At 43.5% G+C, this 57,496-nt stretch overlaps 3 protein-coding genes across 4 annotated transcripts; 1 reads left to right on the top strand and 2 right to left on the bottom strand.

Annotated features, from left to right (window-relative positions):
* Positions 1-7,331: 7,331 nt before the first annotated feature.
* On the bottom strand, positions 7,332-10,345 carry LOC121915533. The gene is made up of 4 exons (XM_042439855.1): positions 10,312-10,345; positions 10,057-10,191; positions 9,387-9,545; positions 7,332-8,917 (listed from the first exon to the last, which is right to left on the bottom strand). Exons 1-4 carry the CDS (start codon positions 10,343-10,345, stop codon positions 7,332-7,334), a joined length of 1,914 nt encoding a protein of 637 aa, XP_042295789.1.
* A 17,655-nt stretch (positions 10,346-28,000) lies between these two features.
* LOC121915091 (heat shock cognate 71 kDa protein-like) lies at positions 28,001-40,206 on the bottom strand. 2 transcript variants are annotated; one of them, XM_042438942.1, is made up of 9 exons: positions 40,042-40,206; positions 34,502-34,711; positions 33,649-33,854; positions 33,259-33,411; positions 32,091-32,646; positions 31,295-31,497; positions 30,567-30,765; positions 29,966-30,198; positions 28,001-28,477 (listed from the first exon to the last, which is right to left on the bottom strand). In XM_042438942.1, the coding sequence occupies exons 2-9, from the start codon at positions 34,704-34,706 to the stop codon at positions 28,175-28,177; spliced, it is 2,058 nt and encodes a 685-aa protein (XP_042294876.1). In that variant the 5' UTR covers positions 34,707-34,711; positions 40,042-40,206; the 3' UTR covers positions 28,001-28,174. The 2 variants fall into 2 exon arrangements, with proteins under 2 accessions (XP_042294876.1, XP_042294877.1); XM_042438943.1 differs by having other exon boundaries at positions 28,001-28,433; positions 40,042-40,202.
* A 9,923-nt stretch (positions 40,207-50,129) lies between these two features.
* LOC121915263 (interferon-inducible GTPase 5-like) lies at positions 50,130-55,379 on the top strand. The gene is made up of 2 exons (XM_042439319.1): positions 50,130-50,411; positions 52,657-55,379. The coding sequence occupies exon 2, from the start codon at positions 52,663-52,665 to the stop codon at positions 53,893-53,895; it is 1,233 nt and encodes a 410-aa protein (XP_042295253.1). The 5' UTR covers positions 50,130-50,411; positions 52,657-52,662; the 3' UTR covers positions 53,896-55,379.
* The last annotated feature ends 2,117 nt before the right edge of the window (positions 55,380-57,496 follow it).

Here is a 57,496-nt window from a genome sequence, read left to right as displayed (position 1 = left end):
GTGGGTCATGGAGTGAGGCTGGGCTTGCAACAGGTATATGACAAAAAGGAATGATGTGATTCAGGCTGAACAGAGAGATGCTTTCAACCCTCTCCAAAGCATCTCAGGAATTTGCTTCATCAGAGTGACAAGCTCTAAAACATCTTGTTTGTGGTTTTTAGAGACATGACATATCCATAGAGAGCAGGGGATATATATATATATATATATATATATATATATATATATATATATATCCCCTACTCCTGCTCTATATATATAATGAGCCAGTGTGCCAAAGTGGTTTGAGTGTTGGGCTATGACTCTGGAGATCAGAGTGGCTCAGCCATGAAACCCACTGGGTGACTTTGGGCAAGTCACACACTCTCAGCCTCAGGGAAAGGCAATGGCAAATCTCCTTCATTATAATCCCATTATAGGTTCACCTAAGAATTGGCATAAGTAAAAAATGACTTGAAGGCACACAATATATATATCCTGAGTTTCATCCCAGAGAGATACAGAAGAACGAAAAAGGGCTAACTGAGAGGCCATGAACTTTTGGTTTGTAAACCAGATTTTGGCCCACTAGAGAGTCCCCAAAGCCATCAAGGTTCTTCTGTTGTTATTTCCACTCAGTGATAGAAGATAACAGATGAGAGTATTTAAGGAGTGGGAAGGAATTGTATAGAACTCACCTCTGCTTTGCAGCCCATTTAAAGGAATTAAGGTTTGGCTTGCAGCCTAGACAGCAGCTGAATGGAAGTGAACTGCTTTGGAGTCTGCTTTAGACAATTAAGTGTTGGTTTGCAGCCTGAGCTACTCATTGCGTGGAACTGAGCAGGGACATTACTAGAGGTGTGCAGGGGGTGCAAGCCATACTGGGTGACACCTCAGAGGGGAGTGAACACCCAGTAAGGCAGTTGCTTCCCTCTGTTTCAAAACACACACACACACAGAATCTTTCCTCTTTGCCAACCAGGGCACTTCTGCTGCCCATCGGCTGCAAGTGGGGTAACAGCATGAGTTAATGCACTCGGCTGACACAAACCGTAGTTATGCCACTGGAACTGAGCTCTGCCTTGCAACTTACATGATGGAATTAAGATTTAGTTGGAGCATGGGTAATGGGATGCAGTGGCTTAGTGGTTAAGATGCCAATTCTGATGATTGTAAGGTCAGAAGGTTGGAAGCTTGGGGCTCAAGTGCCGCATGATGGGGTGGGCTCCCATCACTAGTCCCAGCTTCTGCCAACCTAGCAGTTCAAAAGCATGTAAATGCAAGTAGATATATAGGTACCACTTTGGTGGGAAGGTAACAGCATTCTGTGCAGTCATGCTGTCCACATGCCCTCCAAGTCATCTTTGGAGAATACTGGCTCTTTGGCTTAGTAACAGAGATGCACACTGTTCCTACATTCGGTTCAACTGGATCAGTTTAAGATGAGGGTTCTTTATTTTCTCCAGCTGGATGCCTTTGTAAAGGTGTGTGTAGGACACAATAGTAATCATCATCGCCTCTTCCTATCTAGAACCACATATAGGTACAGATACACTGCTTCTGAACATAGACGTTCTACTCAACTGTCACGGCTAATCACCTTTGATAGCAGTATTGTCTTCCATAGCTGTCTCCCCTCTGGTTGAATCTGTTCTTGAAATTTCTATTTCAAGAACAGATTTTTTGTTCATAAAACTTGGGGGGAGTTAGTTTGCACTTCAGTTTTCAAACAATTTTCTTTTAATGAATCATAACTCTTACAACTCTGTTACTCAGGTACGTCATGATGACAATGGTAGTTTCTGCCAGTATTTTTGGAGTTTGCCAGAGTTATCTCTGAGTTGCCATAGGAAGGACTGCTTGCATGTTTAACTTTGCTCTGGTTTTGCTGCCTTCTGATACATGCAACCTTTTATTTAAAAAATCAGCTTGAAATAACAAACTATTGTGCTGAAATACCCTAAAGGCATCAGGTCCTGCCTGATCTTGGAAGCATATCAAGATCAGCCGTGGTTAGTACCTGGATGGGAAACCGCAACAAATACCAGATGCTGTAAGCTATATTTCCGAGGAAGGAACTGGCAAAACCACCTCTGAGTATTCCATGGGGTCACCACAAGTCAGCAGACAACTTGATGGCACATGTGTACATGCACATACCATCTGAGAGACTCAGAGAGAGCTGTGACACAGAGTCCATAAAGACAGGCCAAAATAAAGCTACTTTGGGTCACTTTGAGGTATGCTGTTTAAATGATACATACGTTCTAAGAGTCTGGAAGCCACGCTCCAGGACTCTTAGGATGCATGTATCTCTTGAAACAGCATACCTCAAAGTGATTGAAGCAGCTTTATTTTGGCCTGTCTGTATGGGGATCCTTCTTTCTTTAATTTAATATCATTCAACAAAGGAAAAGCATTGGAAATTATAAATAAACACAGCAAATAGAAACATTCATGAACTACAAAGCCTACCTAATTTTATCCCACCCCAGGGGGGGGGGGGAAATCAGACATATCATTCCAGGCATCAATCTTCACTTTACATACATAGAAGGCAAGGAAATGCAAGCAACATAGAATGGCTTCCAACAGGAAAGCCATTTTTTTCCAGGTACAAATATAGCACCTCCCAAGACAGGGAGATGTGTTTACCCACAGAAGGCTAACCTTGAGAGAAGTTTTTGAATCACAAATGAATAAATCCCCTTCATGTCTCTTGCACTAAAATGGATTGCCTTGGAGCTCTCCAGTTTGATGGCGTTCCGTTCAACCAGAGAACACCATTTCAAATGGCTTCCACACTGGGCAGTGCTTTGACTGAAGCCTGAAAAGTTGCAATAGCTGTTTTTGATGATCTTCAGAATAAGGATGCAAGAGATTTAATTGCAGGACTGAGGTGTTATTATTTGGTTTTTAAAAGATGAGATTTCATAATTGCTGGGGAACTGGAATAATGCTCTCCATTAGCAAGCAACAAACAAGGCTCTCTGCAGCATCAGAATGGAAATTCAGGGCTGTTGAGAGTGGGTTTGAAAAAGGGGGTTGGGGCCAATGAGGTCCAGAAGTTCACTCATTATATCAAGGTCCTTGCAGTGTTTGGGAGTAGAATATTGCCCACAAGCAGCACTTACCCCTTAGCCATCTGTTCTACTAAGGGCACCTGAGACCACCATCTTCCTTCCTTCCTTCCTTCCTTCCTTCCTTCCTTCCTTCCTTCCTTCCTTTTGTTAGATTTATATCCCACCTTTTCCCCAAATGAGAATCAAAGGGTCCATAAATTGATCTTCTCTGTTTCTAGCATGATTGTAGAAGGTCTTGCATTTTACCAGTGCAGCCTTGCATTTTACCAGTGCAGCCATCACTTTTGCCTGATACCTTTTGGCTAAAGAGTGGGGTATAAATATATCATCATCATCATCATTATCATCATCATCATCATCATCATCCCACCCCTCTCTTTTTCTTCTTCCCACTCTCTGGTGCTAAAGTGTCCCTTTGCTTACCAATGGTTTTCCTCTCTCTTACTTTGGCCACAGTCCTTCCCCTGCTTGCAGCAAAGCCAGACCAGCTACAAGGCTTGAGTATCAGTAGGACTGGAGTAGCTACTTTCATATGTTTTACAAAGAAGACTTCTCTCTCTCTCTCTCTCTCTCTCTCTCTCTCTCTCTGTTGGACTCTGACTGGTTGTTGCTTTACCAAATTAACTGATTTGCTTGAGAGAGCCACTACTATTGCTCTCATTTCATCCAATCCTTGCAATGCAAACAGTACATTGGAGTTATGAGAGGTAAGAAGATCTGGCCCAGTCTTCCTGCTTCCTCACTCCAAGCCTTCCTTTCACCTTAGACCTGGGCAAGTTACTTTTTTTTGAACTGTAACTCCCAGTACTGTCATGCTAACAAAGCCATATGAACTGTAGCCTTTAAACAGCAACTTCCCCGAGCTTTGGCTTCACAATACTATCCAGGGATAAGGATGCTGCGAAACTGAACCCAGAAATATTGCCAAGATTTGCATCGACTCCTCTTTTGGTCAGTCCTATAAATATATATTTCCCTGAAGTCTATTGTTCTTTTTTCATTTCTTTTCAGAATTCAGTTTCTATCTTAATCTCAGAATCATGAGTAACCTTGGGGTGGCATCTTCCTGTGGAAACCAAGGAGTAGCCTGCTACGTGATTGAAAATTACAATGTTCACTGCCAGCCAAGAATTCACTGATGAAAACAGAGCTGTATTTATGAGTAATTCCTATGCTTGCCTCTTGATCTTCCCAGTGGATTGCCAACAGCATCTCTGCATGTGGCAAAAGGCTATTCATTACCTGTGGTATGCTTTATTCCTTTCTTTTACAATGAGCTTGTCCTGCGCTGACTTCCAAAAAAAAGTGTGTTAATTAAATTAATTAAGTGGTGCTGAGATTATAGAGGCCCATAAGGCTGCTGCACATGCCAGGACTTTCTTGGTAGTGGCACCCCATTTAAGGAATTCTCATTCAATGACAGTGTGACTTCCATGTCAATAAGGTAGGATTTAATACAAAATTTAAAGGACTTTTCTAAAGTGTTCAGAACTATTTGTAAAATAGGCCTGCCCCTGTGAACATTTCCTTTAAATTTCAGACTAGATGCCAGAATACATTGACTTTCTCACTTATAAGGGAGAGCACACAGTGGAAACCCTATGGAATTCAAGGGGTTGCCATAAGTCAGAAATGACTTGGACACACAAGAACAACAGTTGTGCAATGTATAGGGCAGGAGTGGGGGAAATGCTTTTCGTGGGCCAAATGCAGCCCCAAAGGATGCTTTTGTGGGGCTAAGGACACAATTTATATCTATATCTATATTATTTTTGTTGTTGTTGTTGTTGTTGCACAAAATGTGCCATATGTGGGGATAATTCTGCCACCTTTGCGTGAAGCTCAAACTCTCCCACTGTCCTGATATGCCAGGGACAGTCCTGATCAAGCCTCTGTCACCCCAGTTTTCTCTCTCCTCCCAACGTTTCTCTCTCCTCTTCTCACTTTCCCCATTTGTCCTCAGCTTTCTTCAGTGGCTGCAAAGAGAGTTCATGTGGCAAAACCAGGAGGTTGGAGAAGAGAGGAGGAGGCAGACTCTTGCCCTTCCCTGTAGGCTCAGGCAAAAGCACATTGCTGCAGCCTCTCTTGGCATGCGCGTCCTTCTTCATTCACAGCTTTTCCTATCTGGCCCACAGTCTGATGTTGCTTGGCCACATGTGTCCTGGTTTTAATCTGTGAATGGTTGAAGGATATAATAGATGGGCTTTCTGCCCCTTCAGCAGGAAGTAACCAACAAGTCAGCACTGACTCAGGGAGCAGATTCAATGGGTAATAAGAAGAAACACCAAAATGACATTAACTCCATACAAGGCAATGAAATTGATATTAAATCTGAGAACAGTCAGATGGGGAGTGGTGAGGAGGTAGATGAGAAGACAAAACAAGAGTAGAAAAACTTGTTTCGAATCACAACCCCAACCTTTGTCATATGCGGAGGGGGGATTGCAAAGTCCAAAAAGAGAACAAAAAATCACATCTTGCTTTTGATAGCCCAGTTTCCAGAAAATTGCTTCATATACTACTTTCCAGTGTGATGTAGTGGTCTGGGCATTGGACTATGACTCTGGAGACCAGGCTTCAAATCCCCATTCAGCCATGGAAACCCATAGTGTAACCTTGGGCAAATCACAATCTCTCAGCCTCAGAGGAAGGCAAAGGCAAACCCTCTCTAAACAAAGCTTGCCAAGAAAACTCAATTATAGGTTCACTTTAGAGTCACCATAAGTCAAAAAAATGACTTGAAGGCACACACAACAACTACCTTCCAGTCTTCAGGTGGAGGGGAGAATGATGTTGCTTGAGTAGCCAATATGGCATCACCCAGGAATAAGAAGAAAGCCCCAGTAGGCTTGTGAGAGTGAGAGAAGAGTCCAAGATGTGCAAATAAGAAAGAATATCAGAAATCAAGTGGGACAGATACTAAAAGCAGCCTGCTGAGGACTATGCATGCTTGGTGGGCACAGAATGATGACTGTTGGAGATGGGAGGGAATGAAAACTGGGAGAGAAAATATAATAGGAATGATTAAAAGATTCATAGAGTTCCAAGGGACCCCAAGGGCCAATGTAGTCCAACCCTCTGTGACTCAATCCAAACAAGAATTTTTATGTTCTGTTTATTTTTATTTTGGGATTTTTGTGTTGCCTTTCAGAGGAAAAACCTTCTCTGTACTGGATAAAACAGCAAAAGGTTTATATAAACTGTGACATAGATCTGGATTCTGCAAGAATGTAACTCCAAGAGAGTTCCAAATATTTCAGTGTCAAATACCCAGAGCTTCAAAAAGTTACTTTTTGGTGACTGTGACCCCCCTCCCCATTCTTTTAAAGCTCCAAACACCTCCTTTTTGTTTTCAGTCTTCATAGTGAGTTGACAAGTTTAAAGAATTATAGGATGGTAGATTTCTTGTCTAGACTTGGAGCAGACCTCCAGCATCAATCTCAATCAAAAGAAACACCTTATGATTCAATGGAAATTACAAAAGTGTTGATTTACTAAATTACAAATGTTTTAATGGCTCTTCTCCAGTTGAGAGTAACATTACAATTCAGAGCTAAATATTTGTAGCTTCTGTGAGTGATCCAATGCTTTGTCCCCTCTTTTTGGAACATGTATATTTGTGTACTTATATGCAAATACAACTGGAAAAATAAATATCCCACTATTGCTTTTACAAAAATAATAGTGCATGCCAACTTATTCTTTCAGCTGCCCACATTTATGCATTTCTCTTTTGGTGCAACTGAGCAAACAATATTGTAGCTGTATGCAACATGTGTCCCATCCTTTTATGAGCAGCACTGACAAAAACTAAATCTATGCAGGTTAAGGATTGAACGCCAACCACCTTAGTTGTATATTCTATCCTATACATCTGGGGCGACATGATAATATGGTATACTACCTGCTGAATGTAGTTCAATGGGGATTTGACTCCCATGCTAGGAGAACTTAGGGTTTATGAAATACAATCTTATCCCTATTTCAACCAGTAGGGGGCAAGATACTATTCAGTGATTCATTTATTATGTATAACCTCTCATTAAAATAATGTGTTCATGTATCTTATACAAAATGCAAGTATCCCAAATTTTACTCTGGCACTTCGATTGCAACTCTCTCACTTCTTTTTTAACCAATTCTTTGTACAGAGGAACCTTCACAAAGGTTCTTGTCAGAAAGGAAGTGGGGTCAGATCAAAAGTCGAAGTGGAAACTAGGACATCTAGTTTGTAAAATAAAATAACCCACCCTCCCTGTCTCTGTAGGCTCAGTGTAACAGAGCGACCAACAGGAAAGTGAATGAGAGGAGACCCAGGTTGCTGACAAGGCCCAAGTTTCCACTGTCAAGATTGACCTTTCCTCCTCCACTGTGTCCTGGATTTTTAGTGTCCCTGAACAGTGAGGTCGCACCATCCTGACTGACAACCTCTTCTCCGACCTGCTTGTTAGCTGCAGCTGAGGATGCCAACTTTGCACTGGGTCGGCTTTGAGACCCTGGACGTTTGCAAGGAATCTTGTTCTTGGGACGGGCGGTACCAGCCCCTGCTCCTGAAGCAAGGACTGGGTTGCTGGTAGCAATGGGAGAGTTGGTGCTGGCCACAGGAGGGGTACCTGCCACTTTCTTGTCTTCAGTGTGGAAAGAGTCATCTTCAGGCACAATGTAGGGGATAGGAAGAATGGCGTCAACCACATCATCTAAAGATGAAAAATCCCCTGGCTGGGGTGTACGATTGTCACCAATGAAGCTCTCGCCACTAGTGGCTCCATGACTACCCGTTGTGGAATGCCCAGGTCTTGGGTTGCGGTTGGCAGTGCTTTCACCCATGACGAACCTTTCATCATCTCTACCATGGCCATGAACTACACTGGTGCTTCCTGCATTGCCGGTAGTGAAGACACCAGCATCATGACCCCCTTGTGTGGAAGCTGGATGGGATGCTGATTCATCTTGATTCATCCCTTCAACAAAAATGCCAGCATTGGAATTAGCTCCAGTAGAAACAACAGTGCTTCTTGCAGTGGAGGAAGAACCATCACGGTTGCTCTCTTTAGCAGCTATGAAGTGCTCTCCAGTAGTCATGCCCTCCTTTTCTGCCTCACATTCTTCATCTTCAGATTCATTATCAGCATTGGAACTGGCCACAGTCCTACTGTCAGTGCTTGTTCCTGTGGAAGATGAAGTGGCAGTGGTGGTAGCAGTGTTGTTCCTCCTGGAGATGACAACAGGGACCAGCACAACAATGTTGCCGTGATTAGCAGAAGACGTCGTTCCGGCACCAGAATTACTCTTGTCCAAGTTTGTGGTAGCTGAGGAAGCATCTCCTGCAACATGATCAAAGCCTGTGGCACCTGTTGGTGAGGCTGTGTTTCCCTGGGAAGAGCCTTCTGAGAGGTTCTCATTGACGATGTGTTCATGGGTAACTGAGTGGTCATCATGATGAGGAGAATGGGAGATTGTGTTGTTCTCAGTGACTAAATTCTCATCACTGTGCTCTTTATTTACAGTGCCAGTAGTTTCCTTTTCATTGTGGCTCCCAGCGGAGGTATGTACACTCACCATGCGGTCATCTTCCTCCTCCTCCCCTTCTGTATAGATACAGTCAGGAACTGGGGTGATTCTAGATGGTTTGGGGGTGGGTTTGAGACACTCAGGTGAGTCTGTGATATCTGCACTATCAGCAGCAATCTTGCCTTCTGTCACTACACCATTCACAATGCGATTGTTGCAGAGGCTTCCTTGGCAACACATGACATCGGCGTTGTCCAGCTCTTGCACCAGGGCCAAGAGAGAGCTTTGGCACATAGCTGGGGAGGCACAACCTTTAAAGGTCACAAGGCCCAAATCTCTTCCGGCTGTACAGGGAGAAAAGGAAAACAACAGAGGCTTATAGTCAAAACATCTACAGTGCGCCTGCAGTATCTGCTGAGGTTTGATTCCAGGACTCCCCATGGATTCCAAAATGCATGGATGCTCAAGTTCCATTATATACAATGGCATAATAAAATGGCATCCCTTATAGAAAATGGCAAAATCAAGGTTTACTTTGAGTGTGTGTCTGTAGTTGTATCTGTGCATGCAGAATCCATGGATACAGAGAGCTAACTTTCCTATTGTTTCCAAATAGGCAGTGGAGATACAGAGCTTTGAAAGTTCTTTCCTCCTCACACAGAATTTCCACTATAAGGGTGTTTCCACCAATAGCAAAACAAACAAACAAACAAACAAACAAACCCTCAGCTGCTGAGTGACCAAGCAAAGAACTTCTCTTTTAACCCAATGGTTATATATACATGTTCTGTGGTTTGGAGTACAGACACTCACCTTTACGACTGTTCCCAATCCCCTCCAAGCACATGCTGTGGATGCCTGTGCATTGCACCTTGGACATGCTTTGATTGGAGCATCCAGACCCTGAGCCATCATCATCCACACAACTGTAGCATTGCAGTCCATTTGGTGCCTCGTTCAGCACATGGAAATCTGAAAGGGGGTCCAGAGAAACAGCCTTGAGACATATTAGAATTATAAAGAGGATCTTTAACTTTGATGAAAAAGACAAATAAATAGATACTTGAGCAAATGAAGCCTGAACTATCCCTAGAAGCCAAATCACTAAACTGATTATAGTTTGGACAAATTATGGGGTGATACTTGTTGTTCTGGACCTTCAAATCATTTCTGACATATTCAACCCTAATACAAATCTATCACAGGGGTTTGTTGTCAAGATTTGTTGACAGGGATTTTGCCATTAATATCCATGCATTCATGATTGCTTTAGCCCAAAGTAATCAGAAAGAAGACATTAATAAAAAAGAGAAAATTCTGCAGATAGGCAATCTCCAGGATGAAGATTGCCCATCTGCAGAATATTTCTATCTGGCTAACAGAAAGGTAATGAGGAATATTTGGAAAATCAAGCCCCAAAATGAATTGAGATGGTTAGTGTGAATCTGTCATCTGCTTGTTACCAAGTTGGGAGTTTGCTTACCTGTGGTGAAGTCATTGCAGAGAGGTGAATCACAGCAGGTGGCATGGATGGTGCGCTTGCCAGAGTAGAAGCTCAAGGTGTCCTCACAGCGCTGGAGATTGGCACAACCCTTCAGTTTCAGGTTGGAATATTGACCTGTGCAGGCACAACAGAGGAAGGAAAACTGCACTTGGTTCCTTATTCCATAATAACTTTTCAAAATTGAGACATCTGTTTATATCCTCAATGCAGATGGGGTGAGAATTGAGACGTCACCCTTTGGTCTCTCCATAAATTCCTCCGCTTCCATGCTCTCCGAACTTACCCAGTTTTCCAGTGATGGTCAGATCCACACACTGGTCCTGATCTCCAGAGCAGCTGATCTGAGTGCGGGCTGTTTCTGGGCACCAGGCCCCCTGGGAGGCACAAGTGTGGCAGCGCATGTGGTTGGTAGGGGGCGGATGAGAAACTGGAAGAAGAAAGAAAGAGGTCAATATGCACTTTGGATATAAAAGGTTTAAAAATGCACAAGATATTTTGTGCAGAATTCAATGCATTTTCACATTTAAGAACTTCAATCAGTTGTGGCTGCCCTTCTCTGGACATGTTCCAGTTGTCAATACTGTTCTTGAATGGTTGTACTCAGAACTGATACAATGTCCCAGGTGAGGTCTGGCCAACACAGAATAGAGTTATGCTAATACTTCCCTCCACCTGGATACTATGCTCCTCATGAGGCAGCCCAGGATTGCATTGGCTTTTTTGGCTGCTGCATCACACTGCTAACTTGTGTTTACCTTGTGGGCTACTAACACCTTGGATCCTTTTCACATGTACTGCTTTCATTGGAAGTTCAAAAAACTGAGGTTTGCTGACACATCAAAACCTTCTGGCTAATAATTCTAAAATGGTCTTGAACTGGACTATTTCTGCAGCGTGTTTTGGACCATAGTGCTATAACTATGTAGGTGAAAAAGGCCCAGGATTCCAGCCATGTAGCTTTTACACAAAATGTTGTTTTGTTTTAAAAAATGCCATTTTTCCACAAATGATTTTCTTCTCCAAAAATGTATAAAATCTGGCAGCAACTGACCATTTTCTTAGCGGAGTGTTTTGATGTGTCCTGACATCATTTCTCATTAATTATATTTTTAAAAAATATTGAGTGTTCATTACATCTGTAGTGTTAAACTCTAAAAATCCATGTGTTGCTTAGATGGAAGCCACTATTCCACAACCACACAGGATCTTGCATCAGGTGCCCCCAAGAATAATCAAACTCACCAAACTCACCAAAGTAGGTCTCATTGTTGCAACCATTTTCAGCGCAGAAACGCGCCTGATACGAGAGGGACATCAGGTGCGACTTAATTGAAACAGATTCAAGGGGGTACAACTGGCGGGCACAGCCTTTCCTCACAGACTGGAACTCCAGAAAGGCTGGGAATGAAAAGAAGCCAAGAAATATTCTTGAGGAAATGAGGCTGAGAGGCTATTCTTGCATTAGACTCATCATACCCTAGTCCACCCTGCAATTGATGGATAATTTAGTTAATGTTGTTTTCTGGCTTCTCCTCCTTGCTTTTGCACAGAAAGAATGTTGAAGCTTTGGTCACACCCTGGCAACCACTAGGCATCAATTACAGGGCCTTGTTGGAACTTTATTAGGTCTTGTAGCCAGTGTGGTTTAGTGGTTTCAGCACTGGTCTATGGCTCTGCAGACCAGGGTTCAAATCCTCGCTCAGCCATGGAACCCACTGGGTGACCTTGGGCAAGTTACATACTCTCAGCCTCGGAAAATCCCATGATAGGTTCACCTGAGCTGGAAATGATTTGAAGGCACACAACAACAACAACAACATTATGCCCTTTCCTTTCCTCCCTAGGAACCCATTCGCTTCACTTCACTGGTTGATGGTTTTTATTCAGCTCCCCAAGTTTTGGAATGCTGTTGTTGTTCGGATGGCTGCCCAAGGGTTTGTAAACATTACCATTTGGGCTACCAATTTTTAAAAATTGACTTTTCCAAATAACATGGTTTTGCTGAATGTTTTCCCAAGGCTTTTCCTAGCTGATTTCACCATGGTGTAGTGGTTTGACTCTTGGACTAAAACGCTGGGAAATCAGGGTTGGAACCCCCTCTTATTTATGAAAACCCACTGGGTTCCATAAATAAGAGGGGATTCAAACCCTGATCATACTCTCAGCCTCAGAGGAAGGCAATGGCAACTCCCCACCACCAAGATACCTTGCCAAGAAATCCCCATGATAGGTTCACCATAGAGTTCCCATAAGTCAGAAATGACTTGAAGACACACAACAACAGCAAAACCCAAGTGACTTGGTTTTTCTGGGAATGGGCTAAGAAATCAGCTGATATTTCCGGTTTATTGATAACTATTGGCCCTTAAAAATAAAAAGCATTACCAGTTCCCATGTCTAAAAACACTACTTACAGACATATGCCTTTCGGACAGATGTGGTGCAGCTGGCAGAGGGGTCTTCACAGGTCACATTTTCTCCTATGCAATCGTACTCTCCATGGCATGTGTTGCACTGCAGGCAGAACACTGGCAAAAGATGAAGAGAAAATAGTCTGAATTAATGTTGCCATCCCATCTGGGCAGGAAGAGATCCCATAGTATTACCCTATACATAATACATAATGCATGCCATTATCATATGCATGATATGCAGCACATGTATTCATTAGAGTATCTAACTTTCAAGGTTTTCTAATGGGGGACGTGCTGCATTTTAAATTTTAAAGTTTTGTTTTTAAATGACTTTATATTGTTCCACATTATAGCTGTTAGCTAATTTAATTTAACTGGGTACGTTTTTGAAATTTTTGATCATCAGGTTTTTAGTTTGTTCTTGCTTTAACCATATTGTTAAGTGGCTTTGTTACGGACTGCCTAGGAATCGTGAATATGTAGCAGTTGCAAATAGGTAACTGTAGGTTACACATTTCTCAGTTGCCCAAGAGAATTCCACATAGAGGTTTATCACACTGGCCCTAAAACGGGCCCAGTGTGTTCTAAACGTGCATGTGTGCGAGTGTGCATGGAACGGGATGGGGCCAAGCGCCCCATTTTATCGCATGCTGGAACACTGCCTTTGCCGCCGGGCATTCCAGTTGCGTCCCCATTCCGTTGCAAAGGGCGCCATTTCTGAGAACCCTGAATAGATGAGAAGGAACGTTCCCCTCATTTCACCATCATCTAGGAACAGACCATTTAGTTAAAAATGACTGTCCTAATTTCCAAATAAGAAACTGAGTAGGAATCCAAGTGCAACAAGCCAAGAAACGAGTTTTCTTTGAGCTGAGCATGAAACGTTTTGCAAATCCCTTGTCCTCGGAGGAGGTGAAAGGCGGAGGTGTTTATATTAAATCTGAGATGAGGCAGTCTCAGGGTGGAGCTGAACACATGCAGAGAAATGGGAATGTGTGCACCCAATCCACACATTTCCATAATAACATTGCAAAAGGAGCCTGCATAGAGTACAACTGTATATGCACACTGCCACTGAGAAGTCCACAAAGAGGACATAAGGATATTTTATGCCTATTCCACTAGTCATCCGTGACTCTACACTTGGGATGGGGATTATGTGACCCTCCAGATGTTGTGCTTCAACTCGCAACAACCCTGGCCAACATAGACTATAGTGAGGATGCTGGGAAATGAAGTCCAATCACAGCTGGGGAGCCACACAATCCTTACCTCTAATCTAGATCCACTCTCTCCAACAAAAATACCCTCATAATAAGGATTGCAACATGAGCATTTTTGTGTTCCTTGTCTTAAGACTATTCCATAAAATGATTTCCTGCAATACTAACAATATTATGAGGTAGACTGCAGCAGATGCTGGAGGGCAACAGTGGCTGTCCACACCCATTTGCCATTCTTCCTATTCATGTGACTGTCTTGTTTTCTGCTGCTCCTGAGTCTAGGACACAGAGCAATGGACTCAAGCTACAGGAAAAAGAGATTCCACCTAAACATTAGGAAGAAGGTCTTGACGGTAAGAGCTGTTCAAGAGTGGAACAACCTGTCTAAGATAGTGGAGGAGTCTCCTTCTTTAAAAGCCTCCAGTTTTTAAACAGAGGCTGGATGGTCATCTATTGGGAGTGCTTTGATTGCATATTCTTGCATAGCAGGGGGTTGGACTGGATGACCCTTGGGGTCTCTTCCAACTCTAGGATTCTATGACTGTGGCATACACAACACATCCAAAATTTCACAGATGAAACCAGGGACACATGTGGCCAAGCAACATCAGGGTGTCGTCAGAATGACCAAAGTTATTAATGAGAAAGAACACATAAGCTAAGGGGAGCTGCAGTAGCTTGCTTTTGCCAGAGCCTACAGGGAAGGTCAAGATTCTGCCCCCTCTTTTCCTGTCAAACCTATTGATAGAGTACAAACTACTTCTGCACTTTGGACTCAGTTCATTGCAAAGTAAGCTGAGGACAAAGGGGGGGAATGTGGCAATAAGACAAAAACTGGGACATTTTAAAAGCAGCTGAAAAAGTGGGACAACAGAGGATTGCTTGGGTCGGTCCCTAACAATTCAGGACAGTTGGAGGATGTGCCATCATTACCGACTAAACTAGTTTGCCCGGGCTAAATTAAGGTTTAAGTGCCGCTCCATTCAGGTCAAGTGCTTGGAACGGAAGGAAAAGACACTATTTTGTCCTTTGATCTTGGGATTTTTTATCTAAAGGAGAACGAATGAAATAATTAAAGCAGTCTGTGAACTCTATGAATAAATTTCCCTAGATTAATTATAAGAACTCTTCCACCTTTATGTATATTTTGCTGGAAGAGTAGAATATTGATAGCATTGCTTTAAACCTTTCCTCTGAAACAGAAGGCTCTTTCTATTAAAAATTTGTTTGCTGTTAACACAGTTTTTGTTCAGTTGCTAGCTTAAACTCCCTTGTTCTCCTAGGCTTTTAACATTTTACTCATTCAATCTCTATCACATATTATTTATTTTGACTGGAGCTTCATCTTATTCTCACTCTTAACTCCCTGTGCTTTTACTATATTTTAGTGGACTGTATTTTCATTATCTTGGTTTGGTCTGTATGTCTGCATTGTATCATTTGGGGGGAAATAATTCTACAAACAATGAAGATGGTGTCCTACTGAAGCCACCTCGAATTGAGTAATGGTGGCATGAAAAGCTTGGAAAAGTTCTTCTTTGGAGGCTACAACCTTCCAAATCTTCCTCTGCTGGAACCCATTTGAATTCTCTTGTGGATTCTGGGAGACGAATTCCAAAATGTAGGTTCACATCTGCAAGGCTTTAGTGCAGCGTTTTCCTCTGCCGCTTCCTTCCTGCACTTGCCTTGAGCAAGGCACTCATTTCCTCCTACTGTTAATACTATTCCCTATGGTTTGCAACAAACCAGAAAAAGATATATCTAACAGCCAGAACTGTCCCTCCTCTTTAAGAAAGTGTGACTATGAAGAAAGCGCTAGCCTAAAATTAGCAACCTAAGAAAAATCCACCATTTTTTGCAAGGCCAATAGCTACTCTGTTAAGATTAAACAAAAAGAAAGACTGTGATGACACCAAAAGTTCAAAAACATGTTAGTTTTGGACTACAACTCCCATAATCCCCCAACCAGCATGTCCTGTGGTCACAGAGTCCTAAAAAATAACTAGTCCATGAGTCTGGGCATTGCACAAACACAACATAACTCCTTTACACTAACTGAGAAGGAAGTCTCATTGAGTTCAATGGGCCTTGATGTCAAATAAGGTGTCTCAGCCTATGAGTTTTAAAATGCTCACTTGGAAATAAATCAGATTCCAAGCAAACAGGGATGACTTTTGGATACATGTCTGGCTGTATCCGAAATTTCACTTCATGTAAAAATTTCAGTGAAATCCAGGATTACTCCTCCATCTAATAGTCAAGAGTTACTTTGAGAAATGCTGAAATAGTTCTGTTGGAGCAAAAGCATAGCACATTTTCAGATGGAATTCATAAATCTCTTATTTTTATTCTTGTTATTTCTATTATTGGTATGATTACCATAACTATTTGCTAAATAGTATCTCATCCATGCCTAAGTTTATTTTTACCTTGGCTGAAGAGCGTGGATAGGAGCAAAATTCCCAGTATCTTGGCCATCTTGAGACACTACTGTGTTCCCCCTTTGTGTCCGGTGCCCCTGTCTCTGACCAACTGCAAGGCACCTGCTTTAATAACCTTCTCTGTGCTTCTGGCCAAGCCTTCCCTTCCAAAGGGCCAACCCTAAATAAAGGTGCCTCTTTGTGCTTCCATTGGACCTAGGTGGAGATCCACCTTTTTTCCCAACAGGTGGAAGGGGACAGTACTAATTAAAGTTGCTAGGCACGTGAGTGAAAACAGTCGCCCAAGAGGGCACAGTGGATAGGACCCACCCGGTATCAACATGAATCACCGCTGGGATTTCAGAGGGAGCCGTTGGGAGCATCCCAAAATATGGATGGGAAGGAGGCTGTGTCAGATGTGAGGAATCCAGCCAGTCTGGTTGGGAAGGGAGGGAAAATATGAGTGAAGGAGAAAGAGAAAGAAGGTGGAAGAGAAAGAGAGGGAAATGGAGAGAAGAGAAGAAGAAAGCAAAGGGTTTATCACCTTGGCTAGCTCTTTTAAAACCAAATTGAATTTACTGCCCCAGTGATATGGGAGCTTATCGCATGGGTCCCGGAGAATGGGCCTGGCACAGAATGGAAGAGGGCAAGAAGGGAACCGAACGGGGATACCATGTATTTTACAGCAAGGGGGAACACCGCCAGTGCTTCCGGAAGTCCCTGTTCTATTCCCCATCCATCCCAGAGAGCACACTCCAGCACTCATGCTTCCTTCATTTAAAGGGAGGCCAGAATGGAGGGTCAATTATATATGGTGGAAATGAGTGATGGATTCTCTGACAAGAAGTGAAGCTCTCCCTTCCATGGCTTACTGTTATTCTACATCCAAATGTGGGGTAGACCTTGCTTGCTTATGCAAGTACTGGTATTTTCCCTCCATGGTGTGTGTGTGTGTGTGTGATGTCTTTGTATCAGGCTAAGTCCAAGATTCATAGCTCAATGTAGCTTTGAAGCTCATTGGATACCTTATCTCATGGCTTCACTTACCTTGCAGAGTTAAGTGAGGGTTAACTGACATGAAAGAGAAACATGTATAGTTCACCTGAATGGGATGGGATAAAAATGTAACAAATGCTTTGACTGGGTTTGAGAATATCCCTTTCCAGTTCTTGATTCTGGTGGCACCTGATGGTTCCCACTTTCTTTATAGAGTCCTCCCTGGAGAATGGGCCAGGCGCAGAACCGAAGGGGTGGGAAGGGAACAGAACAGGGATATCATCCATTTTACTACATGCAAGAACACTCTTTTTTGGGGTGATCCCCCCAGCCATTGGGGTCACTCAAACAAAGGTTTGGACCAGAAGAAAGGCTCACCAGTCTTACATCCTATTTCCCACAGCAGTCAAGTAGATGTTCCTGGAAGCTCACATGGCCATAGTAGGACATCCTCCAACTGTCTCAATTTGACGGAGACAATCTCAATTAATCTTCTTTCTCAGCTGTGAACAAATCTTGCCAAGAAAACTTTGTGATACATTTGCTTTAGGGTTGTCATAGGTCAAAAACAACTTGAAGGCACACAAAAACAACAGTTAAAGAACATACAAAATCAGTATTGAATGACAACAGAGTTGACTGACAACAGGATTAAAGCCAATTAAAATTTTACATACAGATTAAAAACAGTTTGCTGTTGTTGTGAGCCTTCAAGTAATTTCTGACTCATGGTGGCCCTAAGGCAAACCTGTCATGGGGTTTTCTTTACACGGTTCTTCAGAGGGGGGATGCCATCGCTCTCCTCAGAGGCCGACACAGCGTGACTTAGCAAAGGTTACCCAATGGGTTTCCATGGCCAAGACAAGATTTGAACCCTGCACCATAAAGGTCATTTCTGTGTTGAAATCAGTTTCCAAAAGCTTGTTGGGAAAGAAATGTCTTGTCAGTGAAAGAAAAACAAAGGAGCCATCTTAACCTGCCCAGGGAGGGAGTTCCAAAATGTGGGAGCAATCCCAGAGAAGGCCTTTTAATGTGTCCCCACTTGATGGTAAAGAACAACAACACAGTGCAACCACTCATGGTTTCTGTATTGTAACCCAGGGGAATAGACAATACCTTTCTAGGAGAGACATCTAAGTACTTCACTAGACCACAATTTTATCCTAGCAGAGAAATCAAAATACTCCCTCAACCCACAAATCCTAGGATTTTATTTGATGGACTCATTGCTATTACAGTAGTATGATGCCCTTCAACTGTGTAGTGCAGGTACAACTCCTATCTCAAAAAGTCATATGTCCAAAAGGAACAAAACAATACCTTGTCTGTGAGTGATGGAAAGAGAGGAGAAATAGCTTTGCTGTCTTCCATGCCTTGCTTTTTAAATGATCAAACCACAAATAATGTATTTTTTGAATTACAGCTGGAAAATGCATAATCTCCAAGTTTTGACTGGAGAAGATAACTGTAGCACAAGGACTCATTCTGAGATCCCCGCTTCCAAGTTCCTGGAAGGCTGTGTGGTCAAGTGGTTGGAGTCTGCAGGTGCACAGACACTTGTTCTCTTTGCAGCTCTAGGACTGGGCAGGGCTGATTCAGAAGCGAGACGCCTTGTTCTCTTGGCATCCAGTTGTGTCAGAGACTTTCTGGGCCTGGTAAGAGTTTGGGCTGGGTGTGCCCAGCCTTTCCACTCTCTGTTTACAATAAATAAACAGGTGTACCATTGGCTCCATCCTACACAACAGAGCACTCAAGTTGACTGTGGTACGTGGAAAGCACAACAAGAGCACCATGTTTGGAAGTTGCATTAATAGATGTTTTAGCAAATGCAGAGAGATGGGGAAACAAATGGGAATCAAGGAGAAATTAATTTGGCACATACTTTAAGATGAAGCTAACTTTGCATTTTCAGACCAGGACACTAACTAAAACATAGTTGTCCATCACAATTTGCACTCCATTAATTATAAAGCGCAATGAGCTCACTATGCCTAGTTGTCTATTTTTAAATGTCTTCTCTTATACCTTCTCTATTTACTAGAGCTGGGGGGCAACAAGTCTCAGAATCCCCCAGCCAACATGGCCAGTGGTGGTGGATTCTGGAAGCTGTAGTCCAGAAGAAGAACTTTTCCAGGCTCTGCTTTTTACACCCTGCAAGCTCTTGCTTTGGACAGGTGTCTGTTGGTACATGCCTTCCTCCAGGGCATTCGCAGTACTGCCAAAAAGCAGAGGTAACCTCTGTCAATCCTGACACAAGGATGAATGTGAGTGGGCTGATAGAGAAACATTGGTACATGACATGCCAGAAACCAAGAAGTCTGGCAAGATTGCACATTTTGGATTAATTAATCCAAGACAGCAAGTGGGATTGGCAAGCCAACATTGCTATTGGCAGTGGACTAGTTCATGATTCTAGACACCCATTCCCTTTCCCAGGATTATTTGTTCCATGCCTTTACCAGATTGATTTCTTCTCCCTTTTGCATTTCTATAGACCTACAACCCCACTGTAAGATATATTTTAGAAGAAGGAATTGGCAAAACCACCTCTGTGTATTCCTTGCCTATGAAAACCCAATGGAATTCATAGGGTTGCCATAAATTGACAAGTGATGTGAAGGCACACACACACAACACTACTGATAGATATCTGCTGTATCTATATGCTGTGGCTTTGGCTACATATAGAAGATTACCACACTGGGGTAAAAAGCGTTCCCAGAAATGCGCCTCCTAGAACACATTGGGAACCTGATGGGAACGCCCGTGCAGTAAACTAGCATTCTGGGACCCATTGGGTTCCCATCACATTTCGGGCTCACGCCCATGAGAACACATTGGGGAACGTTTTTACCCCAATGCGGTAATCTTCTAAGATTCATTGTGAGTGAATGAATTTGCTGATAGTATAAAGGAGCATACCAAGAACTGTGTAGTCTCAAGGCCTATCTAGTCCAATATTATGTGTCCTAAATGGCCAAACAGATGTCCAATAGGAAGCCTAGAAGCAGAACTAGAATGCAATACCACCCTCCCATTTGTGTTCCACATCACATTCTGGAGCTGGAGCTGTTATGAACTCAGTTTCACAGTCTACTAGGTGTTACTGTCTACAGTTCTGTGCCATCAGGGATTCAGATCCTATCCAATAATCTAGGATCAATGAAGTATTGTTGGATAATCATTGTGGCACATTCCAAGCAGTGACCATTTTTATCACTGCTTGGAATGTGCCACAACACTATTTGTCACTATTGTGATCCTGTCTATGGCAGTTTAATTCAGATTCAGAACCCCTGTCACCATTGGAATCATGGTTGTTCGCTTTCCCCTATAGGCAGTGATTCTCACAGTTGCCCTTCTGTACCCATGGATTCTTTATCCACAGATTCAAACATCCGCAGCTTGAATATATTAAAATATATAAATGCCAAAAAGCAAATCTTTTCCATTTTATATAAGGATCTTAATTTGAGTATCCATTGTATTTAATGGGACTTGAACCTCCACAGATATTGATATTCACAGGGGGTTCTAGACCCAAACCCCAGCAAATACCAAGCGCCCACTCTATTAATACTAACAATATGGTTATTAATATTGTTTGGCGGAATATTGTTGGTTAGTCCCAAGTAGCATAGACTCTTTGAATCAGTAGCTGAATGGTGAGTCAACACAAAGGTAAACTCTACTGAGTCGATGGTTCTACTCTGATCACAACCGAATTCCGGTTATTAATAATAATAATAATAATAATAATAATAATAATAATAATAATAATAATCTCTAGCATTCAGAACAAGCTCATGAGCCAACACCTGATGCATCTTGGCTCAATTTCAGCTCCTGTCTGTCTCTTGCAAAGTATTGTGGGTCTAAAGGTATATTCTTTCATGTTATGATCAGATGACATCAGTGTCACTGCTGTTTCCCATGGGTATCTCAGCATGACCAAACATAGACCTCATGCATTCAGAAAGTGCCCTTCCCATCCCATCTTCCCCCACAACACAACAAAACTGCACCACATGCAGGGTGTGAGGCAGCTTTAAATAGCTGCTTTCATTGCCAAGGGAGAGTCACAATCCTAATAAATACTCATACCTGCAGCCGTGATGGAATGAGAAAGAAACGTAACTCCTTTTGTGTTTCATATACACATACCCTGAAGGTAATTTTATACAATATTTTAAATAATTTTGTGCATGAAACAAAGTTTGTGTTCAGTGAACCATCAGAAAGCAAAAGTGTCCCAGTCTCAGGAACCCATGACAAATCTGGGGTTGTTTTAATATTTGGGGTTTTGGAATTCCAGATAGGGGAAACACAGCCTGTCATAGGACTTTACTGGCCCATTGGTCAGATGAGACAATAGCAATGAAACCTGTGGCTCAGAGGTGACCCACAATCCTGGAAAGACTTTAGGCTTGTGGGATTTCATACATAGGCCCCATACAGACAGGCCAAAATAAAGCTGCTTCGGGGCACTTTGGAGGCATGCTGTTTAAATGATGCATGCATCCTAAGAGTCCGAAAGCTGTGCTCCAGTCCTTAGGACTGGATCATGGCTTTGGTGCAGCTTCCGGTCTCTTAGGATGCATGCATCATTTAAACAGCATACCTCCAAAGTGACCCGAAGCAGCTTTATTTTGGCCTGTCTGTATGGGGCCATAGTTTGCTAGAATCCTGGGGACCAAATGTTTCCAGATGCAGAACATTGGCTCCAACAGGCAAATTGTATATGCTAAAAATTTGTAGAACATGATGCCTCAGCCCCTAAATTTGCCAAATCATTTGACAGTCAGACTTACCAGAGACCCTTCAGATGAGAGTCACAGACCCTACTGTGTGCATCTAAACCCTTTGCCCCATTTTTTGTATTTCCTAGCCATATAAATCCCTTCTCTTCTTTCTGTCTATTCTCTGCTCAAGCATGTCTTTGGATGCAACCCATAACCTATTAAACAACAACAACAACAACAATGGTGGGTGATTAATAGGCTGCCAAAAAAGGGAGTGGGCACTGATTTATTTTTAATAGCATCACAATTAAAAAAATAGCTCCCGGTGGATACAATTTAATTGAGCATGATAACAGGAAAGAATTGGATCAGCATGTGCTGTAAGAGAGGTCAAGATGGATTAGTTCATTTTGTTCTCATGTATGAAATACGCCAAAAGGCATGTTATAATGAAACCAAATCTTTATGTCCTGTATTAATTAATCTGCACGGATTAGAGTTCCTTCTTGTTGTATACTTACCAACTAAGACCAGAATTTGGGAAAGTTACTTATTTGGACTACAAATGCCAGAACCTCCAGCCAGCATGGTCCCTGATGGGGGGATTTGAGAAGTTATAGCCCCAAAACTAACATCTCCAAGCTCTCTTTCGGTTGCAAATCCCCACTCATCCATGAAGCTCTTATTGGGTGATTTTCAGTCAGTGACTTTTCATCAGCCTTACCCAACATGCACAGAGTCTGGGTATGATGTATGATGTTATATAGGCACACAACCGTTTTACTTGTTTGCTCTCATGGGAAAGCGGGTATCCATAGCATTCCTCTCTGCAACTGCCAGTTGCTTGCATAGTTGCATTTCCACTTGCAAGTGTCTCCCTTGTTTCCTACTGCCTTCTTCTCTATGGAGCATTAACATCTTTTCCAATGAATCATGCCATCTTATGATATGTCCAAAGTACAACAGCAGTTAGTCATTTTCTTATGAGAATTCAAATTACTCTAAGATCTATTCATTTATCTATTCATTTTTACTATTCCATGGTATCTGTAGAACTTTTTTTCTATCATGTGGACGATGTGTCTTCACACTTGAAGATCTTATCTGGTTCCTCCATGGCTGCCTTTCCCAGTCCTAAATCTTGTTCTAATTTCTTGAGTATAGTCTCCGTTTTGATTTATGACTGAGCTAAGATGTAGGAAATCTTTAACCATATCAGCGTCGTCATCGCCCACTTTAAAGTTTTGTAAATAACCAGTAGTCATTAATTTTGTCTTCTGATTGTTCAGATGTCATCCTGCTTTATTAATTCTATATTCACGCAATATACTGGATATGGCTTGCTTGATTGCCCCTTGTAAAATTCCACTTAGATTAGGAAACAGAGGTTAAAACCAGTGCTTTGGGAAATAACTATTTATTAGCTGGGATATAATGCCTGGCTAATTGATACTAATCACAAACCTCTGCCAGGTTCAGATTACCCAAGGTCCCTCCCAGCATCGTTCCACATGCGTAAGTTTTCTCTTGCCAGCTATGCTCTGGGTGTTGGTCACAAATCAACAGCAATATAAACCATAGTCCCAATTTCCTCTTTGGTCATTTCCCATTGAGCCCACCTAGTTCAGATCCTAGCCTGGGCCCAATTCACCCAAGTATTTGTTGTTGTTATCCACCCTCGGGTCGATCTCAATCCATGGCAATCCTGTAGATGAGGCATCTCCAAGACTCCCTATGCTTCACTGCTCTGCTCAGGTCCTGCAAATTCATACCCATGGCCTTCCTTTCTTTCTACTTCCCTCCACCTTTCCTAGCCTTAGTGTTTTTTCCAGCGAGTCTTTCCTTCTCATGATGTGGCCACAGTACGACAGCTCAGTCTTGTCATCTTGGCTTCTGGAGAGATTTCTGATTTGATCTGATCTAGGACCCATTTGTTTGACTTCTTGGCTGTCCATGGTAACCTCAGCACTTTTTTCCACCACCACATCTCCAATGAATTCATTCTCTTCCTATCCACTTTCTTAACTGTCCATCTCTCACATCCATACATGGTAATAGGGAATACAATGGCTTGTATTATTATTATTATTATTATTATTATTATTATTATTATTATTATTATTATTATTAACCTTTATTTATAAAGCGCTGTAAATTTACACAGCCCTGTACATACAATCTTTATAATTAGACGGTTCCATTTAAGGTATTTTCTACTTCTCTCATAGCTGCCCTCCTCATTCTTAGTCTTCTTCTGCTTTCTTGACTGCAGTCCCCACTCTGATCAATATTTGATCCCCAGGTATGGAAATTCTTTTACTATTTCTATTTCCTCATTGTGTAAATTTTCTGTGGTCATTATTTTTGTTTTCTTTATGTTCAACAATAAGCCTATCTTTGCACTTTCCTCCTTGATATTCCTTAGCAGTTGTTCCAAGTCTGTGATGTTTTCAGCTACACAATTGAACAGCTGACAACCAAAGATGTGTTGCAAACATCAAATTCAGCCTGATATGCCAAAGTCACCAAGCTGGTGATTATGGAATGGTTATGCCAACCTGGACACCTTGCCTACTACCTACAGGGCCATGACTAATAGAATCCAAATCCAATGAAAAATTGGGTGGAAGAGCTCTCAGTGTCTATTGGCTTGGATACACACCTCACCCAGTTGTGAAATATCAGTGGAAATTCACGTGGGAGGGAACATCCTCCATGCCGGATATATTGAAGAAATGCAACCCAGGTCATGAAAGTAAGGCTGGAATGAGGGCCAACCACAGCTGGGCTCTGCCTGAGTCAGAACACTTGCAGCAAACTCTCATTGCCATACAACAATAACCAGTTGCCCACATGCCAACAGAATCCTTTGTTTCCTCCCCATTGGAATGCAAATTGAAGAGCTGATTTGTAATCCAGCTTGGACTTCTGATGCACTGCCATTGCGTCATCCTGCAAAATCCTGGGATTTGTAGTTTTGTGAGGCACCAAATCACAATACTCCATAGGATGGAGCTACAATACTTAAAAGTGGTGCCAAGCTGTATTATTTCTACAGTATAGATGTGTCCCATGCGGATCTGGGAGCAGAGGTCAGTGACACACTTGGGATATAAGATAAGTATCTGCCATATTGGGGAAAGCTGCTGACTGCAAGATACATGGTTTTACTCAAAATATTCTATGGTCCAGAGCTTGGGGAGATCTTGCCCTTTTTTGGAAGGGACAAAACCCCCTCTAGATGCATGTGCATTGAAGAAATAATGCAGTTTGACACAGCTTTAACTGCCATGTCTCAGTGCTATGAAAGTCTGGGACTGTAGTTTTCTATGTCAGAGAGCTCTGGCTACAAAGCTACAAATACCAGGATTCCATAGCACTGAGCCATAGCAGTTAAAGTGGCGTCAAAACTGCACTATTTGTGCAGTGGAGACGCAGTCTATGGGGCTGTACAAACAGCTCCAAAGGGGTGCCCTCCTCCTTCAGCTGGATCAGGAACATGGCAACCTCACACCGTGGCCCCCGACCCAACCTTTCCAGAGCGCATTGTTGAAAATTACATTTCAAGCAGCATTTTTGAACAGGTCGAATTCCTTTTTCAAAAGTCATGTTTCAAGCTCTGCGGCAGCCTATTGAAATTGTTTTGGATCTTGAGTCTCTCTTTGGTAGTGTTAGCTTGTTCCAAATTTGCGCAAAGGCTCTGAGCAGGGAGTCTTTTTTTACCTTTTGCCCAACACATTTTCAGAGGTAAAAGCCCAGTTCTTCTTTTTAACTCTTGCAAAACGTCCAGCCTCTGACACATTCTGTTGGAGTGAGTCCTGCAGTTTAATTATACAGAACCTGATGATGTTTTTCCTAGCATTGCCTATTGACTCATACAGATGCCCTCCTTCCTTTTAGTGATTATCATTCTTTCTTATGTTTGTCTGGTACCTTGGCACCCTAGGAGTGAAGATCCTCAACTGCTCCATTAATAATAAACACACTTATTTTGACACAACTGCACTTAGTTGCCAAGCAATAATTTTCACACGTCTTTTAAATGCTTCAGTATCCCCAGAGATGGATTAACATCTCTCACAGAGAGTGAGGCAACCGCTTCAGGCATCATAGATTAAAACAAAGTACAGGCATACCTTCGTTAATAATGCCTCTGACACTGAAGCTCCTTTTTACAAAGTATGCCTGCCCAGCCTCCCTTTTACTCCTTGTCCTCTGTCTAACTGGAAGATTTTTAGCAGCACTGGCATTGGGAAAATGGTAAGCAGGACTGGAGAAACACAGACTTCAGGTGTCGGAGTGCAAAAGTGTGTCTGCAGTAACAATGCAAAAAAGCTCAAGATGGGAAATATTGTAGTTTAGCAGATCTTACAGTTGCTTTATGGACCTGGTTGCAACAGGCAGTGACCGCTGGAATTTTTTACTAAGCACCTGTGAAAAGCAGAATATGGGGAAAAGGGGAGAACAGATAAGCCTGACCACTAAGGTCAGGCAAAAGTAAACTGCAGCAGCATCTCCTAGTTTGTGTGTTCTTCTGCATTAATATTTGCCATCTTGATGCGGCTTGGTCACATATGCTCCAAATGTCCAACATTCTGCCTCAAGGACAGGTAATAAATACACTCCAAGCTATTGTTGCAGACTGCTAAGGTCAGCAATAAGCAATCAAGATCTTTCCAAGTTGTGTTTACAGAGCAAACACAAATAAGTTAAAGCACCGTTGTGCAATTGCCGTTCCTCTTGTGCCAACAGATGCTGTTTCTCCATGACAGCACACACTGTGCTGAAAGGAAACTCTTGCACCACTCGGCTACTTTCACTCACCTGTTTCCTTCCCCAACACTTCCCTTTCTCTCCTGTTGAGTTTCCCTTCACTTGGAGCCCTTTCACATTACACAGTGATCGTGTTACGATTCCACTTTAACAGCCATGGTTCCATCTCCTTGAATGCTGGGATTGGCAGTTTAGGGAGACAGAATTTCAGAGAGAAACTAAATAATGGCATTTTAAGAGAAATCTTGAAGGGAAATGGACGGATTACGTTTTGTCATCTACTTAGGGACTACAGCTCTGGAGATCAGGGTTCAAATTCCTGCTCAAGCATAAAAACCATTGGGTGACCTTGGGTAAATCACACTCTCTCAGCCTCAGAGGATGGCAATGGCTGAGTTGAGTACAAACTACTTTTGCATTTCAAACTCAATTTGCGGCAGTTCAAACATGCTGTGGATGAAGGGGGAAAGTGGGAGAAGGAGAAACTGGAACATCCAAATTGATTTACTCAATTTGTGTTTGATTGCAACTCCCAGCGTTCCTCATTAGCTATGTTGGTTAGGGCTGCTAGAAACTGCAGTCCAATATTTGGAAGATCATGTTCCCTGGGTAAGTACAGATTACTCATACTTCAGCAGTCCTTACCCAGGGAGCAAACTGGACAGGGATTTGAGCTTTGTCTTCTTCCAAACTGCTGAACTCCCTTCCAGAGGAAAGTTGGCTGACTCCTTCATTGTTGTCCTTTTGTTAGCAGTCAAAGTGCTTTTTTAATTCAGGCAAGCCTTTGGCAAATGAGTACTAATGCCAGGGATTTCATCACATGGGTTGTGCTTCTAACTCTCCCAGTACAAGTGCTTCTAAAGCTGTTGTAACTCAATTGTGTTTCAGTGATGTAACTTACTTATTTCATATTATTTACTGTGTCATCTTGAGAGTCAACCTAAGATCCCCATTCTGGAGAAAAAGCAGAATATAAAAGCAGATGCTTTCAATTTATACAGTAGGCCCCTGGTATCTGCTAGGGTTTGGTTCCAGGATGCTTTGTGGATATCAAAATCCATGGATGCTGAAGTCCCACTAAATACAATGACATAGTAAAATGATTTCCCTTATATAAAATGGCAAAAATCTAAGTTTGCTTTTGGGTATTTATGTATTTTTCAAATACTGTATTTCCAAGCTGTGGATGGTTGAATCCTTGGATATGGAGGGCCAAATGTACCACTGGATTTGCTTGAGCATGTCCTGCTAACTCTTTCTGAACAACAAAGAATCAAGTTTCTCTGCACTATTTTCCAGAGGACACAAACTTGCCCTAACACAAGCATGCACAAATCACACAGGCACCAAAGCCGGAGGATGACAAAAGTGCAATAATTTATTCATGTGAACACAATTTGGCAGTAAAGTGACATGCTCCATTTTGTAACAGAGAGCAGAAGTAGTGTGGGGGAGAGAACAGAGTGAGGAAACTCCATTCATGCAGAGGGGGAAGAAGGGCAGGAGGAGGCAGCTGGAGTGAAGCAGGATCAGAAGGAAGCTTCCAAGACAACTTGCACAAGTTCCCTCCCCCACCATGCAAGGCTTGGGAGGCTCTTAATCCACCTCCTCAATAGTGGGACCTGAAGAGCCACCCCCAGTGCCTCCAGCTCCTGGGAAGCCACCGGGCATCCCCCCTGGCATCCCTCCTGGCATGCCTCCAGCTCCTTGGTACAACTTGGTAATGATGGGATTGCAGACGTTCTGTAGCTCCTTCTGCTGATGTTCGTATTCATCCTTTTCTGCCATCTGCCAAGGGGAGAGGAGAGACAAAAAGGTGGAGATGCATTTAGCTTTAACATGATAACAGGTTTATGACAATTCAAGACCGGAGCACTACTGCATTCAGTCTGAGACTGTGTTAGATTTACAAGACTGTCTCTAACTATTGGCTAAGTAGCTGTCTTCCCTTGCAATGAGCCATAGTTCAGGAGAACAGATTGGAAGTCCTGGCAGATCTATGACATGACAGGGTTAAGCCTTCAGATGCTCTTGTTCAGATCCATTCTTAGGAAGCAGATGCCCCCTTGTGGAAGAAGCAAGCAGAGAACTAAAAGTAGCCATTCACCTCTAGACAACCATCCTATCTAATGGATAGATGAGGTTTTGACTACACACCAGAAAGAACTTCTTGATTGTAAAAGTGGTTCAACAACAGAACAGATTACTTTGGAGAATGGTTGGCTCTCCTCCATTGGAGGATTTTCAGCAGAGGTTGGATGGCTACGTCTCAGGGATGGTTTATAGCTGTGCATTTTTGCAGTGGTAGGGGATTGGGATTAGATAGGCCCTGGCAACTACAAGGTCAAGTTGTTCTTGGGAATGACCAACAGTGCAGAAGTAGCTGCTGAAGCGCAAGTGGGCATCACTGACAACCTCCACAGCAACACTCCCAAGGAGTCCTTCAAAATAAAACAGCTATGTTGCTCATGATCTATGTGTATGCGCACGCACAGATACCATCAATATACTGTTGCAAGGAAACTCCACTGAACTCTTATCAATTGCAGGTAAGCTCTAAGGCAATGATTCCCAGACTTTGGTCCTCTGGATGTTCTGGACTTCAGTTCCTGTAATTCCTGACTTTTGGTTAAGTTGGCTTGGACATCTAGGATCTGAGATCCAAACTAAAATGGAGGACCAAAGTTTGAGAACCATTGCTTTGAGGGAAGTGGGAATCCTGGAGGGAGAGAAGATGGCAAGTGATCAATCATTTCTGCTGATCAGAAAGTCTTGAAACACCAACCATGCCCCAACTACAACACTGAGACTAACCTTGAGCTGCGGGGGTGGAAGGCACACGATTAGACAGCTAACTAGTTCTTTACCCAGTCACAACTTCCAAGAAACCAGGGAAGATGATGAATGTGGCAGTAAAGCCCTTTTTCCTTGTATTACAAATGCACAGCTCTATACCACCAAAATGAGGAAACACTGTCACTGGCCATCTGAAATCAAGCAAAGGGACCCCTGTAGCCAGCATGGTATACTTGTTTGAGCATTTGAATCCTTGCTCATCCATGAAACCCACTGCCTCAGAGGTAGGCAATGGCAAAACTTCCCTGAATAAATCTTGCTAAGAAACATACAATCACCAAGATGAACATGACTTACTTAATAGCACATCCTCCCATCCATTCTTTATTGCTTTGAGGTCTGCATGATGGCCCTTATGTTATTTATGGTCACCTTATTTTTCATTTTTTCCTAACCAAGAAATAACTCTAAAACCAGGACTAACCACTCTTCTACTGACATGCCAACTAGTCTTGTAAACTCACCTGGTTCCTGTCCAGCCAGGAAATAACCTCATTGCACTTGTCCAGGATCTTCTGCTTGTCCTCTGGAGACAGTTTATCCTTCAGCTTCTCATCTTCCGCTGTGCTCTTCATGTTGAAGGCCAGGGACTCCAAGGAGTTCTTGGCCGCAATCTTTTCCCTCTGGACTTCATCCTCGGCTTTGTATTGTTCCGCCTCTTGGACCATACGTTCAATCTCCTCCTTGCTAAGACGTCCTGTGGCAGGAAGGGGAAACCAGTCAAGGAGATGGCAATTTGTAAGCCAGGATGAGCCATGTACAGCCTTCCTAGACATTGTTGGGACTGTAAAATCCATCTGCCCTAGCCACTCCAATGGTGAGGATGGCAGATATAGCCTGTGAGGACCAAAGTTGCCCATCTAAGCACATAGGTGCAACCAAGAACCAATGGCCAAACTAGGGGTGGGAATCACACTGTCTTCTAGATGTTGCTTGACTTCAACTCCCAGCAGCTTTAGCTAGAGTGGCCACTGGTGAAAAACACTAAATGTTGGTAGTGCGACACATAGAAGATTGCCCGATTCCCCAGCATTGGCTGAGATCCCATTTTCCATCCACACTCACCTTTATCATTCGTGATTGTGATCTTATTCTCCTTTCCAGTGCTCTTATCGACTGCAGATACGTTGAGGATACCATTGGCATCAATATCAAAGGTCACTTCAATCTGTGGGACACCTCGAGGAGCAGGGGGGATCCCTGTCAACTCAAACTTGCCCAGCAAATTATTGTCTTTGGTCATAGCACGCTCTCCTTCGTACACCTGCAGGTTGGGGAGAAAGGATGCATCTGGTGGTTAGAAAGCAAAGCTTGAGATCATCAAGGAACCTCTGGCTGAATTCCAATTCAGTAACTTTTGGGGGCTACATTTCAGCAGTGGGCAGAGCCAAGAACCAAGCAGCAGGATCAAAACACAGGCATATTTGACTTCAAAGCACTTATGCGCACAACCAAGCCTGAAGAGAGGCATTGCAACATTCTTGAATGGGGGAAAAATGTACACAACTCGGCAAACCAGCAAATAGCAGTGTTGTGGAAAGCTGGTATAACCATCTTGAGGAAATGTGGAGAACCAATTCAGCCCAAGGGATTTTGGCTTCCCACTTTGGCGGTACAAAAATGCGCACAAGAAACCCGAGATGCCTGTCATATTTGGAGACTGCAGAACTCCAAATATGTATGAAGTGTTGGATTGACCTCTCACATACGGTACCATCATTGCTCAAAACTTATTGCCATTTCCCAGGCAAACAGCTAGCAATGCCTAATTTATACCATCTGCTTCCACTTACTTGAATGAGTACTCCTGGTTGGTTGTCAGAGTATGTAGTGAAGGTCTGAGTCTGCTTGGTGGGGATGGTGGTGTTTCGCTTGATGAGGGCTGTCATCACCCCACCGGCCGTCTCAATACCCAGGGACAGTGGCGTGACATCCAACAGCAGCAGGTCCTGCACATTCTCTGACTTGTCCCCACACAAGATGGCAGCTTGGACAGCTGGAGGAGTAACGAAACTGGGTCAAGAGGCAGCAATGCCCATCAGACAAAGACCCTGGGGAAAAATCCTGTCTTGCCCAAACGTGGTCCCAGAGGCTTTCAACAATGGGTCTGTACAGACAGGCCAAAATAAAGCTGTTTCGGGTCACTTTGGAGGCATGCTGTTTCAATGATGCATGAGTCCTAAGAGGCTAGAAGCCACACAAAAGCCATGCTCCACTCCTAATTTCCCAAGTCACACTCTGGGGATGGGATCTAGAGGGACTAATGTACCCACTCCACTGTTGCCCATCCCTGATACCATAACTAGTTGGTATTATTTATAAGATGCTTTAGAATGGTTATCAGTTGTTGCTATCTATTTATTATGTACATTCAGAAATTGCTTCTTCCTGCAGAATGGAGCAGCTGTTTTCCTGAATCTATCTACTTGCTTCTCCCTTCTTTTCCACAAACCCCATAGTGAATAAGTAGGAATCATTCAGCATTCCAAATATTTGACTGCACATTGTAGCAGACCCAGCCAGTGACGAAGAATGCTGTGAGCTGTAGCCCAACACCCCAACCTGGCCCTTTTGCCAAAGACTCTTTACCTGCTCCATAAGCTACTGCTTCATCAGGGTTGATGCTCTTGTTGAGCTCCCTGCCATTGAAGAAGTCCTGAAGAAGCTTCTGGATCTTGGGAATACGGGTTGAGCCGCCAACAAGCACAATGTCGTGCACCTGAGACTTGTCTAGCTTGGCATCACGCAAGGCTTTCTCTACAGGCTCCAAGGTGCCTCGGAAGAGGTCAGCATTCAGTTCCTCAAAGCGAGCTCGGGTGATGGAGGTGTAGAAATCGATGCCCTCATAGAGGGAGTCTATCTCGATGGAGGCTTGGGTGGAGGAACTGAGGGTACGCTTGGCCCGTTCACAAGCTGTGCGCAGACGCCGGACTGCCCGCTTGTTGTCCGTGATGTCCTTCTTGTGCTTGCGCTTGAACTCTGACACAAAGTGGTTCACCATACGGTTATCGAAATCCTCACCACCTAGGTGAGTGTCCCCAGCGGTTGACTTAACCTCAAAGATGCCATCTTCAATGGTCAGAATGGAGACATCAAAGGTGCCACCTCCCAGGTCAAAGATGAGGACATTGCGTTCGCCACCCACCTGTAAATGTGACAGCCCAACAGTGTGAGATACACCCTCTTCAGAGGGGTTTCCATGGCATGTACCCAAGATTACCAGTACAAGATTATATATAGCACAGGCAGACAATGAGCTGGGGAAGTCTACCAGGTAAGAGTAATGCTGATGAATTATGGAATCTGTGGTCAAACCACATACCGAAGGCCCAAGTACTGCAAATGCTTTCAACTGCAACTTCCATAATCCCTTACTATTGGCCAACCTGGGTGGGACTTGTGAAATCCAAAATACCAGAACACACTCCATTCTACAGGTACAGAAAGAAACTAAATGTGCCTACTGTAATTCTGAATCCTTATTTACTTATCAAGATGCTCTCCAGAAGAAACCTGGAAACATCTGTTTTACCAAAGTACTATTGGAACTTTTTGATCCTGCAGTTAACTGCAGTTAACTATAAGCCCTCCCAGATGAAACTCCCAGGAGCTTTCACCTATGCTGATTAGGATGGATAGAAGTTTAAGTACAATGTCTTGAGAGCCAGGCTTTCCTCACCTAGGTGTACAACCTCACATCTCCTCTTAAGCCTAGCCATATTTTTTTAAAAACCAAAAATAAATAACTCCTCCTGACCTTTTTATCCAGCCCATAGGCTATGGCAGCTGCTGTGGGTTCATTGATGATCCGAAGAACATTGAGGCCTGCAATGGTACCAGCATCCTTGGTGGCTTGTCTTTGGGAATCATTGAAGTACGCAGGAACTGTAATGACTGCATTGGTAACAGTCTATAATGGAGAGATGAAGGAATTAGAAAGACCTATGCTCAACCCATGTTACCCATGCTTCAGTCTCATGCCTTCCCATTACCACAATGTCTCCTTCTCAACCTTTACTTCTCTAGATGTTTTTGGACTTCATTTCCCAGAAGACCAAGTCAACACAGCCAATGGGCAGGGACTGTGGAATGAAGAGTCCAAGACATCTGGAGAACCACTGAGATATCATAATCAACAACTACCCACCTTGCCCAAGTAGGCTTCTGCAATTTCCTTCATCTTGGTGAGAACCATCGAGGAGATCTCTTCGGCATAGAAGCTTTTCGTCTCGCCTTTATACTCCACCTGCACTTTGGGACGGCCCCCATCATTGATCACATGGAATGGCCAGTGCTTCATGTCAGAGTGGACCACAGGATCATCATAACGGCGGCCAATAAGGCGTTTGGCATCTGGAAAAGAGGAGTGACTTGATACAGTCAAGAAAGATACAGTGAGCTAATCCTCTCCTATTTTAAAGGAAAAACACATCCACTTTGGGCGCCTTCCATGGTACCAGTGATGATGTTGCCTAAATACTTGGAATACCCTTCATTATTTCTACAGCATAGATGCACCTTCAGATGGCACAGAACACCTGTTTTAGATTGTTCATGGTGTATATTATTTTAATATCCATTTGGTTATGGGTCATTTTATGAGAAACATGTGCTTTCATAACCACTCAGCTTCTGTACAGTCCATCCTCGCCTTACGCGGGGGATCCGTAAGGTGAATTCCGCCTATGCTCGAGCCCCATTGGAAAAAATGGGGCTCGTGCGCTGTGGCGCGGGCGGGGAGCAACGGGCGCGCACGCCCATTCAATTGAATGGAACGCGCCGCCTCTTCCGTCCTGCGCGCGCCCCGCGGCTTGAGCACGTATGCTCAAGGCTGCGTATGGCGCGCCCGCCTATGACACAGGCGCACTGTAGTTCAACCATTAACACACATTCATAGAGTTAACTCTTCTCTGGACAAAGAACTGAGCTTCAACACATCTTCTCAGCCAGCGCCTAGAACAGAACCCATCGCACCATGGATGGCCTGGGCTAATCCTTACCGAAGACAGTGTTGGTGGGGTTCATGGCCACTTGGTTCTTGGCAGCATCACCGATGAGGCGCTCTGTGTCTGTGAAGGCCACGTAGCTGGGGGTGGTGCGGTTGCCCTGGTCATTAGCAATGATCTCCACCTTCCCATGTTGGAAGACACCGACGCAGGAGTAGGTGGTCCCCAGATCAATTCCTACAGCTGGACCCTTGGACATTTTGGCTGCAAGAGGACATATAGTGAACATTACCACAAGTGCCACAAGAGGGCCTGCCAGAAAACTGTAGTTATGTAGCTACAACCTGAATCATCAGGTCCTAGGCAACTCCAGCTGAGGAGGAGACTCCCAATTTGAAACCTTGAAAGCAAGCTACTGATGCAATTCAATGTGGGCTACTGGTGGCCCTCCAGATGTTGCTGGACTCCAACCCCCAACAGCACTGGCTAGAGATAGTGGAAGCTACACTGAACATCTGGAATATCAAATACGGACAAATGACCCACTGGCGGATTACAACTGAAGTATAACAATAAAATATCATTAAAATACAAATTCTCGCTAAAACAGTTCCACATCTCAACCTTCTCCCAAACATAAAACATAAGGCCAAAAACAAAGCACAAGAGGATGCAAAGTGTGCAAAGTGTTTAAAAGCCCTTTAATCCTCACTCTAGGGCCCCAATTCCGGCTGTCTGTAGTTGTCACACGTCTTTTAGAAAAAGCCATTCATGCAGTTAAGATGATTTCATAATCATTGCCCTGTTTGGTCTTGCAGCAAGAAACCAATGCTCTTAACATATACAAAGAAACAGAGGTAATGGGGTGGTAGAAAATCAACACATTCTTAAGGCTTGGTAATAGCAGGTTTGCCTTGGCATTGCAGAAAATTGCAACGGGTACTTTAGTTCTCACGCAGTTTATATGTATATCTGATAGATATGTAACGTACGTGTAGCAGTTATTTCCCTCTGCTGGAAACTTTCAATATTGCAGCCCCAGCTGTTGAGCTTTTGGAAAAAGCCAGACCGCTAAAGAAACTTTCCATGATCCAGCCAGAAGACTGGAATTTGAGCTCCTGTCCTTTGCCCTTTCAGCAATCCTAGCAAATATCAGCCCTCCCCTTTATAAGAAGGATGGGCATGGCCTGAGACATGGTCAATGGGGGACATATTTGGATTCTCTTCTTTCTTGACAGGCTGCCATGGCACACTTAACAGGACCTAAAAGTGGCCTAAATCATGCTGTTTGACACCACTTTTTGCTGTCACAGCACCATCCTACCAAATACTGGGATCTGTAGAGACACCAGCCCTCTTTAGCAGAGAATGCAGAAGACCTGGTAAAACAACAAATCCCATAGGATGGTGCTACAACACTTAAAAGTGGTCTCAAACTGCATTATTTTCACAGTGCAGAAGAGATTCTGGGGCCAATCATCAGGGTGTTGCCTGTCTCACAAATCCCATAGGATGACGCTACAACACTTAAATGTGGTCTCAAAAGGCATTATTTTTACAGTGCAGATGCACTGAGATGCATTCTGGGGCCATTCCTCAGCATGTTAAACTTTATCTTGGAGATGCCAGTCCCATAAATCCCATAGGATGGAGCTACAACACTTAAATGTGGTCTCGAACCGCATTGTTTTTTACAGTGCCATTGCATAGGATGGAGCTACAATGCTTAAAAGTGGCCTGAAATTGCATTATATTTACAGTGCAGATGCACCAAGACACATTCTGGGGCAGATCCTCAGAGTGTTAAACTATACTTTTGAGGTGTCAGTCTTGCAAATCTTATACAGTGGAGCTACAATACTTAAAAGTGGTTTCAAACTGCATTACTTTTACAGTGCAGATGCATCGAGACACATTCTGGGGCCGATTGTCAGGGTGTTAACTTGTACCTTCGAGATGCCAATCTTGGCTCCTATTTGCCAATTCTGTACCAGGCACAGCTGCTGCTCATGATAAGATTAAACTTCTCACCCAAACTACTCGCTCAAAGTTTAAACTCCACCCCAGCTCTGCACTCTGCCCAGTTTGGCCCCTAGTCAGGAACTCCCAAAGGGCACGGGGTGGAAACGGGCAGTTGGGGTGGTGCGTCTACCCTTTCCAACACTGCCCACTTTCGAGAGAGAGATTTTTCTGGAACTCAGCTCCCGAGAGGGCTCTGTGGCTAAGGCAGAGTCAAGACGCAGCAGCAAGCGTGCCAAAAACAGCTGCTGTTAAAAAAGCGGAAAGCCTGTCATTCCTGCCAAGAGGGAGGAGAACTGCAGATGGCTCAACTGCAGCCGCCTCCACCGATCTACCCACTAGATACTACTTCCTCAGCCTCTCCTGAAAAAGCAGACAAACAAACCCAGATCTCTGAAATCTTGAGAACTCAAATCCTGACCTTTAGAGAAAAACTTAGCTTCCAGACACAGGGGCCTCTGTCTGTAAATTAAAATTGATAATGATAATGATAATAATAATAATAATGAAGAGCAGCATGGGAATGTCGGGGCTGGGACTACAAATCCCAGAATATGTCAGTAATGGGGGGATCGTGGGAGCTGTAGTCTAAAACACTAACTCTCCCTTGTTTTGGATGGGGATTTGCTCATAACCTTTGCATCATCTGCTGCCTTTGGAATCTAGATGCACAAGAGCAGATGGCTTTTTTAAAGTTGGCAACCTCCAAGGTAAAAGAAGCCACTCTTAGGAAAGGAGTAACTTAATACATACTATGTAACTTTGATCAACAGCTGCTTACAGGTTACTTATCTGTGGCTCTAAGCCTCCTCCTCTTACAGTGGCACTCCTTGGGATTCCAACTCCCATCAGCACCACCACTCAGGCTGGGGATGATGGGAGTTGCAAACCAATGCAATAGAAATTTCCCATCCTGGAGGCAGATTTTTGACAATAACAACAAGCAATACTATTGCAAGGAACCTTGAAGTGTGTGGGCCTTCATGTCTCTTGGGGACTTATGGCAACCCCATGCATTTTATAGTTTTCTTAGGCAAGGAGGCCTCCGAAGTGGTTCTGACAGTTCCTTCAGTGCAGCGTGGTGGATATATGTCACAGGCGTGCGTGTGTGTATGTGTTTGTGTGTTGTGTACCTTCAAGTCATTTCTCACTTATGGGAGACCAGGGTTCGATTCCTGCTCAGCCATGAAACCCATTGGGTGACCTTGGGCAAGTCACACTTTCTCAGCCTCAGGAGAAGGCAATGGCAAACCTTCTGTGAACAAATCTTGCCCCCCAAAAGCCCCATGATAGGTTCGCCTTAGGGTCCCATACGTCGGAGATGACTTGAAGGTACACAACACACAAAAGCACACACATAGTCCTCTGACCTATATGTTACAGTACCTGGTACTTGTTGGTACCAAGTGCTAACCAGGGCTGATCTTGCTCAGTTTTCAAAATCAGACAGGATCTAGCGATCCAGCACTGATGGATCAAGCCATGCAAGCTTCCGAGTCATTCAGAGCTCTTCAGTGGCTTTAACCCTTGGCCTTCCCCATCCTTTCCAAACTTTGGTCATCCAGGTGTTTTGGCGTTCAACTCCCAGAAGTCCCAGCCAGCTTTGACCAACTGTCAGAAATTCTGGGAGCTGAAGTCCCAAACATCTGGAGGACCAACGTCTGGGAATCACTGTGTCCTGGAGCCCTAAACCTTTGAGGTTTAGAATTGTTTTGAAGCAGTGTTCGAAATGGCACTGAAGAGCTATTATTTTTGCAATGTTTTTGCAGAATAAAAATCTCAATGAGTTGACATGCAGCCCTTCCCCCATTGAAATAAATGAGGAAAAAAAGCAAAATAGTACTCATCTTCTGCATCTTCACAGTGACACTCTCTTCCCAATCTGTCCCCAAAAGGAAAGGGTTAAAAAGACTGCAGAACCGAAGTCAAATCCCTGTGCAAAACAGAGACATCTCCAGCCAGCTGCAAGCAGAAGCAACGGATGGAGTAATTTTCCACCAACAACAAAATGCAATCCATTGCAGCTCGTTTCAAGCGAGTGCTGCTTTGAACTCCTTTACATTAGAAAGGGCTGTTTTTGCACTTTAGCCAAAGGCTAAGCCTGGAATTTGTATTTTTCCCCTTCTGTCCCATCATTTGCAGCAATCCCCTGAAACCTTCGCGGGATCCATCAGATGCCACCAAGCAATAACGGATCAACTGGATCCCTGATTCCTAATCTAAGCCTCTCCCTAGGACTCTGGAGCCCAGGGTTCAAAGAAATCCCTGCTCAGCCATGGAAACCCAGGCTCTCAGCCTTACTGGCAAACCTGCTCTGAGCCAATCTTGCCCAGAAAAGCCCCAGGATAAGGTCAGCTGGGGCAAGTCACACTCTCTCAGCCTCAAATAAAGGCACTGGCAAACCTCCTCTGAAACAATCTGGCCAAGAAAACCTCAGGATAGGGTAGCTTAGGCAAGCCACACATTCTCAGCCTCAAGGGAAGGCAATGGCAAGCTTCTCAACAAATCTAGCCAGGAAAACCCCAGAATAGGGTGGCTTGGGCAAGTCACACTCTCTCAGCCTCAGGGGAAAGGAATGGCAAGCCCTCCCTAAATAAATCAAACCAAGAAAATCCCAGAATAGGGTAGCCTGGGCAAGTCACACTCTCTCAGCCTCAAGGGAAGGCAATGACAAACCTCCTCTGAACCAACCTTGCCTAGAAAATCCAGGAATGGGGTCACACTCTCTCAGCATCAGGGGTAGGCAATGGCAAACCACCTCTGAACCAACCTTGCCTAGAAAACCCCAGAGCAGGGTAGTTTAGGCAAGTCACACTCTCTCGGCCTCAGGCAATGGCAACCCTCCTCTGAATAAATCTTGCCAAGAAAACCCAGGAATGGGGTCACACTCTCTCAGCCTCAGGGGAAGGCAATGGCAAACCCTCCCTGAACAAATCTAGCCAAGGCTACTCCAAGATAGGGTTGCCTTAGAATCAGAAACGAACTGAAGGCAAACACAACACAACACACAAGACTATACAGCTGAGAAAGCAAGGAATCCTACTATGGCAATCCTCTGGAGGAAACCTTCGCAACCCTTTCCCCCAAAGCAAAGACCCCAACATTATCTGCTCCCATTTGGCCCCAAACCTTTTCAAAGAACACTTAAACCCACCCAGAAAATCATCCCTAAACCTAATACATGCCAGGATTCACATTCACCACTTTGCCCCCAACTTGATCAACTTTAAAAAACAACACTCTGCACTATGCTCAGAGGCACTCGTGTCCTATTCTCTCTCGAAACGAAACCCTTCAAAGCCAGAGGGAAAGGGAAGTTACAGGAAGCCAAACAAACAGGCAACTTGTAACTTAATTTCCTTTGCAGCTTGCAAAAAACCACAAATGTGGGGAAGGAGGAAAAAGACAAGCCAGCTGGGCTCCTTTGGGCCAAGAAGGAAAACCAGCCTCTTAAGCAACACAAACACAACTGCGCAACAGGAACCCTGGCTTTCATGCCATTTCATTTTGGGGGGGCTTAAAAAAAGTAATGCATGCATGCAAAATAATAATAATCATAATAACAATAACAGTACCTTTTCCAGGCTGCAAACTTCCTTTCTTTTCTTTTAAAATATAGCAATGCAAAAAAAGGCTTCAAGGAGAGGAATGAAAAGAAATCCGTTCCTTTTTCTTGCGTTGTCTTTTCGCAGGACCCAGACTTTTATATCTGGCAACTAGGCTCCCCTCCTTTCCAAAGGGCTCTGCCAGTGCTGACACTTTGCAGAAGCTTCTCGACTTGGCTGCAGCCTCGTCCAATCCGAAGGCAGGGCTGGGGCTGGGGGTGACGTCACGTAAGGAGGCGGGGCAATGAGGGAACTGAGGCGGGATCGAACCGCAGCATTTCTGCCTGGTGCAGATGGGGCTGGAGCAGCATCTGGAACTTTCAAGAAGGTGGCAATGGTTTTCATGTTTATCTATGGATGGTGCATTCAGCCTCTTCTCTCTCTTACATATACATATATATATACATATATATATATGGGATATACAGTATGTGTGTGTGTATTAGAGAGTGGGATATATATATATATATATATATATATATATATATATATGTATGTATAAGAGAGTGGGATATATATATATATATATGTATATGAATAAGAGTGGGATATATATATATATATATGTGTATGTGTATATGAATAAGAGTGGGATATATATATATATATATATATATCAGAGTGGGGTATATATATCTATATCTATATATCCCACAAACCCCACAAAAAACTACGGTATATACAGTCGCCCCTTCCTTTCTCGCAGACTTGGGATCCATGTTCTTGAATATGCGCAAAGGGGCGACCTCCATTATCGTCAATAGGGCATGTTCCTGCAGCACATGCCCCATGCAAGCCTATGGGGCTTGAATACTTGCGAGTCTCCATTTTCGCAGGGGGTTCAAGAACAGATCCCCTGTGAAAACAGGGTTGACTATATATACTGTGTGACCCTAGGTAGGGAGGACTGATTTCCATGTTAATCTATGTATTGTTCTGTAGTTGAATGGCAAGCCCTCAGGGTGGGAGGATATGCAGAGGGTTGGTATCTGTTTAATTAATGGTTTTGTAGCCTCTAACCCTGGGGCCTTGCCATTCAACAACAGAACAATACACAGATAAAAATGGAAATCACTCCTTCCAACCCAGGGTCACACAGTATGTGTGTGGGTGTGGGTGTATATTTGCCCCACTCTCTTCCATGCCAGCATTCTCCGAAGAAGACAAAACACCAGGAAGAAACTCTTCTAGAATATGGCCACACAGCCCAAAAAACCCACAAAAAACTGTGGATGCCGGCCTTCGACTTCAAATATTGTGACATCTCATATCTATGTGCCTATGTATAGTGTATACAGAGAGGAGGTCGACTGAAGTCTAGGAAAGCACATGCTGCCAATTGATAGGGTCACCTTAGGGTTGCCATAAGTTGGATGTGGCAACATGAAGGCACCCAACATCATATATATCGTGATTAAGTGCTTCCTTCTGTTATCCGGGACAAACTTGAGAGAGGTGCTGTTGATTTTGCTTTGCAATCACATATATCTATACATATATTGTTGTGGCGAACCTCTCATAGGGTGTTCTTGGCTCGATTTGTTCAGAGGTGGGCTTGTCTTTGCCTTCCTCTAAGGCTGAGAGAGTGCAATTTGCCCAAAGTCACCCAGTGGGTTTCCATGGCTGAGCAGGGATTCGAACCCTGGGTTCCAGAGTTGTAGTCAAACCACTACACCATTCAATCATGATCTTTCATGGAAGCCTAGCAATCTCTGGACCCTTGGTTGAGATACCCTGCTCTATAAATAAATGTATTATTGTTATTAAAGTTGATCCTTGGTTGCTATGTTCTTTCTCCAAGGAAGCCGGGATGAGTCCATTTTCTAATTTCATCCCTTGCCTTTGCTGGGGTGGCTGATTATTTTTGGGACAAGGGCAGGTGTGCGAAAGGACAAGAGGAACAGAGAGACCACTCAGAGGCTTAATATATCTAATTTTGGGGGAGCGAGGAGAGAGAGAAGAAAGAAGGCCATGAGAGAAAGAAAGGTAATGAACGAAAAACAGTGCCCCGCCACTCTAGAACTCTCCAGAGGGATTGGACTACAGTTCCCATGATCCCCTGCCAGAAGGTGCCAAAACAGGACATGGCTGCAACAGTGAGATATTTGCTAGTCCAAAGGAACTGCAAAGCAGCAGTAAAGAGTAAACGCTATGGGAAAGTAATCTACAGTGCTATATAAATAAAGTATGATGATGATGATGATGATGATGATGATGATGATGATGATGATGATGATGATGATAAATCTTGAGCCAACTTAACAATTAATAACAATACAGACACACCTCACTTAGCAAAGCATCTGACAAAGACGCTCCTTTTTGCAAAGTCGTATATTATACCAGTCCAGCCCCAGTTTTCATCCTTGTCCTCTGTGTAGCCGCTAGATTTCTTTAGCTGCATTGGCATTGAGAGGATGTTGAACGAGGGCTTGAAATACCAAACCTTTGTGTTGGTTGTGGCAATGTGCAGCAAACCACGCAATAAACCTTGAGCCGGGAAAGAATAGCCTGCTTCCCCAGTTTTCAGTTGGGAAAGTCGAAAGCACAGTAGTCTGCAAGTTTGGCCACCTAAATGGAAGTCAGAAGAAAAGTGGAGGCTGGTAAAAGAAAGGAAGAGAAACCTGGATGCATTTTGGAAGAAGCTTTCAAGTGTTTTTGTTTTTTTTAATGCAAACCTTGCCTTATTTGGTTGTTTCATTTCACGTTGGATTCAAGCCATGGCCTTCCAGAGTCCTAGGGTGTATCTGCAATGTGGAAATAATGCACTTTGACACCACTTTAAATGCTGTAGCTCCTTCCTATGTAATCCTGGGATTTGTCATTTCACAAACTCTTTAGCCTTCTCTGCCAAAGTGTGCTGGCACCTCAACAAACTATAAATCCCAGGATTCTATAGAATGGAACCACGGCAATTACAGTGGGATCAAACTACATTATTTCTATAGTGTAGATTCACATTAAGACACAGAACATGGCAGCCCTAGTCTGGTACTCAAACCACTACACCATGCTGGTTCTTGCCCTAGATTTGTCCACTCAGAAGTAAGTTTCATTGAGTTTCCAATGGGGAAAGTTTTGGTAAGAAGATTTATTGTTTTCACACATCAACACTGAGAGCTGATGGAAAGATATGGAAAACCTGTATCATCTTACACAGTCCATTGAAATGCTGTTTCTTTTTTGTATCTGCCATCAAGTCATCTGCCAATTTATGGCAGCCCCATGAATTTCAGAGGGTTGTCTTAGGTAAGGAATACTCAGAGATGGTTTTGCCAGTCCCTTCATTTGAAATGTCACCTACAGCGCCTGGTGTTTGTGGGCGGTCTCCCATCCAAGTACTAACCAGGGCTGATCCTGGATGCCTTCCAAGATCAGATAGGACCTGGTGCTTTTAGGGCATTTAGGTGTGCTTGTGACAGTGTAGATAGGGGGAAATGGAATGAGTTGTGACATGGAGAACCTTCTGGATTGGATCTAGATTTCACAACAATTTGAAAGCTGTAGGGCTGACACTTAGTCATAGTGACTGCAGTGGATCTGCTCCAAGTAGATTGAAGATAAAGTTACCTAGTGTGGTTCCTATCACCAGGGCTTGTGTAATCCAGCACCTAAATTTATCTCAAGCTCTGACAAAGTAGTGGTTGGCCTCTTCCTACAAAAGGTCCAGTGAGCTTTCCCTACAATAGAGACTGGTTTGGGTTTTCAGTGGAATTTGGGGGTGTTTTGAAATGGAGAATGAAAATGTAGTGTACAGTTATTACTGCCTTTGTTTTTCCCCATTGAGGTCAAAGGCCCTTTAACTTAACCTAAATATAACGTTTCCACTTTAAGTGCCATGGCAGCTTCCTATGGAATCTGGGGGTTTGTTGTTTAGGAATACAGTACTTATTTAGGATTCTCAGTTAGAGAACTCCTAGTACCAGGGACGTAGCCAGGATTTTGGGAAGGGGGGGGGTCCAGACTAAGTGCCACCATTATAATGGGGCTTGGGTGCAGCGACGTGGCAGCACGCACCATTGATTTTATCTAACGGAAGGGGGGGGGGTCTGGACCCCAAGACACCCCCACCCCCGGCTATGTCCCTGCTAGTATCCCTGCAAACTCCTTTCTCCTGATCCTGAATTCCTTCAAACCATTTTTGGAGAAGCACATTCTGAAAGTTTACATAGAGAACCAGGTGTTTTTTTTTTGTTGGTGTAATAAAAGTGTTGCCACAATGTGGACTCTAAATGTACCTAAATGCCTTGTGTATTTGTTTTCCTTTTCAGATGCAACTTACGGTCGACTTGGATAGATCAGGTTTCCTTTTGATTTCCAGGGTTTGTTAAAAACAGCACTACAGTATCTTAAGAGAGAGAGAGATTTGCTTTCTGAGACAATAATTTTTCGAGCCTCGGCTAGCTGTACTTTTCAGCACTTAGTCAAAAAAACATATTTCAGTTGACTTCCATTTTAGGGCCGGACATACTTTGAAGCAACAGGAAGGGAAGATACAGCAGCCATTTGAGATTGGGCCTCCACTTTCCATTTGAGCGTATGGTGTTCTTTTGTTCCCTTAAAGCTCCACCTAAAGCTTTTGATTGTTTTGAAGTTTGGCTTCAAGTCATGGGAATATCTAAGTGCCAAAGTGAGTGACTAAATATGATATGAATGTTGTGTTAATGTTTAAGTAAATATGCTTAGCATGGGTCATACCATTGTCACAACCAGGTTTGTTGGTACACAAGAAAGGGCCATCTTGGTGGCTGCCCCAAAAATAATAGGATCAAATAGAGTACATAAGAAATATTACATTTTGTTACATCCTCAGAAGGATTTCCATCCTGTACATTGATTGACATTGGTGATTTGATATCAATATCGTATTTTGATGGGCTTTTCAAAAGGAAAGGACTAAAGCTGGGCCAAAAATTTACCCTTTTTGGATATATTTGCCCCTGAAGGAGCTGTTTGCAAGCAATAGTACATTGGGGAAGATAAAGAAGAATCGAGAGGAGTGATATTGTGCCTTAGTTTAAATGCGTGAATTACATCATGGGTAGCTTGGCCTAAAGGTTATTAATATTCCTAGCATCTGAAAGATGTGGCTGAGCCTAGGAGCTGGCCTATAAAGCCAAGTGGTCTTGATTCACCTCTCCTGACCTTCTCGGCTGGTGCAAACTGATACCATTCCCATTTGAAGGCTGCTTGCTCCGGGTGCGTGCTATTTGGCACTCAAGTCAGAAAGAGTGAGACCAGTTTATGCCTACTGAAAGGGCAAGAAGAGGAATCTAGACCATTACAGTACAGCAGCAGTTTATCATAGGAATATCACAGTATTCCTGTAGAACTAAGGGTTGTCAAACATCTTTAACTATCTGAACTATCATGTTTAAATATCTGACGGTGTGTAGAAGAAGCAAGCTTGTTTTATGCTGCTCCATAAACCAATGGAAAGGCGATGCACAGAGTCCTAAAGTTGGAAGGGTCTCATGGGTCATGCAGTCTATCCAAACATTAGCAATGCATTCTTTACTGCAAAAAAGTGGAATGGACTGCCTTGGAGGCTTAGGGAACTCTCCATCTTTATCGATCCTGAAATAGAAGGGCATCTTTTACAAGTGGTTTAGTTGTGTATACTTGCATGGCCGGGGTTAGATTTAAAGGTCCCTTCCAGCTTTCCCAAGGTCACCTAGTGGGTTTCCATGGCCAAGTGGGGATTCGAACCCTGGTCTCCCAGTTTCCTAGTCCAACGCTCGAACCACTACACCATGCTAGTTCATAGCTATTAGGTAAGGCATGAGTGATATTATCACACCTGCATCACCCTTCTTAGGTCTTGGCTTCTCCTGGGTCTTGACAACTGTGGGAGGAGGGACATTTTGCACATTGAGCAAAGGACTGCAGAGCAGCATGAAAAGAGAATAAGTGCATATGAGCCATACTTACGCATGCGCATGTCACAAAATGGGTTCCGGTCCAAGAATCTGCCAAAGCGTCGAAGAGGTAATGTGTGAATGCAACAGACCCAAGTTAACATCCGATCACTTAGTCCAAACCAGAGGAGACACATTCAATCCGTGGTTGAATAGTGAGTCAATATGTAGATAGGATTAAATGGATTCAATGGGTTTACTGCAGTTAGAACTAAAATAAAGGATTTAGACATACCTACTGTAAGACACCCAACTTGGACAATTTTCCTTCTTGTATGTGCATTCACACTATGGCAAACCCAGATTTGCTGCTCTACCCTTCATGAAACGGTGCCAGGAGTTATGGGTTGTGTCTTGGGTAAGGTGTCCTTGATCTTATGTATGTATATTCTGTGGCAAGTTGGACAGAGCAGCTTAGTCACAAAACTAATAATAACATCAATCCTCTCTCAGATCAATTAGCTGCCAGTTTATTTCTGGGACGAGTCCAAGGCACTCCCCTTGAAAGCTCTTTATCGACTATGATACTCCAGGGAGTACCTTCTCTCATATCTACCATGGGTTATGGAAATGTTATCTACTCTGGGGCAGACATTGGGTTCTGGAATGAGCAAATTTTTGCAAGCGCTTAGTGTTATGAAATTGGTAGCAATCAATGGCTGAGGCTTTTTTTGTGTTGTTGTTCTCGTGATCATCCTGAGATTGTGAGTGCTATTAGGCAGAGGACTTCTAATGTTTCCAGTCGAAAGGCATGGTGACCAAGACTGCCAATGTTTCACAGACGGAAACTGGCATAAATGTGGCCAAGCGGCATCAGAGTGGATCAAGATGGCAAAAGTCATTATTGACAAAGCACAGCGAAACTGGGAGATGTTGCAGCAGATTGCTTTTGCCTGAGCCTACTGGGAAAGACAAGATTTAACCCATTTAACTGTGCCTTCATGTCATTTCTGATGTATGGTGACCCTGTTTATGGGATTTTCTTGGCTAATTTCTTCAGAGGGGGTTTGCCATTGCCATTCTCTGAAGCTGAGAGAGTGTGACTTGCCCAAGCTCACCCATTTCCATGGCCAAACCGGAATTCGAATCCGGAATTCCATAGCATTGAGCCATGGCAGTTAAAGCGGTGTCAAACGACATTAATTTTGCAGTGTCGATGTATCCCCTAACACTCCGGAGACCAAGGTTCGAGTCCTGACGCAGCCACAAAAGCCAACCTTGGGAAAGGCACATTCTCTCAGTCTCAGCGAGTGGCAACAGCAAACTCCCTCTGAAGCAACTTGCCAAGAAAACCCCATGATAGGTTCACTTTCGGGTTTCCGTAAGCCAGAAATGACTTGACGGCACACAACAACCACAACTTAAACCCACAGTCTTGTAGGCACTTCTAACATTTGGAAGTAAATCCCCTTTAACTCAATAGGGAGAACTAAGGGATTAAAGCCTTGGAAGGGTGCTTTTAAAAACATCAAATATTTACAAGAAAGGAAGCCAAGCAATGTTATGTATCAGGGATCAGTGTCTTTGTTTTCTATGTTACCATTGTACCAATGTTCTAGCTTTTGTATTTTTAAAATTTAATAAAAATTAAAAAATAATAAAAAATTAATTAAAAATTAAAAGTATCAAATATTTAGGACAGTCCTTTGCTGCAGAAACGCAACCCCAAATGTTCGGATGTTTGTTTTGTTCTGCAGCAAGCACTTCCCAGCACCCTGCCCTTTTGCAGCAGCTCCTGAGCCATCCGTCTACACAGAGCAGCCAATGGGAATGAGAGGCAGCGTTCTCTCCTCCAATGAAAAAGGAGGCTCCCCACCCAGGCCCCACCCACACAGTGCTATGAGAGCTTGGTCACGTAGCTTCCATCCCACTCCAGCCCCCCCTCCCAAAGTGGTCCTCCCTTGGATCTGGTAACCATGGAGACCACGGGAGATGCGGCCTTTGGGCCCATAATAGGTCTCTGGCATTGGGATGCTTTAATAAAGGACTTGCCTTTATTAGGGGCAGTGTAGGGCCTTAAAGGGCTTTACTTACAAGTAAGCCCCAGTCACTTCAATGCACAACACAAGCCTAATACTACAGAACTGATATAAATAAACTAAAACTTATTTAAAGGTTAATCAACAAATGATACAAAGCATGCCTTAGCTTGGGAAGTCGAAGGCGTTCATGGTTGGCATCCATTGTTTTATTGTGGGTTTTTCGGGTTATGTGGCCATGTTCTAGAAGAGTTTATTCCTGATGTTTTGCCAGCATCTGTGGTTGGCATCTTTGGAGAAATTCCCTGAAGATGCCAGCCACAGATGCTGGCGAAACGTCAGGAATAAACTCTTCTAGAACATGGACGCATAGTCCGAAAGCCCCACCAAAAAATGCCTTAGCTTGCTCCCCCCAAAAAGTGTTCACAAAAACGTCACTGGCGGTTGTTGACCCGATATTGTTGAATTTAAAAAATGTACTGAAACACGAACTGGTTGTTTTGTTTTTGTTTTTGTAGTGTAAGAAACGATCCCAATTCTTCCCCTCTCCTTTGTGCCTCTGGTACCAGCTTTTGTACTGAAGGATAGTGGTCCCTCCACATTCACTGGGGTTAGGGCGAAGGACCTGCGCAAATGGAAAAAACACAAGATCTGGGTCATTATGGCAACGCAAAAGAAGACGCAGTAGGTGATCTGATGCAAAATGCACTGGGTTAAGTGGGTTTTTTAGCAGCCCCTCCCCTCCCAAAAAAACCCTGCACCAAGTGCAGTCAGGGTAACTATGGACCCATACAGACAGGCCAAAATAAAGCTGCTTTGGGTCACTTTGGAGGTATGCTGTTTAAATGATGCATGCGTCCTAAGAGGCCGGAAGCTGCGCAAAAGCTACGTTGCAGTCCTTAGCTTTGGCGTGGTTTCCAGCCTCTTAGGATGCATACAGCATTTATACAGCATACCTCCAAAGTGATCCGAAGCAGCTTTATTTTGGCCTGTCTGTATGGGTCCTATGAACTCCATAGGAATAACCTGGTTGTTTTTTAGTGTGAACGACCCACATGATTGATTATCCCAGGTTAAGTGGGGGTTTTTGCACACCCCTCTCACGACTTACCCAAGTGCATTTGAAAAGGATGCGAACAACAAAGATTCAACCCACATTCTCCTGGGATTATTTTCACCACCCAAATAAGCCCCAGGTCTCATTTCTAGGGCTGATGATGAAGATAGTTTTCTGATGTTGCTGAGTGGGAAGATCACTATCATTTTGCTTTAAAGCAATGCCTGTTTAGAGTCAAACAGTGGACAAAAGATTCTCCATGGTCCAGATATTCAGCTGACATTTCTGAATGGAACTAATGGTTGGAAGCTGTCCAGAGAGCTCTCTGGACTGTTTTGAATAGCACAATGATCAAAGGGAGAACAGCAAATGTGGTGCTACTCAATGGGCTTCTTAGTGACGATCAAAAGAGAGGACAGTTTGGAATTTTTCCTGGACAAAGGCTGAAATGTAGGACATGTCCTGGAAAAGGAGGACAGCTGGTCAGCCTGTGCACACCAGCACCCCTCCTCCCTCTTCTTGATGTATTTCTCCCTCCTCCTTCTCCTCAGCAGTTTACGGTAAATCCAATAACATCAAAAATCCACCAGACAGTGATATGTTTATGGGGCCAACCAAAATGCAAAACATCTATGTTGCAAGCTTTCAAAGCTCTACTGGCTTCTTCATCAGGCAATGTGTTAAAAACCATACAAGAAAAAGTATGTAGAGAGGTCTTGTAGCACCTTTGAGACTAACTGAAAGAAATAAGTTGGCAGCACGAGCTTTTGCGGACTTAACTTCCTCAGATGCAAAAATTGAAGACGCCTTGCTGTTTTTGTTCTTAGTTTAGATAGTATGGAATGGAGGGGTGTTTTTTGCAGGCTGGCACCTCTTCCTTCTGGCCATGTAGTTACTGGGAGATTCTCAAAGTCCAGGACATTTAATATCCAATACAGAAAGATACTAATTTGCAAAATTGCAAAACAATGTACAGTACTGGGAATACCTTAGCAAGCCACCAGGGGGCGTGCTGCCTCCTCATTCTCTGGTTGGTGGATTCTGCCTGGGAATTAAGTTTTGCAATCGAAAACAATGCACACTGGATTGCAAATGCCTCTTGCTTGATGTTATTCTGCTTGGGACTGTGGCTCAGCAGGGATAAGCCATGTGCCAGCTGCTCAGGGTTGGCACTCATTGGCTTCATCATTTCATGCCACATTACCATAGGCTGCTATTATGTGAGGCTCAGCCCAGTTGACACGTTTCCTGCTTGACAGCTCCACCTCCTTTCATGTGATGGTTTCTTTTTCCTTTCCTCCTACAGCCCAGGGGATCCGGAGTCGGTAGTGGCTTCTGTTTTCTACATTTCTTCTATCCCATAGAGAATCCACTTGGGAGAAATCTGTGAGTATACAGAGAAGGAAGGGCTGGAGGGAAATCAATTGACAGAATTAAACAGAGAAACACTTGGACTTTGTTTTAAGAATTCCTTAGGGAAAGAGTCCAAAGCAAAGAAGAAATCTCATAGCATCTTAATTCGTAACCCTTTTGTGGCTGCCGATTTTCATAGGTGGCTTCCAGGCTGCAAAGCTTGGCATAAGTGGTTTGAGTGTTGGCCTACAACTCTGGAGGCCAGGGTTCAATTCCTCACTTGGCCATGAAACCTACTGGACTTTTCCACCTGCTTCTACCTGACCTTTTTTAACTAGAGATGCAAGGGATTGAACTCAGAACTTTCTTCATGCAAAGCAGACATTCTCCCACTGAGTTATCATTCATCCCTAGCTAGAAATGAATGAATATCCCAAGCCAACGAAGGACATGAATTCTCCAGGAATAGCATAGCTTTATTTATTTTTCCCTTGTGTAATGTGAGAGCCAGAGTAATATAGTGGTTCAAGCCTTGGACTATGACTCTGGAGGCCAGGGTTCAATTGTCCACTCAACTATGAAACCCACTGGGTGACCTTGAGCAAGTCACACTCTCTCTGCCTCAGGGGAGGCAATGGCAAACCACCTCTGAACAAATCTGGCCAAGGAAACCCCAGGTCGCTTTAGGGTTGCCGTGAGTTGGAAACGACTTGCAGGCAGACAACACAAAACATACAGTCTGCAAAACCCAGAATATTGTAGTTTTCACGAGGCACAAGAAGCCTGGCTTTCTTAATGTTGTCACACGTCTCTCTGGTTTTGCAGCAAGGATTAAGGGGGTTATACTTTTAGATGGAGAAAGAGTAGGCTCTAGTGGTAAAAACAGGGAAGCCTTGAGCCAGGATTTTCTTTCCATTGCTTCTTTCTGTTTCTCTTTCACCAGAAGGGACTTTCTAGATGATTTGGAAATAAAGAAACTTGAGGTTTCATCCTATGTTTGCCATTAGCTTTGATGCCAGTTCCAAAGGGTGCCACAGTGTCAACTGTGTTCATTCGTTTCTTCTGTTCCTTGGGGATTTCACTGTTACTGTTGCATGCAGTTTTATAACTTTGCCCATATCTTCCAACTGCCCCATTCTTGCTTGGCAGGAATAGTCCCGATTAATCCATCCTCTGCCTCTCACTTTTTCGTAGGCTTTTAAAATGTTTCAATTTTATCTCATTCTCTTACTTTCCACTATTGTCCTCCTCAGTTTAATTCAGTTGGTGCCATCTGCGTTCAAAGTGCAAGTAGTTTGCATTCGGTTAACTCAGCAGGGGACAGCAGAGAGAATTGGCAGACTCTTGCTCTTCCCTGTAGGCTCAGGCAAAAGCAAACTGCAGCAGCCTCTCCTGACTCATCTGTTGTTCCTCAATAATAACTGTTTGACATCTTGACCACACGCTGCTGTTGCGTGGCCAAATGTGTCCTTATTTTCATCGTGGATTGCTAGAAAATATGGAATTGGTCCACCTCAGTTACAATAGGAACTGGGTCAATGTGATGGGAAGAAGTGAGCTTCCTCCCTGCTCCCCCATGTTCTATATACAACCAGTTGTGCAATTGTAGATTTCGTAGTGCAGGACTTTACTAACACAGTCTCAATAGATACACCCCCATAGAGAGTCCAAAGGTATAAGTAACTGTGTTGATCCTCCAATGTATGGTGAACATCAGGGAATACAAGCAGAACTGGGGTATTTGGGCTCTCCAGATGATGTTTGACTGCACCGCCTATGAGCCCCTACCAGCATTGCAAGTAATCAGAAATGGTGAAAGTTGTAGTTCAGAGACATCTGAAAGGCTACAGCTTCTCTTACTCTGAAGTAAAGGTGCTGTTTAATCCTCCTTTCCCATCAATTTGCCTTAAATAAGAGTGAGCAATTGCAGTGGGTCTGAAGGCCAATTTTCCACACCTGAAAAATTTGGAGAGGGAGCACACAGTTCGTTTGCTTGCTTTTTGCTGTTAAAAAGTGCAAGATGTGTCTTGGAGGCTATTAGGGGTGTAGTTCAGTACGGCGAGGGGAAGAGAGCAATTCGTGGAACCTAAAGGAGTCAGAAGCCACTGACTAAAACTAAAACTTGAGAGGGGGGAGTGGCACATATTACATCAGAAACACTCCGCCATTCCCTGCCTTGTGGAATTAGCTGTGGAAGTGGTTTTGTCACTGACTTACGGGAGAATAGAAAAAGCTAGCAGATCTGAATCTGATTCTCTCTTTTTGTCCTCCTGTTTAGGATAGAATGGCCACCATGGAAATCCAGGAGCTTGACCTCCGAGAGATGGGCACTCTCATCCAATCCCGTGTTGTCTTAGAGGTGTCCAACCAGGTCCAGTCGCTCTTGGATTCATTGGAGACCACAACACTTGAGATTGCAGTGACTGGCGAATCAGGTGCCGGGAAATCCACCTTCATCAATGCGCTGCTGGGGCTTCATGATGGAGACCCTCGTGCTGCCCGCACTGGAGTAACTGAGACCACAGTTTCACCCACACCTTATGAGCATCCTCGCCTGCCCAGGGTCCATCTTTGGGACCTGCCAGGAACTGGGACCCCACGCTTCCAAGCCGAAACATATCTGCAGCAGGTGCAGTTTGAGAGATATGATTTCTTCATCATTGTGGCGTCAGAGAGGTTCCGGCAGAACCATGCCGAACTGGCACGTGCTGTGGCTGCCATGGGCAAGCGTTTCTACTTTGTCCGTTCCAAGGTGGACCTGGACCTGCGGGCTTCGCAGAAACGAAGACCAACCCGTTTCCAGGAGGTCCAAGTGTTGAGAGAGATAGAAGCAGACTGCATCCGCCAATTGGAGAAAGAAGGCTTGGAGTTTCCGAAGGTCTTCTTGATCTCCAGCTTTGAACTGCACAAATATCACTTCCAGCTCTTGCAAGACACTCTTGCCGAGGAGCTAGAAGGCCATAAGAGGCATGCCTTGCTCCTTTCTTTCCCATCTGTCACATCTGAAGCTGTGCAGAAGAAAAAAGCTTCACTGCGGAAGCACATCTGGAAGAGGGCCTTGATGGCCTGTTTTGTCTCAGCCTTACCCGGCCTCCCTCTACATCTCAACATCCCCCTGCTTATGAAAACCCTAGACTCCTACCGCAAGGCTTTTGGACTAGATGATAGCTCTCTGGGCACCTTGGCCCTCACAGCCTCAAAGCCCCCCTTGGAACTGAAAAAACAGGTGACTTCAACGTTAGGGAAGGATCTCTCGGAGAATGTCGTCCAGGCCATCCTGAGCCAAGCTGCTACCTATGGGAGGGTGGCTGCTAGGTTGGTGAAGGACCGGGTGCCTCTTTTGGACAACTTGGTAGCTGGAGGCATTTCTTTTGTAGCTGCCTATTACCTGCTTCACACTGCCCTGGATAGCTTTGCACAAGATGCTGAGCGAGTGCTCCTCAAAGCCTATGACCTGGACAATGAGTTGCAGAGCTCAGTCTTCTACCCTCCAGAACCTGGATTCATCTTTGATTGAGAACAGACAAAGAGGGTATTTGTGGATGATGGGTTTTTTTCTTCTCTCCCTTTTACACTTTTTCTGCTTTCTGTTCCCTCTGGTCCAAGTGGCCATGGAAATATACCCCCATATATATTGGGCTAACAGTACCATCAAAGAATCCTGAGGTGGCCCCTTGGAAAAGGTTATAAAAGCATGGTGCTACTGGAAACAATTTTTGCACATTTGTTTTATGGGATGGGGTGCTAAGGAAGTTTCCTGACTCCATGGAGGATGAAGAACGTAGCATTGTTGGATTATAGTGGCTCTTGATGTTGCTGTGTGCCTTCAAGTCATTGGCAACCCTAAGGTGACCCGGCCTATGACAAGGTTTTAGTGGCAAGCTTTGTTCAGAGGGGGGTTGCCTTTACCTACCTTTGAGGCTGAGAATGTGACTTGACCAAAGTTACCCAGTGGGTTTTCATGGCCTAGTGGGGATTCGAACCCTGGTCTCCAGATTTGTAGTCCAATGCTCAAACTACCAAACCACACTGATCTTTACTAACTTTGAATTCTTCTCTAGTAGAACAATGGAAATTTGAGTGGCATCTATAGAGGAGTGATTGAGGCCAAAGAAATGGGATTTTTGAAACATAGACTACATCAGCATTGCAGAAATAATGCAGTTTAGCTCAATGCCATGCCATGGCTCATTGCTGTGGAATCCTGGGATTTGTGAATTTTCAAAAGGCAAATCAGGGAATAGGATTTCAGTCTGTGCTGAAGTTACATCACCCTCTAGATGCCGGTTCACAGCTTCAGATGTCTGGGACATCTCAATAAAGTCAGATTCAATCCTGACTTGGAATCTTAGCTTCCTGTGTAGTCAGGAGTGTATTTGCACACTTGAAGCACCAGCTATACCTGCTCATAGACACCTGTGATCTGGCTATGATGACACATGCCTTAGTTACATCCTGACTGAAATACGGCAATGAACTCTGGATAGGGTTGCCTTTGACTGTAGGCTGCGGCTAGTTATAAGGTGGTACAATTCTCTTATGGTTCCACTGGCTATTGGTCCTTTCCCAAATACATTGCAAAAGTGTAGTTTATGACCTATAAAACCCTATACAGTTCAGGTTGTCTAAAGGACTGTGTTATTCCATATGGGTTTTGAGATATTCAGCACAGGACCATCCTATCACCCATATAGACTCGCTTGGCGGGACCATCATAAGAGAATCTTCTTGGCATTGATGCACCCTTTCTTATAGAGACAAGACTGGCTTACAGTCCTAGTAACACTTTAATGATATTTTAATTTTCAAGTGTTTTTTATCGAGCCAGAGCTGCTTAACCATTAAGCACTGGAGAAACTGACGTATAAATAAAAAATAAAATAGGTGGAGCGGTCTTGATCTTTGAATATATTACAATTTGACTAACCCAACAAAAGTGTGCTTTATACATATTTGCAAAGTAAAGGATATTTCTTGTTCAATAAAGTCTTTATTCTTCTACCTGTCTTGCCTTTGTGATTTGTTCATTGTACCTATGGGGCCACAATCTGAAGTTGACTTCTAGGAAGTAAAAAAGTGGCATTATGTCATACGTGTGGGACTTCAGAAGCACAAAAACTATTTCCCATGCTCTAAGAGTGCGCAAGCCCTGACAGTATGGGACCCGTTTTTCCAGCCCTTCCGTGTCAAATCGGAAGTGACTAGAAGGTTGTTTATGATGTAGGAGTAAACAAACAAACAAACAAATAAAAGTGGGTCCTTGTTATCCGCTGGGGTTTGGTTCCAGGACCTCCTGTGGATAACAAAATCTGTGGATCCTCAAGTCCCATTAAATACAATGGCATAGCAAAATAGTGTCCCTTATATAAAATGGCAAACTCAAGGTTTGCTATTTGGCATTTATACTTTGTTTTGAATATTTTCAATCCGTGGATTCTTGAATCCGTGGATCAAAAATCCGTGGATAAGGAGGGCTCACTGTAATCACTAAACAAGCAAACAGATACAGCTTTATGCATGTGCTTTTTATCCCTTGAACAAGGTGTGTGTATGGGTGTGTGTATATATGTGTATGTATTTGTTCAACAATATCCCCAAATGGCCACTATATATGTGGAAAACATTTCCACCATATTAAGAGGCCTTCCCAAGATTGGGCCTAAAATAGCTCTGATAGACCCTCAAAACAAGGTGAAAATGTCCCCCATTCTCATTTTTTAACCAAAACAAAAGATCCTGGGGGACATAAAAATTGCCTTGGGAGCAGTGATGTCACTAGGGTTGGCATCACCTGGTGCGGCAACGCATGGTTTCCCCCCCGCCATTGACCTCTTCCCATACTATACTGTACTGAATCTTAGTAACGTTTTCATACTAACGTTACTCATGAATCGTAATTTCCATATATCACAGAATGTAATGCTAACCGTTGTGACATAAAGGTCTAGCAACATTAAAATTACTGTATACCTTTAAATTACAATGTCATACAGCCCAAATGTATTTGCATGTACATCGTTTCTTACAGTTGAAGGGGAAATTTGGTAAGATGTGATGTTTTAAAAGAAAACTTAATATTGGTGCACATAATAGTGTAATTTGAAGGTATAATTTTGATTTTGCTAGTTGTTCATGTCACAACGGTGGGCATTGCATTAGGTAATATATGGGAATTATGATTTATGAGTAGCATTAGCACAAAACACATTACTAAGTATTACATGTCATGCTTTGGGAGGAGGTCAATGGGGATGGGTTGACACGATACATTATTGCCCCAGGGGATGCTAACCCTAGTGATGCCACAGAGTGCGCATGGCTCAGAGTTTTGCAGAAGTGTCAAGGGAAAAATATGTATCTATATTAAAAATGAAGAGGGAGGACGCCATCGTTGACTTCTGGAATCAACAACGTTCCACTTATTTTAGGTACTGAGAAAGTCATTTCTTTCCCCCTCCACTGATAATAACATGGTGGTTAGGAGGAGAAGGGGTGTTACTGTAATCCTGTAACTTTTGATTCAAGTTACTTTCCCCCCCCCCTAAGTGTTTGGATGCAAGGCATACAGGGCTTCACTAGATGGCACCGTTCCCTCTCTTTAGTTGCTTCCAATGCAATGCAGCATAGTGTGCTACCAGCTGCATTTTAAGCAGAACATATAATGCAGAGAGAGACTCAGAGAAAGCAGACATGAAAATTTGGAGAAGGAACATGAACAGTTTAAGATATGCAGATGACATCATACTATTATTATTATTATTATTATTATTATTATTTTCTTATATCCCGCCTTTCTCCCAATATAGGGACTCAAGGTGCCGTAAAAGTATAAACCAATACAGTTTAAAAACAATTCAAAATATTAAAATAGATAAATATAAAATTTGAAAAACAAACAATGTTAAGGATCAAAACAATTATACATTAAAATATAATATATTAAAATACAAACCATTAAAATTTGGGTAGCCCAGCATTAAAACCCCAGTCCTTCTCTGCTTAATAGGTCTGACTGCACAGGAACGTCTTTACCTGGCGTCGGAAGGATAGTAAGGATGACGCCATCCTAGGGAGGGAATCATATATGGAATCATAGAATCGTAGAGTTGGAAGAGACC

This window comes from Sceloporus undulatus, chromosome 9 (genome assembly GCF_019175285.1).
Source record: "Sceloporus undulatus isolate JIND9_A2432 ecotype Alabama chromosome 9, SceUnd_v1.1, whole genome shotgun sequence".
In the NCBI taxonomy this organism is placed as follows: Eukaryota; Metazoa; Chordata; class Lepidosauria; order Squamata; family Phrynosomatidae; genus Sceloporus; species Sceloporus undulatus.
The sequence above is the reverse complement of the archived record's forward strand: the minus strand, read 5'-3'. Positions and strand labels throughout refer to the sequence as shown.

What these genes read in the sequence shown, in the direction of transcription:
- LOC121915533 (XM_042439855.1), bottom strand. Translation starts at nt 10,345, where the DNA reads ATGGAAGCGGAGGAATTTATGGAGAGACCAAAGG. An exon ending in ATTTATGGAGAGACCAAAGG is followed by an intron (nt 10,192 to 10,311) that starts GTGACGTCTCAA and finishes GTGCCTGCACAG; the next exon opens with GTCAATATTCCAACCTGAAA. An exon ending in CTGCAATGACTTCACCACAG is followed by an intron (nt 9,546 to 10,056) that starts GTAAGCAAACTC and finishes ACCCCCTTTCAG; the next exon opens with ATTTCCATGTGCTGAACGAG.
- LOC121915091 (XM_042438942.1), bottom strand. Translation starts at nt 34,706, where the DNA reads ATGTCCAAGGGTCCAGCTGTAGGAATTGATCTGGGGACCACCTACTCC. An exon ending in CCTATGGGCTGGATAAAAAG is followed by an intron (nt 32,647 to 33,258) that starts GTCAGGAGGAGT and finishes TCACATTTACAG; the next exon opens with GTGGGTGGCGAACGCAATGT. An exon ending in CACAATCACGAATGATAAAG is followed by an intron (nt 30,199 to 30,566) that starts GTGAGTGTGGAT and finishes TTCCTGCCACAG; the next exon opens with GACGTCTTAGCAAGGAGGAG.
- LOC121915263 (XM_042439319.1), top strand. Translation starts at nt 52,663, where the DNA reads ATGGCCACCATGGAAATCCAGGAGCTTGACCTCCGAGAGATGGGCACT.